Below are 72,089 nucleotides of genomic sequence, written 5' to 3' on the forward strand. Positions count from 1 at the left end.
AAGATCAAGTAGAATTCAAAAGACGTCTGCCAGTGGAGCAAAAATATGGACACAGCTGTGGGTGGAGAGTTGCCTACAACTGCATGTTGTTTCTTAGAGAGATTTTTGATTTGGAGTTACCAGTCAAAATGGAATCATATACAGAAGCTGATCTGCTAGCATTTCTGGCTGAGAGTATTCAGCATCTAATTACTACCATTGGGAAACAACATGAAAATATGACTACATTGCAGCATGTATAAAACCTTATCTTTATACTTGTATGCTTGTTCCAGCCTTTAATTGGGATGTGTAAATCTCATAACTTTTTTATATTTTCTTCCAAGAGGAGAAGAGACTGAGTCTAATAAAAGCATGCTATCTTTATACTTTTATGATTATTTAAACCATTAATTTTATTTGGGATGTGTAAATCTCATAACTTGTCTAATGAAAGCATGCTATCTTTATACTTCTATGATTATTTAAACCATTATTTTTATTTGGGATGTGTAAATCTCATAACTTTTTAAATTTTTCATCCAAGAGGAGGAGAGACTCACTCTAATGAAAGCGTGTATAAAACCTTTTTAAATTTTTGCTCCAAGCAGAGGAGAGACTTACACTAATGAAAGCATGTATGAAACCTTATCTGCTTGTTTAAGCCTTTATTTGGGATGTGTACATCGCATAAATTTTTTATATTTTTATGGCAGAAGGAGGATGTGGAGGACATAGCAAGTGAAGAAGAATACGATGTAGACTACTCCCTCAATAAGATGAGTCATAAAAATATGAATCTATTGGAGCAGATTGGAAGTTCATTCACTGCTATGTTGTTAATTCGACAACAACCTCATTTTTTTGAATTTGGTGAAGAAGAGATTTCAATCCTCTTGAATCCTAAGAATGAGGTTAATGTCAAAGTCATTACAACCATCCTCAGGTTTGATGCAGCCTTTTCCTTGGCTTTATACTTTGCTTATTTTGATTAAACCCAAGAAGCTAATACTTTTTTTTTTAATATAGTAATGTTATAGCAAATTTTCCGCAAAATGTACAAAGCGTTTCATATATGCTCGATCCTCGTATTTCGAAAGTGCTTAGCAACAAAGAAGAAACCATAGAGAATGTTTGCAAGTGGTTGAAGCACGTTCCTATGAATGACGCACGAGTTATTTTTACAGCATATTATGAGAAGTAAGCATCAAACCCTACTTGTTTTTTCTATTGCATTGCTAGAATTGTCTCAAACACAATAATTATTCTTTATTGATAATGCAGCTCACATTGGAGTCTGGTAGTCGTGGACATCCTTGCGAAGAAGTGCTTCTTTGCCAACTCAATGACATCCGTCGTCCATGGCAATGTGTTAGAGTAAGTATAGACTACACTTGTTGTCACTTCTTGACATGTAGATTGATATGCAATGCACATATTCATTGTTGTTATATGTTTTGATATGCAGATCAGCTCGAAAATTAGTAGATGCTATCGACATAGTAATGGGGCAATGTGACTTGGCACAACAAATAGAGTATATAACATGTCACGTATCACATCAAGAGAATAGCCACATCTATAATTGTGGATGGAGGGTGGGCTACAATTGCTTTTTGGTACTTGGTCAAATTTTTGAGATACAAAATGACACCACACTATCAACATATACGGATTTGCATCTCTATGCATTTATAACATGTACCATTCGAGCAATCATTGATTGCGAAACGAATGCCATCAAAGAGTCAAAGAGGATAGAAGACCTCAACTCTACAAACATGGCTTCATTGGAAGAATTGGGAAGCTCTTTTAATGTTAGGGTTATGATTCAACATAGACCTCAGTATCTTGAATTTGGGGGAGAGGAGATTTCAATTCTCTCTAGAGCTTCAAATGAGGTCAATAACAACGTTATGATGGCCATTCTCAGGTTTGATACAAACTTTTTCTCTACTTGATAATTCAATATTTTGATTAAATCTAATAAGCTAATATTCATTTATTTGTTGGTGCAGTATAGTTATCTCACGATTTGGTAGAGTTGTACAAAATCGTATGTATATGTTGGATTTCCTCCTTTCTCCTATACTTAGCGATAGCAGAAAGACAATAGCCGATGTTTGTAAATTATTACAGCCTTTACATTTACATGGCGTGCGAGTCCTATTTATGGCATATCATGAGATGTAAGTATCATGGCAACTTTTATTTTCATCTTATACTGGCAACATTGTGTTAAATAATAATGGTTCTTAATTATTCATGTAGGGAACATTGGAGTCTGGTGGTTTGGAACCTTGAAGACAACTATTGTTGGTTTGTTAACTCGATTGCAGGCTTTCATGGCTCAGTGCAAACGTAAGTATTCTATTAATCTGTTGTTACTTCTATATTATGTACCTTATGTGATAGACACACTAAGTTTTTTTAATATGTCACGATGAACAGGTCGATTGAGAAGTTGGTATCTGCTATCAGAGAAATAGGACAGTACAAAGACTCGATAGACTTCCAAAAGCGTTTAGTAGTAGAGCAGGAAGATGGGCATAGTTGTGGGTGGAGAGTTGCCTACAACTGCATGTTGATTTTCAAAGAAATTTTCTCACTTAATCCACAGATCTCATCGGAAGACTCTTTGGAGCTCAAATATTCAGAGGAGGATATACAATTGTTTAGGGCTGAAATCATTCGAGACCTAATTGCTGCCATTAGAATACAATGTGCAACTGAAGCAATATCAGAGCTTCCCTTTAAGGAAGAGGAGACTGAGTCTACTATGAAAGCATTGCACACTACAGAAGAAGTAGAGACCCAATGTACACCTACAGCACCACAGCCTCCACTGGAAGCATCAGAAGAGTTGCCACCGCCTCCGCTTGCATTTAAGGAAGAGGATACTGAGTCTACTCTGAAAGCACTACATACTACAGAAGAAGTAGAGACCGAGTGTACATCTACAGCACCACAGCCTCCATTGGAAGCATCCGAAGAGTTGCCACAGTCTCCACTAGAAGCATCACAAGAGTTGTGATGCATGTATGATGTTGTGTTTGTAGTTTTTGTTGATTATACACCAATTTGTGACTTATTACTTAAGTGGCATAATCATGATATTTATATAATTTCTTTATGCACACAATTTTATGATATGAATGTGTGATGATGTGATTATTTGGAAATAAATCCTTGTGTGATGAGAATTTTGATATGAATATGTGATGATGTAATATTTGTAATATAATTATTTCATGCACACAATTTTATGATATGAATGTGTGATGATGTGATTATTTGGAAATAAATCCTTGTGTGATGAGAATTTTGATATGAATATGTGATGATGTAATATTTGTAATATATTTCTTCATGCACACAATTTTATGATATGAATGTGTGATGATGTGATTATTTGGAAATAAATCCTTGTGTGATGAGAATTTTATTCAGTTGGACAGTCTCCACTCACTTAAAGTAGAGCATTCGCAATGCTTCTCTCACTTTATTCCAACCCTTATCCTTATCATCTCCACTCACTTAAAGTAGAGCATTCAATCTCCACTCGCTTTATTCTAACCCTTATCCTTATCATAGTGAACACATCGTGCCTCTCACTTTATTCCAACCCTTATCCTTATCGTAGTGAACACATCGTGCCTTAGTGCACTTGTATTCTTCCATCCTAGTCCTTCCACAAACACTCTCTTATTTCTTACATCCTAGTCCTTCTGAGTAACTTGTATTCTTCTATCCTAGTCCTCCGCAAACACTCTCAGAGTCTTCTTTTATCCATCCTGATAACCAAGTATTCTTCTATCCTAGTTCTTCCACAAACACTCTCTTCTTTCATCCATCCTAGTGCTTCTCATTAACTTGTATTCTTCTTGTATTCTTCTATCCTAGTCCTTCTGCAAACACTCTCAGAGTCTTCTTTCATCCATCCTGATAACCAAGTATTCTTCTATCCTAGTTCTTCCACAAACACTCTCTTCTTTTATCCATCCTAGTGCTTCTCATTAACTTGTATTCTTCTTGTATTCTTCTATCCTAGTCCTTCCGCGAACACTCTCAGAGTCTTCTTTCATCCATCCTGATAACCAAGTATTCTTCTATCCTAGTTCTTCCGCAGACACTCTCTTCTTTCTTGCATCCTAATCCATCTCCCTTTCTTTATCATCTCCCCACCCATGGATGTCCTTGGCATTGTCGAAGACGTGGAGTTCGGAATTAACAATCTCAAAGAATGGATTGCTGACCAAGGAGCACAGAGAGAGGCCAGAATTCGACAAGGTTCTCCTTTGACACACATGGAGAGAGAGGAATTTGCTGCACAAAGGCATGCAGAGAGGGAGGAGACTCTCAAGATAGTAGACAGTGAAAGACTTCTAAGACGTATGATAAAAGCATGACAAGATCTATTAGACTTCTTAAGTAACCTGCGTTATCGCAGCTCTCATCATGGGCGATTTGATGCGGATGCTGAGAGAACAATAAGAGCCTCTCAGAGAAATTATAAAGAAACAATTTGTGATTGCTTAAATTTCTTCTTCGCATGTAATTATGTTGAGGATACAGCTGTGGAGGCAGTGAAAGATTGGGTTGTTGAGAAGATAAGAGAGACCAATGATGAGATCTTCTAGACTTAGATAAGAGAGACTGTAGTAAGGTGTTTTTTGACACCATATGGCTTTGTATTAAGGTGTTTTTTGACACCATATGGCTTTGTATTAAGGTGTTTTTTGACACCATATGACTTTGAGTAATATGATCTACTTCTTGTACAAATGTGATGTTAAGATGATGTTAAGAGAGACTGTATTAAGGTGTTTTTTGACACCATATGGCTTTGAGTAATATGATCTACTTCTTTACAAATGTGATGTGCTCTTTTTGAAATGTACTCTAGTTTTCATAACATGTCACGCCATTTTTTCTAATTTGATTTTTTAAAATCTTACTTTTTTGTCTCTTTTAACAATGTGATGTACTCTATTTTCAACATCTCACGTCATTTTTTCTAATTTGATTTTTTAAAATCTTCCTTTTTGACTCAATGTTTTGTTTTATAAGAGCCTCTTTTTTTGAAATGTTTTATCCAAAATTATCTCACAAAATGAATTTGGACAGTGCAAGAGTCCAAAATTAATGAAATAGGTGTTTGTGTATAAAGATTGTTTATGAGGGCCATTTTATACTTAATGGTGTATTTTAAACTTTATGTCAAATGTATTTTTATAGTTAAGGGTGTTTTTTAATACCAAATGTGGTGTATATGTACACCACTTACACATAAAAGGATTTATCTACACCACCTTTCTAAGGGCTTTATGTACACCACCTTTCTTAAAGAAATGGTCATAAAGGTGTGTGCACACCACTTATACATAAAGGTATTTCTTTACACAACCTTTCTAAGAGAATTGGTCATCTATTATTGGTCATCTATCGATGTTCTCAGGTGATAGTAGCTCAATTCACAAGAAGTTACGAAGATGTTTATGTAGACCACTTTGTAAGAGATTTTTGTGAAGTTATGAAGATGTTTATGTAGACCACTTTTGTAAGAGATTTGGTTATGCATTGATGTTCTTAGTACTTAATCATCAAATCTTTTGTTTTGAGTTGGCAAATCTAGTTCAAAAAACAACATTACTAGTATATTCAAAATTTTTGGACTGTTTTTTAGTCCATTTCTCAAATTGGACTTTACACAAGTCCAAAAATTTTGAATAGTGTGTTAGATTTGTATAGAAAAGGGGTACATTTTATTAATGAAAAATTTATAGATAAGGGATTTTAGAAATAGGCCTTGAATGCACGTGGTATAGAGGGTTTATACATAGTGACCCCCTCGAGCATCCCAGCCAATGCATGCCCTCACATAGTCGGCCACTGCTTCAACATCCTTGCCCAAACAATTCGCATGCCTTGACCTCAAAAAAATGGCTGCTACTACTACATCCTTGCCCCCACACAATTCACATGCCTTGCTCTCACAAAATCGCTGTTGCTGCTACATCCTTGCCCTAAAAAAAATGGCTACTGTATTGCCCTCAATTCGCATGCTTTGCCCCTAACCGATTTTTCCTTGCCCTCACCAAATCGGTTGCTCTAGCCTCTGCTCTACATTCTGAATCCCCTCTATTTTCCCAAGCCAAAAGCATCCCCCTCACAAAATCGGCTACTCCTGCATCACAAAATTGCATGCCTCACAAACACCCCTACTGCATCACAAAATCGGTTGATGCATGACAAAATCGATTGCATCACAAACACTCGTGACCCCTACGCTAAAATCTGAGCATCACAATGGACAACAAACACTGTGCAAAGAATTCCACATCTCTGAGCATCACAACGGACAATAAACACTGCGCTAAAATCTACGCTAAAAACTCCACGTCTCCTGCTCTTGCTGGCCAATTTCTCTTGTGCATGGGCTCTCGCAGCCAGCTCACTACATGAGCTTTTGGTGGACCGTATGCTGGTCGATTTCTCTTGTGCATGGACTCTCATAGCCAGCTCACTTCACGAGCTTTTGGTGGACTGTAAAATCCTACACGTAGAGATTGGTGTTTCACGATTCAAGAGCCATAAGCGTTACCTGAAATTGGTGTTTCACGATTCAAGAGCCAAGCGTTACCTGAAGTATAAGAGGCTCACTTTTCTTTTTTTTTCAAAAAAGAGGCTCACAAATCTTGAACCCATGAACCCACGAATTTCATCAAAGCTGAAAGATTGGATTTGCAGACTACATAGTGCAGTGAGCTACATAATCGATTGAGCTTTGAAAGAGCTCTGTGGGCAAGCGCAATGGAAACTTCACTGTTCTACATTTTCTCAGAAACTAATGACTAAGAATACATAAACATGTACTTACCGAGATATGGACGTCAGGTAAGTCGTGAGTCCAAGCCCCTCCTACACACATGGATGCGGAATGAGCTCCTGTGGATAGCTTGACAAGACGAAGCAAAAGGTGTTCACTGAGCATAATAGCCAACCATAACAAAGCTTTGAAATCTTGTTCTCGATTCCCATATCAAGCGAGAAAGAGACGATGCATAGTGCATTCAACATTGGTGTAGTATGTAGTATGTACCTTGTTAAGAGCTTTGAGCTTGTTTTGGAGTAGCTTAAACAGGGCATAGGCGGCAAGCCAACCTTGAGCTGCGAGCAATGGAGGTGATTCGAAATGGGAGGGTTGGAGACGAGTGGGCGGGCTTAGGGATCAGTCACCAGGGTGATAAGTGTAAAATTTAAGAGGAGCCAGTTAAGATTGGTCACTAGGTGACCCCAAAGTGATGGACCATGGTAATTGCAAACCATGGGCAAGTTAAAGTTAAGCTCAGTAAATAACTATTATATGCGATGTTTCCTATAAAATATCATATACTTGCTATAATATTATATAAAATATATAATACATATATTTAATAAAGACACATTGTAAAGTTACCCCTTACTCTCACGATTGCCTATACTTTAAGCTTTGAATTAAGGTCTATTTTGATATGAGCCTTTAAAATAAAGATTAGACCCTCATTTGAATCCTTAATGAGAAAAGGCATGACATTTTCTCAACTGGGATTTCTCAATTTCAACCAGCTCCTCGACTGTACTCTCCTCGTCCTCCTCACTTTTCAGCAGCCATGAATTCGCCCTCCGTTATCTTGCCTATACTCTAAGCTTTGAATTAAGGTCTATTTTGATATGAGCCTTTAAAATAAAGATTAGACCCTCATTTGAATCCTTAATGAGAAAAGGCATGACATTTTCTCAACTGGGATTTCTCAATTTCAACCAGCTCCTCGACTGTGCTCTCCTCGTCCTCCTCACTTTTCAGCAGCCATGAATTCGCCCTCCGTTACTCCACTTTCCTCCTCACTTTTCACGCCCTCCTCTCCCACGCCTCGCCAGACCATGTTCCTCTCCGCTGTTGATATTCTCGGGCGTTGCCTCTCCTACAACAAACACCTCCTCTTCTACAAGCTTGACTCCTCTGTTGATCCCGACCCATACGACGCAGCCCTTTCCTCTCTCAAGTCCAGCCTTGCGGTCGCTTTGGTCCAGTTCTTCCCCTTTGCTGGCCGCCTCTTCGAGCAGGACGATGGCAGGCTCGCACTGGATTGCAATGATGCTGGTGTCGAGTTCGTGGAGGCGTCCGTGGATGTGCAGTTCTCCATGCTCCAAGAAGACGCCTTCCAATACAAAGCTTTCTTCAGGCAGCTGGTTCCCTTGGGAGATATCCAAAGCTCGGATATCAGCAGCGATCTTCCCCTTCTCTTGGTGCAGGTATGCAGCCTGTATCGAGCTGTTATTTGGACTTCTTTGATGTTCGAACTCTTCTGATCGAACGGATTACCGTGTTCTATCAGTGATCTTATATAAGGTGGATCTTAATGTTGCCTTGGAGTCGACGTAGGTTACGAGGTTCCCTGAGGACGCAGGCATCGCTATTGGAGTTGCGCACAGCCATGTGGTCGCCGATGGCCATTCGTTCTGGCATTTCATGAAGTCGTGGGGACAATCTGCACGAGGGCTCTCTATTTCTATGCCTCCTCTTCACATGCGGACGGAGTTGAGGCCGGAGCAGCTATTGCTCCCTATTATTGCCGAAAAGGGAACTCGATCTCTCACAGCGGGAGGAGGAGGAGGCGTGGATCTAGCAGCCTTTCCTCCTCAAAATGTGGCTGAGCAGCGAGCCTTCCACTTTAGTGGAGAGATGATCCGAACACTGACGAAGAGAGCCTCGGAGTCAGCGGATGGTAAAGCGTGGCTGTGCACACCCTACGAAGCACTGTGCGCCCATGTTTGGAAACGTGTGACAGCAGCCCGCGAAGTGAACGACGCAACGAGAGTGGGATTCTTCGTGATGGCCGATGCCCGGAGTCGCCTACGGCCGGCGCTACCGTGGGGCTTCTTCGGAAACGCAAAAGCGAGGAAGCTTGTAAGGCTGACAGCGGGGCAACTGCGAAGCGAGAGCCTAGGGGAGACTGCAAAGCGCATACACGAGGTGATAGTGTCGATGGATGACGAATATTTTAGGAGGACGTGGGGGGAGGTGGAGGTGGTCGACGCAAAGGAGTTGATGGCCGGGAAGGAGGTGGAGAAGGGGATGGAGATACTGAGTGTGGCGAGCTCTCCAAAATTTGCAGTGTACGAGGTGGATTTCGGGTGGGGAAGGCCGCTTTGTGTTCGAAATGCGGTGATTCCTGAAGGAGACGTGATGGCTTTGTTCTGTGGAAGAGAAGGTGGAGGTAGTGTGGATGTTAGCTTGTTTCTCCCTCCTTCTTGCATAGACAAGCTCGTGACAGATGACAGCTTTCTCTCCATTCAATTGCTCGCTAAAGAGTATGTCGAATATATGTTACCTCCCCCTTCATCCCCTCCACATGCATCCACGAGTTCTTTTTAGGATCTCTAGAGAGTTCGAAATAGTCTTATCAAGATGGAAGTACGCACCGTTTTGCATATCTGATTCCTCGTAAATTTAAGTATTTCATTAAATGATACTTGATAGAAAGGCTTTCGTAAGTTCCTCGCTACAACTACCAAAATCAAAATCAAAATCGATTTTAAATTGTCTACTCTCTTGATTTCTAAAGGATAATCGGGTTCTCGCTCCTTTCCTCTTTGACTTTCATAATAGATGCTTATTATTAGAGTGCTAAGGAAGTTTATTTAGTTGTTAGTTAAGGTTTGTTTTTAGGGCTAGTGTTAGTTTAGGTTTTAAAATGTTTTGTTTGTTAATATGTTAGTAGCCACTTCTCTTCATGTGCCTTGGCTTCATGCCCTTCACATTCTCTATTGTTGTCTTTTTTCTTGTACTTGGTATGTGAAGGGCTAATGAAGATTCTTGCATTTAATGATGCTCTCTAGCGGCAATGGTATTTTCTCTCTATCTCTTTTCCATTTGTTCATGGCACCAATTTACGTTAACTAAGCATGGCCTTAGTGGATACTCAAAATTTGTTTTTGTTTTGTTAGAGGGGCAGTGCTATGGTGCAGAATTGGATTTTCCTTTGAATGTCCATATGTAATTGTTTAGAAAAGTTTAGTCAAAACTCCAAGTTAACTTGTTTTTCATAAAAGAGAAACAATATTTTTAGCAACTCAATGTTGTCGTTTCTTACTCTGTTATGGATCCCATCTTAGGCTATTTTATAGAAAGTGCTCCACTAAGCTCCCATTAACCTCTTACATTTTGATTTTCTACAAGGAATTAATGATTTACATATTATATATTATTAATAGATTAATGTACATAAGTGAACCCCAAACTAGAAACCCAAAACAAGCGAAGGCGGAACCCATGAACCCAAAACCCTAAGCTTAACGGATTGAAATAATTGAAATAGAAAACCATCAGCTTGAAACAAGTGATTCTACTCAAAAAATGGGTCTCAAGATCCCAAAACTCGAAACAAGTAAAGCCGAAATCCAAAATCCAAGTGAATCCTATATTTTTTCTCAACTCCTCTCATTCAATAGCTAAGTTATGTGCTAAAAGGCCTCACTTAATGTGCCCAATTTAAGTACTATAAATCCCATTTGAATGTGTGGTAAGTGCGTACTTCTTACAAGGGTCATTTTTGAGGCCCAAAGGCCCTACAGGGAGAAAGCATGCACACTAGAGACTCTGAATCCTACAATGAAAGGTACATGAGGTAGGAAAGAGAAACGAGAGTGCCACACACCACGTGGCACTCATGGTGGACTATGCGAATCCACAATGCTCTAGGATCCCTTGTGTAGAAGTTAGATACCATATGTGCATGTGCAAATACAAAGCAACGGTACAATCGTTTTAGGAATGGCCAAGGTAGAGAACTTGAGTGCATCATGATTGATAAATTTATATTAGATAAGAGAGGAGGCTAATTAGTGAAAGGAGGAGTTTGGAGAAGCAACTTTCCAAAGGGATTGGATTGAGGGGACAAGCATGGAAAGTGGGCTTAAAAAGTGTCGCTATATAGCGACACTTTTATAAACGTCGCTATATAGCGACACTTGCCAGACTTATATAAGGTCATTATATAGCGACATTTTACAGAGAGTGTTTTTCCCCATACCAACCTTTAAAGATAGTTTTACCCAATGACAAAAACAAATTCTTTTCATACATGTTTGATCCTTTGAAAGAATAAAAGTACAAGAGCATGTACATCAAGTTTGAAGCTCATATATTCATGTCCACATTTGAGACTTGGCTTCATCCTGAGCCAAGTCTAGTGTGCCAAACAAGTCTATCTCCAACTCTATACTGAGTTGATCTCCTATATCATCATCATACTCTAGCATTGTATGTTCACCATAGACTTGATCATCTTCTTCAATAAAGTCGGGTGATTCTTGATGATCATCATCTTCTTCCTCAATATCGTGATCTCCATCTTCCTTCCATATGATGTCATTATGCACATCTTCCTCTTGGCTCATATTGTGATCTTCATCTTCTTCTCTAAATCCATCTGGAGCAATTGGATCCGGCATTGGTAGTGGTATCTCCATATCCACATGATCTCTATCTTCATATCCACATTGGTAGTGTGAAGCTCAGGGGGGTCACTATGTATAAACCCTCTATATCACGTGCGTTCAAGGCCTATATTTAAAATCCCTTATCTGTAAAATTTTTCATTAATAAAATGTACCCCTTTTCTATACAAATTTGTATATTTTTTCCAAAACTATTTTAAATAGTCCCTTATGTATATTTATTTCTGTAAATTTTAGAAATAAAAAATATCCTTCTGTTGAACTCACGTGATAGGGTTACATACGATGAGTGAACCCCTCGACGTGTGAAGGTATATGCACACCACCCTCCTCATCTTGTCTCAAGGTTTCGTGTAAATATAAGATCTTGTCTCAAGATTTCGTGTCGTGTATGCATGCAATATTAATCACGAACTCAAATAGCATTGACTTTTCGAGAGTGGGCCAACGTAACGTTGAAAATTCAACAAAAGAAGATGAAAATAAGAAAAAGAAATAGTACTATATGTTCGTAGAAGCATGTCACATTAATGAGGTGATCTGATTTGAATCTTTAAAAAATTTATTTTCTGTGCAGAATTTGATGATTCTGACACCACAGACGTGTCCGGAACGGCCCAAAACCCCAAGAACGGCACTGGAAACGCTGGAATCGGACATCCGGAGGCCCGGAAACGGCCAAAAAAGGCCGAAAAGTGGGATTTGCAGCAAAATGCGATCTGGCACTTTTGAAATTCACTTTTCGGCCTTTTTTGGCCGTTTCCAGGCCTCCGGATGTCCGATTCCAGCGTTTCCAATGCCGTTTTTGGGATTTTGGGCCGTTCCGGACGCGTCTGCGGTGTCAGAATCACCAAATTCTGCACAGAAAAGTGTTGCTCTTATATGAACATTGAATGTAAAGCATGTGAAAGAATATATTTATTCCTTTTCACACTGACATTTCTCACGCAAGTATCTATATTTTCTTGCTTTTGTAGAGAGAGAAAAGAGAAAATAGTGAATTTCTTACAGGGCCCCAAAATGAGCTCCCTTTTTTCCTAATGGGAGGAGGGAGAAGACGCAGGTGCCGAGGAGGAGGGAGAAGACGCAGGTGTCGAGGACCAAGGAACAGGCCAACAAGACGATTCGGATTCGGATTCGGATGAGTAGTGGTAGTCCGCTCGTTTGAGCAATTTTGTATCGCCCTTTCACAGGGTAATTTTGTTACAAATACTGTTGTATATGTATTTGCATTTTTTCCTCATCATTTCGCAAGAACTATTTTGTATTACCCTGTAAGCAAGGGAAATTTTGTTATAAAAAACTCTCTTTTGTAATTACAAAAAAAAAAAAAGGATTAGTGGGGCTAAACAGGGCCAAAAGGAAGCCCTGTTTAGCCCCACTAACCCTTTTTTTTCACTTATGTTAATCGTCGCTATATAGCGACGTTTACCAGTGTCGCTATATAGCGACGTTTACCAGTGTCGCTATATAGCGACGATTAACAGTGTCGCTATATAGCGACGTTTGTATCGTCGCTATATAGCGATGATTAACAATGTCGCTATATAGCGACGGTTTATAGCGACGCTCCTTTTCCGACGCTTTTAGAGACTTTTATAGCGACCTTTGCACCTGTGAAAAAAAAAATTTAATGTAAAAAGCATCGGTATTTCCGTCGGAAAATGGCCTATGCCTTGTAGTGGAAACAACGATATAGAGATGACTTGCAGGGTGAGCAAATACTAATAAAGGTCTTAAAACACTTTCCCATCATTGCAAGAATACAGCACATGTTCTGATGCAAATCCATAGCGGAGTTGATGACCTGGCATGCATCTCATCGATCCGCTGATGATACATTAAGGATTCTTGTAGATTGTGTAGCTTGGAAGCACATAGACAATCAATGGCCAGACTTTGCGAGGGACCCACACAACTTACATCTTGGGCTCACCATGGATGGCGTGAATCCTTTCCGGTTACGCTCAACATCTTGGTCGACATGGCCCATCGTCGTGGTGAATTACAATATCCCACCATGGCTAATAATAAAGAAGGGACACCTCATGCTTGCACTACTTGTGGTAGGGAAGTACAAGGCCAAGATTATGGACGTGTACATGGCACCTTTGATAGAGGAGTTACAGATCTTATGGAGAGGAGTGCAGGTCTTTGATATTTCTAGAGCTCCTAGACATACCAATAATATTTTGGTCAGGGGTATCTTGATGTGGACCATGCATGACTACCCAGGATATGGAGAGTGCGCAGGTATATGGTTGTGTCTTTACATGTATAATATAGGATTATGCTTTTATGACTCTCTTTGGCGCGCATGTCTTATACTAACACATTCATGCACGCGTGCAGACTGTTACAAGTGGGTACTATGCTTGTCATGTTTGTGCACCAGGTTTGAAACCATTTGCATGATACTCCAAACATATGAAGAAAAATGTTTATGAAGGTCATGCTCGATACCTTCTGTTGGACCATCTCGCATGTGGAGGTCAACTTGATCCACCACCACCATCTTTAAAGGCAAGTGACTGGATTCATGCTTGGAGGGCGAATGGAGAGGAACCTCCTCGTGGTATGAAGAGGCTGTCCATCTTTCATGAGCTTCCTTATTGGGGTCAGTTACAAATCAATCATCTCTTGGTTCCATGCATATCTTTAAGAATGTGGGGGCTACTATTTGGGCACACTTGGTTGGTTCCAAAGACTCAAGAGGAGTGCGAGAAGACTTGTGTGCTATGAATAGGATGTCTTGTTTGTGGCCCCAAGTGCGTGCTTTGGGAAAAGTTATCATCCCGAAAGCAACATGGATCCTCTCCAAGAGAGAGGAAGAAGCGGTCAAGGCAGGCATTGCCTCTTTTCGAACACCCATAGGGTACATGCGTTGCTTGAAAGGAGCATTTTCAAAGGACAATAAGCTTAGTGGGCTCAAGTCCCATGATTGGCACAAGGTCTTATAGGTATTCTAAGCTATAGGATTAGTGTATCGATAATCGTGATGCGTTAGTGTAATTATGATTATGTTATATTATTGACATGACTTCTTTGTTGCTTTGATAGTTCATCCTCCCAATTACAGTAAAAGGATACTTACAAGAACATGTTAGAAATGCTATATTCAAGATGAGTGGTATTGTGAGGTAAGCTTACTATCAAATCGCATTGATTGCATTTTATTCAAACTAAGCTGAATAATCTGTAGACTGATTATGAATATATCTTACATGGGCATGTAAAATAGGTGGATATCTCAAAAATAGATCTCCATATCGAGCATTGAGAAGGCTAGGGTGGACTCCATCGAAGCCATATGCTTGCTTGAGAAGCAGTTTCCCTCGAGCATTATGACAACTTAAGTGCACTTGCTTGTGCAGATAGTTGATGAGGTGGCCATTGCGGGTACTGCTCATAGTTGGTGGATGTTTTTTCTCGAGTGATTTATGAAAAATTTGAAGGGATTTTTAAGGAAAAGAGCAAGACCAAAAGCAAGCATGGTAGAGGGATGGCTTGTGCAAGAGTCATTAGTATATATCACAAAGTTTCTTGCATCCATAGATCCCGATATGTTGCAGGCTTGGCATAACAAGGATGATGATCTCAATGTTGGCGAGGTTGCCCAAGGAAAAGGGATGGAAAGAAAGATGATCGAAGAGAAAATGAAGAAATTCAATAAGTTTTGTATCCTCAATAGCAAGGAGATGCAGAAGTGGATTGAGAGATATGAAGTGGCCAAAGTAGAAAGAATAGTTGCAAGGAAGAGATTCAGAGTAATTTATAGGCGATCACAACCATATCCACGGGATCTCGCCCTTCTCCCCACTCACATGTCACTTGATTGGCTACAATTGGCTCTACATAAAGCCGAACATGATGGAGAGACAATAAACGGGCGCGAGTGAGAGTTATCATCTAGATGTATGATGCATGTAAGTTTCTTACCTGTTGACAAGTAATTATTTGTGGCAATATACGCTATAAAATAGATGCATCTTCATTGTTTTAATGATGTTCTTTTGTAGTACAAAAAGTACAGTGCATTATGGTCATATGGACGACATTTTTGCATGGAATGCATCGATTCAAAGAGAGTCACGTATGATTGTGGAGTCATGGCTAACTTCACATAAGATAGCCGAGCAAGTGCTTTGGATATGAATCTTCTCTCCTCACAGTTGGATTATTGTGGGACCATACACGAAATCTATGAAATTGATTTCAAATGATTTAGTATTTTCATTCTTGATGTAAAATGGTTTAGAACTATTTACAACGGTCTCCAAGCAACAGTGAGAAAAGACAGTAGTAGCGGTTTCTTTGCAATAGACTCCACCAAACTTTGGACCGATGAAAGTGATACTTTTGTTCTTCCCAAGCATTGTGAAAGGAGGTGCACTCTAATGATTTAATTAATCGAAGCTTTCGTTTTTAAACATCCATTGATACATGTACTTAAGCATAATTTCATATATATAATTGATGGCATTTGGCACCCATCTTCAATATAGGTGGTTTTTCATCTGGATCGTTCTGATCCAAGATGGTGGTATGTGATCCAAGTTGCACCACGAAGTAAGCAGATTTTTGAAGATAGGGATGTGGATATGGAGATGCCACTATCAATGTTGGATCCAATTGATCTAGATGGGGATCTAGGGAAGAAGATGAAGATCACAATATGAGCCAAGAGAAAGATGCTCATAATGACATCGTACGGGAGGAAGATGGAGATCACGATATTGAGGAAGAAGTCAACGATCATCAAGAATCACCACACTTTATTGAAGAAGATGATCAAGTCTTAGGTGAACGTATAATGCTAGAGTACGATGATGATATAGGGGATCAACTCGGTATAGAGTTAGAGATAGACTTGTTTGGCGTGTTAGACTGGGCTCAAGATGAAGCCATTGATGTAAATGCTCTTCATTGATTTTTTTTCATCTCAAACTTGGACATGAATATATGAGCTTTAAACTTGATGTACATGCTCTTGTACTTTTATTCTCTCAAAGGATTGATCAAACATGTATCAAAAGGAACAAAAATTTATCATTGGGAAAAACTATCTTTAAAGGTCGGTATGGCAAGGTCCATATATAATATGCATGAATTTCCTTAAAAATTTTTCAAATATGTAAGGGAGAAATATGAAAATTTTATGTCCCCCCTCCCACAAAATATAAGGTATAGACCTTGAAATACATGCAAGATTTTGAGATTTGTACGTATTTTTCATAATATGTGAGGCCCAAGGAGGGGGGGGGCTTTTGGATGAGGGAGGTAAAACAAAAAATATGCCAAAATATGAAAACCTATCTCCTTTAAAATTAATGTAACTTTTTCATGTGTTACCCAAATTTCAAGGTGTAAAAACATATTTGAAGCTCTTTTAGTGTAGAACACAACCATGTTAGTTTGAATGATTTCTACTCATGGCATATTGTTAAATTCATCTCATACTCAAGATTTTGATAGTTTTTCTTACTAAAGGGAGTTGTTGCCCTACGGATCATGCATAACATTTGTATGTATGTATGTATGTATGTATGTATGTATGTATATGTATATGTATATGTATATGTATATGCATGTATGTGTATATATATATATATATATGTATATGTGTGTGTGTGTGTGTGTATATATATATATATATATATATATATATATATAGAGTAAGCATCTATCTGCACCATGATCATTCACAACATCATGCTCTATTGTCGAATGTCAGTATTTCACACACACTAGTGTAGTAGCTAGCATTGCTTACATGAGCACTTGTATGCATGCCGGTTGTCACTTCAAAATCTCCGACATAAACATGCTTGCTGATTGTAAAAATTGAAAGATATATAATGACAATTTTTTGTAATGCAAAAAAACCTTGGAGTTTGAAATTTGAATTCTATTCAAAGTATGACAACATTTTACATCACATGGTAGCAGCATCCTCGGTGTCACTAGAGCTTTGGTCAGCTTGCACTGCCCCAACGACAGCTTTGGTTAGCTTGCACTGCCCCAACGACCCATGAGACCACAATGTACCCACTTTTCCAGATCTCTATCAATCCTCTCTCCCTTAACATCATCCAAAACTCTACCAATTTTCATATACATAGACCAATTTCTTTGCATAGTCCATCTTCAAGGGATTTCTTGTGATAGAATGCATGAACTTGTAATTACTCCAATTTTTTTCACTAGAGGAATTTTTGCAAGGCTATGATAGCACTTTCATGGCCAAGGTATGCAAATGAGATATTGATGCACCACACTCTTCCCACCATCTTCACAGAGGCATCTCTTTTGCTAGGTCTTTTATTATTAGATATGCAAACCATTCCCCTATTTTGAAATGTGGATAATTCTCTCATAATTCCCTAACAACATAGTAGCATATTCAATATTATCTTCAAATAATCATCCCAAGAGATCATGCCAAAGCTGCATGATCTACTCATCAAATTTATGGTGTTATTCCCACCATGTTGGATCTATAATATGGCCAGCATAGTGAGGAGCATTGTGGGCATGATCCCATTTCTTACAAAAGCTCTTACGCAATATTGCATGATGAGCCATGTGGTAGCCATTGTCACCACGGATTGCATTTGAATTCAAAAAGTGTCGCTCAATAGTCCACCAATCCATGTAGGCACTACCCAAGGTTTGTCCCTAAGTTCACATCTAGCCTTTGGATGGTGAACCATATGCTTTCATTGCATCAACCACATTCTATATTTTATTCCATAAGCTAGCATTGTTACAGAGCACCTTCATTTTCTTGAAATCATTGTGAGAATTTTGTGAAGTTGACTCATCATCCACTCTGCATTTCTACCATATACGATGTCTCAGTTTCAATCCCTATGATAGCTTGAAAAAACACTTCAACATTATATAGTTTTTTCCAAAGCATGTTTCACTAGGCTTCAAAAATTCATGTGGATTCTCTACAGTTGGTGGCATCTAAAATGCCTAGTAATCATTCGTGGTGGTTAACAAGGTACAACACTGCTTTGAGACCCCCATCCAAATCTGCTTTGAACCATGGTGCCTTCGATGATTTGTATAAGTTCTTAAGTACAAGATCAAGACAATGGCAAGAGCACGGTGTCAAACCCTAAGAGACAGAGCAGAAGAAAGGCTAAAATAGGAATGGAATCTTGCCTTGGCATGGCCAAGTGCTTGTAACATGAGAAATAATGAGAGTGTCAAGGAGGAGTAGGGTAGGCCCTCACTTCAAAAAGTGCTATGTATAAAAGCTAGAAAGTTTTACTTTTGGTCTTTAGTTTTGTAAGTATGCAAGTTTGAGAAATAGATGATTTACTTCTCTCCAAGATGTCTTGTCAATGTTTCGCATGTTCTTTCCTTTGTGAATGCCTCTCACCTTCTTGGTTCATGTATTCCTCTCTTCTCCCCTCTCCTTCTCTCTTCCCCCTCTCTTTCTCTCTTCCCCCTCTCTTTCTCTTCATTCCCTTCTTGATGATTCACATTGTTGCAACTCCGGAAGTCATTGAAGTGACACCTTGGATTGAATGATATTACATTGCTCCCACAAGGAGTAGTAGGAGGTTTGGAGTTCCCTGCAAGATCCCCTCTTCTCGTGGAGTCACCACTGAATACTATACATTTTTGGTGCCATTTCTGGGGAGTCAGAGATATGCTTTTGCATGCACATGCTTCTTTCATTATTTCCCATTGGAATGAAGCTTGGTTGTGGAGTTTAGTGCAAAGAGTGAGTTGAAAAATTGAAGGAAAGAGAGTGAAAAGGAAGAAGAAGAAGATTCAAACTATTTTTTGATAATTTCTTGTGGTTTTGTGTGCATTGGAGTTCTCAAAATCTAGGAATCATTAATAAGCCTTGGATGAAGTCCCATCCCATTGGAAAAGATGAATGGTGATGACCAAAATGCCATCTTGGGAAGAAAACCTTCCATTTTGGTCCAAACTTGCTTGTTTTTTACTATTTTGTATTCCTTTTTATTCCTGTTAGTAGGTAGTGTGACGCCAAAAATTGGTTTTTTTATTTGGCATTGGTATTGTTTTCTTCTATGTTTGATAAGAGTTTGAGTATCAAGTGATAGCCTAGTGGCTCTCACTTATTTCTATTTTCTAAGATACTGTATGGGATTGAGAGGATGAATGGAATGAATCATTGTAAATACCATAGGTATGAATTATAAATACCTTGGTATGGGGTGAGAGTTATTTGTGTATGATATTATGGGGTTTTTAGAAAATAGGAAGAGTGAGTCATATAAAGAGGTGGTCTCCTGTCCATGTGTTCCAATAATATAAGAAAGGCCACATGCCAAGCATGTGGAAGGCATGTGGAGGAGTGTGGAGTTAAGAGGAATCCTTTTAGAAATCCCATGTGGAATAAGGAGGATGTGGACATATGGAAAAGAGAGGGTCCCTATGGGCTCCATGTGAGGACACTCTTGACTTTCTCAATATTTTAAGAGTCTTAGGCATCTTTTCATGGGACACATGGCAAGAGTAGCCAAAAAGGACATGGATGGTGACATACAGGCTTATGTGATTGATGGGGAAAGGAATCTATAGGCTGCAATTGTAAATGGGTGAAGGAGGGTGACAAAATCTCTATAAAAGGAGCCCTCCTCTACCTTTTTCATCATCTCTTCCACCATTAGGCCTCATGTTAATGTAGCTCTCATCTCCTCAAGCGTCTTTCATGAGCCTTCTCTCCCTCTTGTAGATATTATCTTATGTAGACTCTTGAGTCCATCTCTCTCTAGTTTATTCTCTCTCTACCGCTGCATCTTGTACGTATGAAACCTCTTCTTCTCCCTTGCATTTGTAGTATTTTGAGTTGCATTTGAGTGGAGCCTCACTCTATTGACAAGGAAGATCACTTCGTATTCCCTCTCTTGAGTCTCTCTTCCTGTTTCTTTCTTTCAAATCCATAAAAGTTCTTTATATTCGGCCGCTCATTGCACACACATGGTCCATCCATTTCTCAAGCCACCAAAGGAGTTACTTACTCTTTTCTAGGCAAAATCTATGAGTAGTGGATCATTAATGAAGGCGGTCTTGAGGGATCATCCTGCTCAGGCAAAATTAGCATGGGTGGAGGGCAGTTTTCATGACAGTTTGACCCCCTGTTAGTGTTTTGCTCATAACTTTTCGCTCGTTAGTCCGATTTTTATGAAGCTTATATCAACACAAAGCTCTTTTTAAGACGCATGTCTTTGTGTTATTAGACCTTAAATCAGATACTACGGCAAAAAGTTATGAGTCTCTATGTCTGATGGTCATTTTTCATTACATTTTTCATTAGTGTTTTGCTCATAACTTTCCACTCGTTAGTCCAATTTTGATGAAACTTATATCACCACGAAGCTCTCTTCAAGGCGCATGTCTTTTATAACTAAACCTTGAATCAAATACTACAGCAAGAAGTTATGAGTCTCTGTGTTTGACAATCTATTTTCATGATAGTTTTTACCCTCATCTGGTAAATTGCCCATAACTTTCTGGCCGCTTCTTTGTTTCTTATGAAATGTATATCAGCATGAAGCCCATCTCAAGGTGCATCTCTATATGTGTTTTAATCTTTGAAAGCAGTAGGAAGTGAAGAGGTGCATGAAGTTTATTACCCCCAACTTCATGTCACATCTTTTTTTTTTGCTAAAAGATGTGATATGTTGGGGGTAACAAACATCACGCACCTCTTTACTTCCTACTGCTTTTAAAGTTTTAAACACATATAGAGATGTGCCTTGAGATGGGCTTCGCACTGATATACATTTCATAAGAAACAAAGAAGTGGCCAAAAAGTTATGGATGGTTTACCAGACAGGGGTAAAAACTGTCATGAAAATAGATTATCAAACACAGAGATTCATAACTTTTTGTTGTAGTATCTGATTCAAGGTCTGATAAGATAGAGACAGGTGCCTTGAAGAGAGCTTCATGCTGATATAAGCTTCATTAAAATTAGACTAACGAGCAAAAAGTATGAGCAAAACACTAACAAGGGGTCAAACTATCATGAAAATTGACTGCCAGACACAGAGACTCATAACTTTCTGCCGTAGTATTTGATTCAAGGTCTAATAAAATAGAAACATGTGCCTTTACGAGAGCTTTGCGCTAATATAAGTTTCATCATAATCGAACTAACGAGTGGAAAGTTATGAGGAAAACACTACAGGGGGTCAAACTGTCATGAAAATTGCCCTCCACCCATGCTAATTTCGCCTGAGCAGGATGCTCCCTCAAGAATCCACCTTCATCAACAATCCACCACTCATATATTTTTCCTAGAAGAGAGCAAGTAACTCCCTTGGTGGCTCAAGAAATGGATAGACCATGTGTGTGCAATGAGTAGCCAAATAGAAAGAACTTTTATGGCTTTGAAAGAAAGAAAAGGGAAGAGAGACTCAAGAGAGGGAATACAAAGTTATCTTCATTGTCAATAGAGTGAGGCTCCACTCCAATGCAACTCAAAATACTATAAAGATAAGAGAGAAGAAGAGGTTTCATATGTACAAGAGGGAGCAGAAGCTCCAAGACTACTCATAGAGAGAGAATGAACTAGAGAGAGATGGACTCAAGAGTCTACATAAGAGAATATCTACAAGAGGGAGAGGGCTCATGAAAGAGGCTTGAGGAGACTAGAGCTATAGCAACATGAGGCCTAATAGTGGAAGAGATGTTGAACAAGGGAGAGGAGGGCTCCTTTTATAGAGATTTTGTCACCCTCCTTCACCCATTTACAATTGCTGCCTGTAGATTCCTTTCCCCATCAATCGCATAAGCTTGTATGTCACCATCCATGTCCTTTTTGGCTACTCTTGCCATGCGTCCCATCAAAAGATGCTCAAGACTCTTAAAATATTGAGAAAGTCAAGAGTCTCCCCACATGGAGCCCATAGGGACCCTCTCTTTTCCATATGTCCACATCCTCCTTATTCCACATAGGAATTCTAGAAGGATTCCTCTTGACTCCACACTCCTCCACATGCCTTCCACATGCTTGGCATGTGATTGCTCTTATATTATTGGAACACATGGACATGATCCCACCTCTTTATATGACTCACTCTTCCTATTTCTAAAAACCCCATAATATCTCATACACAAATAACTCTTACCCTATACCAAGGTATTTATAATTCATACCTATGGCATTTACAATGATCCATTCCACTCATCCTCTCAATCCCATACAATATCTTAGAAAATAGAGATAAGTGAGAGCCGCTAGGCTATCACTTGATACTCAAACTCTTATCAAACATAGAAGAAAACAATACCAATGCCAAATAAAAAATATCAATTTTTGGCGTCATAGTAGGTTAGCTAGAAAACCAGTCCTCAGACACTCCAAACACTATAGAGAGGCCTAGGAGACTCAAAGAATCTTGAAACTTCCATCAACCCCAAAGAGTTCCCAGAGAGAAGTGTCAGGTTATCCTAACACAACGAGCATGCTGGGATAATAACCCAAGACATGGCAAGGTAATTTTTGCTAGGACAACGTTGACTCTTTTGGGTTAGCATTGATCGTGTGGAGGTAGTTTTGACTTTATGGGGTTAGACTTCTGACACTTTGACATCATCTAACACTGACTAACAATCTCACATCTAACAAAATCTCTAATAGCTAGCATAATTGATGATCAAACCTTGACCAAAATAAGGGTCAAACTTAGCCCAATTCATGTCGGATTACTAACCTGACAGACATATAACTTTACTAATCCTACACACATTGGGTTAACAACCCAATGCAAGATATATTAACGTCCTAGCACACCAAGATACTAAACTGGTGCACACATTAGGTTAACAAGTTGACTAGAACAGAGAGAATTAAAAGTCCCTAGGTAGAACCACTTGGAGAGCACCTATCCTAAGCTACCTACATGCAACTGAGATTTCAAAAAATCCTAGGAGCTGAGCCAAACTGGAAGACTGTACATGAACCTTTATGGGGTGATAGTTCAAGTTCAAAAGACTCAATGAGATTTGATGCCAAAATGGGGGAGAACCCAAATCCTAGAGCCACCATGGCTCCTAACTTTATCTCAATTGGGCCTTGATCCTCCATACCTTTGACTAGCCTCGCAATTGTGGGAATCATTCTCTAATTTTATGGGATGGTTTGGCTTTTCTAACCCCAAAATAGTCAATTACTTTTCTAGGAAAACCAAGGTATCTGAAGAACAACAAGATACTCTAGCAACTTTTGCATCAAATAATGCTCAAAGTAACCACATGCCTACCTTGATCATGGAACCTAACCATCGGGTTAGTAACGCAGCATGCGCTGGGATATATTTCTATAAAAGTAAGACCCCTGGGCAAAAGTGCACTCCAGTAACACTTTTAACAGAGCTCTTGCAAATTTGCAGCTGCAAAATTTTCCTCCAAAGCCATCCCATCTGCCCTCTCACACCCCAAACTCTTAGGTACTGCATGAATTCATCCTCTGAGAGTTTTGCTGACTCTTTGAATGATCTGTTTGCCACATATTATTCCTTTGGTCCTATGGAGTCGAGTCAAACCCAAGTACCTACTTCCAGCCTGTCTAGTCCCTCCACCACTCCTACTATTGTCGTCAACCCATTTGCTCCTCTCTTTGCTCCATGTTGTACTCTTCCTATCTCCTTGACCCTTCCTAGTAATGTGACCCATGAAGACCTTATAGAAGAAACCCAGCGGCAGCCCTGACGCAAAGAAAGTGGTCAAGCCTCGACATCCCACCAACCAGGCGTAGGAAGATCATCCATACATCCCCTCTGTATACTGAGCACTCTGTGACCACCACTAATACTTCTCCCCTAGGACATTCATGACTGGATCCATGCTCTTAATGGCCTTTCCATTCATTCTATTACAAGCCCAACTTGGATTTCAGAGTCTCTCACCATACATACACATGTTACCAGCCTTGCCGTGACCCTAAATTCTAGCCTTACCTCAAAGACATTGGTCTAATTCCCCTTGTCAAAAGGCTCCCCTCCTACCTAGACCTGAATCTAGTTACTCATTGTCATCGATAATTACCGCTGTCATTCCATGAAGCTTATGTTTTTCACAAATAAGCAGGTGTGACACATCATTTCTAGTTAAGCATCAACGCCATGAGGGGAGTATTTGGGTTTCCAATGATGACATAACCCTTTGTCAAACTCAACAAAGGACCACGAGCACTAGTCAGCAGGGCATCACTATGCCTCTCATGGCACCTGGAGAGCATCTTTATTACGATATTCTCAACTTCAAAGATTTGGCTAGCCCATGGACGTAGCCTTTGTAGTTAATCCCTGATCTTCCAAGGTGGATTGCCTCTTTTCTTTCAAGTCTCAAGGGCAAGGACCCTCTGCAACAAATTAGATTGACATAAAGGAATCCCTTAGCCACTGTGCAAACCCTGCCTATGGGGCGTCATCCGAACATCAATAGATAAGAGAGCAGGCACCAACACATGTCAAGCTAATGGAGGAAATATTCATGGACTTCCTGGTCTATGGGATCATTATAGCGCATAATATCTTTAAAAGGAAACAGGAGATAAATGTAGAAGCCTTAACCATGTGGTCCCAAGATAAAGAAAGGATTCATAAGTAGCAACTGCTAATCGAAGAGCTTCGATTAGCACGAGGCTGCATTGCTAGCTTACAAGCCATGGGTAAAACCCTAGAAGAGATGACGTGAAAAGCAAGAGAGTTGCCCATAGCCCTGCAAGAATGCAACGTGGCCCTTGAAAAATAATTATTAGCAGAGATGGCTAGGGATGATACAGCATTTGTACAGATGGGGGAGGCCAAGCAAGCCCTTAAGAAATATCAACAGGATGCAGAAAGGATCCAGTAGGAAATGAAAGCCAAATCAAATCCCTACACACCTCTAATTGGGAACAATTGGAAAAATACAACCAACTATACCAGAGCTATACTATTAACTCGAGCTAGCACTTGGCCCAACTATTACATCAGCCGTAATCTCGGTATTGTCTAGTGTGGTTATGGTAGTGAAGTGGGAAACTAGGGGGCTTGAGAGTGCTTGCATCAATATGGAGTGCAATATTAAGGTCTAAAGGGCACTAAGGTCCTTTATGGACATGTGGCGCTCAATTGGGCTCCAAGTGGCAAGCATTGGGTTCAGGGGAGATTTCTGGAGACAGGTTCCAAAAGGAAGAAAAGCAAGGGAACTCAAAGGAGGGTTTCACGTACGAGAGCACTTTGGAAATCGTGGCTGGGTGGTGAATCATAGAGCCCTCTTATTCTGCACTTGTAACATTGGTATCTGAGCTGGAGGTATCGGAGACTAAGGGAGTAATCAGGATTCGGGTGTGCTGCTGGAGTACCACCGAGGCGTGCTGCTAGTCTCCACCAAGGTGGACGGAAGCTAGTAGTAAAAGAGCTACTTGGTACTACGCAGTGCGGGGCAGCGCGAGTGTCTGGCACTGGGCAGCAATGTTAATTTAAGGCCACGAGGCAAAGCAAGAAAACATACGCTTTCTTTGAAGGCCATAAGCTTTGAAAACGTCATGGCAAGGCAAAGCGAAGCGCTTGGTGGGCTCCAGCCTTCAAGACTCAAGTCCCAAGGGTTCTAGTCACTAGCAGTCAGAGCTGCGCACTGCAGCCAAGTGAGATTGAAGTAGCTGCCATGAGGGAGCTGACCGCTGTCATCATTATTCCGGAATCAAAGTTAGAGCTCCAGAGGACTACTTAGAGCCTTGTACATACGCACTACACAGCGACTTGATACAGATTTAAAAGTTTTCGACTTCCGTGTGCCTTGAATGTATGTACACAGACACAGAGAAGAAAGGGAGACTGCCGCAACATCATTTACGGTCTTCAAGACCTTAGCAAAAGCCACATCATCACCATTTTTTTTCACCCTTTTTTTTACCCCTCATCTTTCTAAAGTTTTAAAACCCTTTTTACCCCTTGTTCTTCCCAATCTTCCTAACCTCACCATTTTCAAAGAAGAAGATTGGAGATCGGTTCGAGAAGTTTGAAATACAAAAGAAGAGGAAACTAAAAGCAGGATTTTAGAGATCGAGATCGAGGGAAGCAAAAGAGCACGAAGATGACTTGATGTCAAAGACAAATCCAAAACCTCGAACAAATACCAGGGAAGTGGGCATTACATTTTTCTCTCTAACATAAAGCGCTTTGCTTTATAATTTTTGAAAACCACACATCTTTAAAATGACAACTCCAAAAAGGAATGATATGATTAGGGAGGCCGAGGAAAGGGCTAGAAAGGGAAAAGCATTGGTCAGAGAGGAAACACATGAGGAGGTACAAATTGAAAATCAAGAGGATAATGTGGAAATGGAGAACATAGACTACGATGATTATGGAATTCGGTATACGGAATTCCATAAACTTGAAACTCGAACATAAAATATAGAAACACAGCTAGGAGTTATCATAGTGAAACACTAAAGACCCTAACTGAAGCTATAACTAAGATAGCCGATTCTCAATCAGTATCTATTACTAAAAAATCACCGATTCCTCATAATCAAGTTGAGAGGTCCACCTCTCGACTTAGAGAAACCTCTAACATCCTTAAGGACTTAAAACCACCAATTTTCAATGGGGAAGAAAAGGAGCGTAATAAAGATTCGATTAATACATTCTTGCAAAAGTGGCAAGACTTCCACCGACTCAGGAATACACCTCTTGAAAATCAAGTCGTGGAAGCAAGTCTTTCCCTTGGAAATAAAGCCTATAAATGGTGGATGAGCCTCAGGGAGAGTGATAGAAATCCTAGATATTGGACTGAGTTTGAACAAGCCTTCCTAAAAGCGTTTTTACTGGAAAATGAATTAGAAAGAGCGTGGGAGGCTTGGGACAACCACTATGGGTAAAAACACTCTAGTCCAGTACATAGCAAATTATAGGGAGGCAGTCCTTAAGGTGAAGGGAATTGATGAATTCCAAAAGATAAGGGTTTCGTGAGAGGTCTCAAAGACACTTATAAGGTTGAGGTGAAAAGAAATTCTCCAAAAACCTTTGAGGAAGCCATTAAGTATGCCCAAATATACGATGACATGATGGGGAAATTCAGAGTTGGAACTTCAAAGCAAACAGGTTTTATTCCAAAGTTCAATAAATTTCCCAATTTGGAAAGGAAGGGGCACTTTAAGAAGGGGGTTCCTTGGGAACCACCTAAGAAACCTCAAACACAAAATTATCCTCCCTTGAAGAAAGAGGATTATGAAAGGGCCAGGTAAGAAAATCTTTGCTTCAAATGTTTGGGCAAAGACCATGCTGCTTGGAACTACCCTAAAAATAAACCAGCGGAAATAGACCTCCCCAAAGACAAGTGCATGCGGTGCAAGTGTTGCCGCTTAATGGTATTGAAAAGTACACTGAGGTAGAGGTCTATCATGAGGATAGCACCCACATGTGTTGTCTATCATCAGAAATGTGGCAGCCCACCTTTGGTCCTCATGATTTAATGAGGATGCATGGAGAAATTAAGGGGCAAAGAGTAAGAGTGATGGTCGATGATAGTGCAACACATAATTTCTTGAACTACTCGTTAGTTAAGAAATTAAAATTGCATGATAGTCCTAGTGCCCATAAATATGTGGTCTCTTTGGCAAAGGGCAGTGATAAAAAAGTTTGGGACACTATGATATATGGTGTAGAGGTGGATATTCAAGGATATTAGGATGCCTTGGATTTCCAAATCATGCATCTCGACCGAACAAATGTAGTGCTTGGTCGAGAATGGCTATATAGTCTTGGGCATAGTTTACAAAGGAGTTATCTTAATAACTCCATTATGTTTGAAAAAGAGGATAGAGTCTTCCAGATTCAAGGAGAACATGATGTGCCTAAGTCTCCTCTTATTTGTTCGATGGAATTGGAACGACTACTACACCAAGAAGAATACGAGGTATATCTTTGTGAACTTACTTTTATTGGTGATTTTATGTCTTCTGCATTGGAAAGAAGTAATGTTGTTTTTGATAATGTTAAAAAGTATAAATCTTCTTTCAATGATTTAATGTTTGAATTTAAAGATGTTTTTCCGTTTGATTTACCTAAGGGTTTACCTCCTGAGAGAGGTAAAATAGATTTAATTCTTGGATCTAGCCCTATTTGTAAACCCCTGTATAGGCTTAGTCAAACGGAGGATCGTGCCCAGCGGAATTACTCGGCATATGAGAAGGAACTATATGCTATAGTCTATGCTTTAAAAAAGTGGAGGCACTATTTATATGGTGCAAAATTTGAGATAATCTTTGATTAAGAGAGCATTGAGTGGATTTGTAATCAGCCAGAGCTTAAAGGTAGAAAAGCTAGATGGGCTAAGTTAATGCAAGAGTTTGATATACAACTAGCATATAGGAAAGGGAAGTTCAATGTGGTAGTAGACTCTCTTAGCCGAATGCCAATTGCTAATGAATTGAGTTTTACTCAATTTTAGAATGATTTCCTAGAGTCCTTAAAGGGGAAATGTGAGTTTGATCCTCACTTCTCTAAAATATGGAAAGCAATTAAAAATAGGGATCCAAATAATTGAGACGCTTTCACTGAGGAGTTGCATGGAAATGGTGACACACCATAGGTTGGTGATAAAGGACTCAAGTGGAAAAAATATACTATTGAAGATGGCTACCTGCTCTACAAGGGTAGACTATGTGTCCCGGATGATAATGACATTAGGTGCCAAATCCTTTTGAATGTCATGATAGCCCAAGTGTTGGACACCCAGGAATTCAAAAGACATATGTGCTTCTGAAAAGACAATTCTTTTGGCCTCGAATAGGTAAGGACATCCAAGATTATGTATTGAAGTGCCAAAAATGCTAGGTCAATAAGGTTGAATGTCTTAAGGTAGAAGGTCTCCTACACCCATTGGAGATTCCATCCGACAAATGGAAAAGCATCTCCATGGATTTCATTGTGGGGTTACCTAGGACACAGAAGGGGCACAATTCTGTGTGGGTAATTGTGAATCGGTTTACCAAGATGGCTCATATTATTCCTGTTAGTGAAGATATTAAAGCTCCAAAATTAGCTAGGTTATTTGTGGAGCATATTATAGATTGTATGGGCTACTAGCCAGTATTGTTAGTGATCGGGATAGCAAATTTAATAGCCATTTTTGGAGGGCTGTATTCAAGAGGTTAGAAACTTCATTGAATATGAGCACCGCGGATCATCCATAGAGTGATGGTCAAACTGAAAGGGTCAATCAGATCATCGAGGATATGCTTCGAGCATATGTAAGTAAACGGAAAACTAATTGGGAACAATATTTGCCCATATTAGAATTTGCATATAACGGTGTTAAACATTCAGCTATAGGTTTTAGTCCATTCATGATGATGTATGGATTTCAACCAAGAACCCCAATGATAGTGGGACTCGAAAAAGAGAAGGTTCAATCGGCCAAAGACTTTCTTGAAGATATGAATCAAACGCTTAAGTTAGCTAAAGATAGCATAAGAAGAGCTCAAGATAGAGCACGAAGCTATGCAAATCCCCATCATAGAAAGTTGGAGTTTGAAGTAAATGAGAAAGTCTACCTTAAGGTACTTGAATCTTCAGAATCTCTAAAGATAGGTAAATGTCCGAAGTTGTCTCCTAGGTATTGTGGACCATTCACAATACTTAAAAGGATTGGAGAACTTGCTTACAAATTAGCCTTACCTGAGGGATGTAGAGTACATCCAGTTTTTCATGTTAGTAGGCTAAAAAGAAAATTAGGAGATGATGATAATCTCATTGGAAATGAAGTCCTAGTTCAACTCATTGAACCCACATCTTTACCACATGAACCAGAAAGATTTTTAGATAGACAAGAAAAAAGAACAGGACACACAATATGGCAAGAATATCTGGTTAAGTGGAAAGATCTATAGACCTGAAGAGAGTTCAACATGGGAACGGGTAAGCAATATCCAGAGGAAGTTTCCCAATTTTGTTTTCGAGGATATTAACCATACTTGAGGGGAAGGGAATGTTACGTTAGCTGTAATCCCGGTATTGTCTAGTGTGGTTACGGTGAAGTGCGAAACCAGGGGGCTCGATAGTGCTTGCATCAATATGGAGTGCAATATTAAGGTCTAAAGGGCACTAAGGTCCTTTATGGACATGTGGCACTCAATTGGGCTCCAAGTGGCAAGCACTGGGTTCAGGGGAGATTTCTAGAGACAGGCTCCAAAAGGAAGAAAAGGAAGGGAACTCAAAGGGGGGTTTCACATATGAGAGAACTTTGGAAATTGTGGCTGGGTGGTGAATCAAAGAGTCCTCTTATTCTGCAATTGTAACACCAACCTACTAAACAATTCAAGATGGACAGTGAGAGGGAGGTGCAGTATGACTAGGTTCTTGAAGCATTAGGATTTCCTCCATCCAATACCACTTAGATCTCACCAATCCCCTTCCCCCAACTTACAGTTTTGAAGTCATATGCCACCACTCTATGCACGCACATCCCATCCTAGCAATGGCCTTTTTCAGCAGCGAGCAGTAACCTTAAGTTTGAAGAGGACCACAATTACCGCCGATATCTCCCTTTGCACCCTATAATCCTTAATTTTCATAGTTGGTGCAGGTGTCAACTAGAGTCCTACCTTTTTCCAACTTACCTAGAAATTTTGGAATTATCTAAGCCAGCAACCTCCCTAGTTGGGCATGCATCCCACATTCTGGGCTGAAGGTCTTGGGTGGCTGCGTGAACATTGTTGAGAGGAAGCCCAAAAAACTTATCACTATCTTTTGGCCCATGGAGTCGTGCAATGCCATCCTGATGGTATCATCCAAATGTATAATAAAGTCTTAGAAGCTATGCAACGCATGCTCGATGAAGGCTTTAGTCATTTTAAAATTGAGCACGTCACTTATCCTCGAACACTCTTTGAAGAGGAAGTTAATATGGCCATAGCAATCTTTAACTCCAATCTCCACCACTCACTCCGATGCTTCCCAAGTCCTCCACCCACAATGAGAAAGGCACTCAGGGGGGTCACTATGTATAAACCTTCTATATCACGTGCGTTCAAGGCCTATATTTAAAATCCCTTATCTATAAATTTTTTCATTAATAAAATGTACCCCTTTTCTATACAAATCTATAAATTTTTTCCAAAACTATTTTAAATAGTCCCTTATGTATATTTATTTCTGTAAATTTTAGAAATAAAAAATATCCTTCTATTGAACTCACGTGATAGGGTTACATATGATGAGTGACCCCCCCGAGGGAAGGCATGGCATGAATGCAATATTAAAAAAGGTCACTCAAAGAAGGCATGCTCATGCTATTATATAGGAGGCCATTAGGAGTAAGGAAGTAAAAAATCCTTCGTGTCTGGGCTAGATTATATAGTGGGCCACTACAAGCAAGGAAGTAAAACCTACTTCATGTATGGGTTTGACATGACCCCAGTGTTCCTATATGACTTGACCTGCAAACAAACACCACAACTAATCATAGAACCATAAAGGAATCCGCAGGCTTGCTCACCACCCAACCATGGCATCGTAGACTGGGATGCCCGCTCTGAGCCATAGGTTGAGCTACTGGCAACTGGCACATCTCCCAACCATAATCCCAACCAGCCTGGTGTCCCATACCACCAGGTGGCACCCTCAAGGAGCCTTGGATCGATCTACTGGGCCTTGGGCTAATCTAGAGAGCAGGTGTGCATCCACACACAATCTAAGATCCAGACCAATAGGGGAGAACTGGCTTGCTCTGCCCTGCTGTACTGAAAACTGAGCCCCCTGGGCCCCTTATATAGACTTCAGCCCCAGCGGCTATTTATAGGCGAAACCCTAACTTGTGCGGCTTGTCCTTGCAACCCAACCTAAGAATCACCTGCCTAGCCCCTAGCCTCCCCAAGCTACCTGACTAGTCCTGTGTGCCTAGGGCACATGCCAGACACAATCCGTGCACATGATAAGGTTGGATTGTAATGACTCAGAAAGTGCTTTGATAATGGGACCATCACCTTAAAAGACCTAGAATAGGATGAATTGCATAGGAAGTGGATTAAGATCAAGAAGCATTGATCACAAGCACAATTTGTAATGGTATGCTACAATGTGCTACCAAATGGGCATAGTTTCCAAGAGGTTATTACACGTCAAATCAAGATTAAAACCATAATTGAGAAAAGCATGATTGGAGAAAATGTCGAGTTAGGTCACAATTTTCAAAAACCAAGCTACTTTAAATGGCTAAACAAGGAAATCTCATGAATCTAATGAAGACATGAGTAAAGGGGGAGGCAAACTAGAAGTTAACAAACAGATGCAGAAAGGAATCCTAATCTCCTCAATACTTAATCTTTTATGGATTTGATTCTCATTGAAGCACTATCAACATGAACAAGCCGCCTCCTATCCACCATGCCCAAATGTATTAGCTCAAAATCCCCCACCCTAGGAAGAACGAATGGTGAACATCCCCTCTAAATGAATAGCAAACATCCAATCTAAATGAAAGGGATCCAAGTTTTTAAAGAATAAAGCACCAACAAATGAAGAAGGCAAGAGTCAACAAGCCACAAGAAATTAACATACAATGCTTACCAACGTGAAGGTGGCCATTGATAGCACTCAATTGGTTGCATCTCATGGGGCTCCATGAATTCCAAGGGCATTCATGGGGCCTAATATTTAACTGCAAAATGATAATTAAATCCATCGATACCCACGATGCTAGGATAAAGGCAAGTGGATCAACATCAACAAGGCCGAAGTGGCCTTACATTCAAACAAGCCTATAGAAGAATGACGACTCATAGGGGCCAACCAACGTTGACCATGGATGTTTTTATCGACGCTATACTTATATATTAATATAAAATTTAGGCGAAAGTTTAACAAGCTAGTTTTTAAAGTTTCACAATATTAATAGAACATGGTAGAATTTTATATATTTTCTTTTGAATTTTAAAGTAAAAGATGTAAATCCTGGCCAAACTTTAATTTTTTCTCATGAAAGTTTTAAATCCTGGCGAATATTTCTAATGTTCATTTTTATTAGGGCATACAAACTTTCGACACCAATATAAAGTTTCGCTTCTTAACGAAACTAACATGAAAAAATCATCCATGACATTGTTGACTATGATGACCTCTTTCTGAAAGAAGCCTAGAAAGGGGATTTTTTTTGCATTTACACATTTGGGCAAAAAAAGCTTTGTACTATGTCTTAAAAGCATGTTTTCACATTTGCATTAATGCATCATTCATGATTGTCATTTTTGGTCTAAAATTGTATGGAATATGTTGTCACATTGCACTTCAACAGGAATTGCACATCAAAAGTAAACATGTGTACATTTGTTACATGTCATAGATGAGAAAAGGATAATCTATATGTGAAACAACTGTAGGAAAATAGGATCAATATAATGTGGAGGGCATATAAAATGGCCCCACATGATCAATAAAGTCAAGTCACACATTTGAGCGAAACATGAAGCTTGATTTAATTCAATATTACTCTAAGTGTTTATTAAAGAATGGTTGAGTCTTCAATAGGTTGTACGATCTCCAGAAGTGTTCTAGTGTGCCATATTTATGAAGAAAGGTCTTTTCACTCATGGTTCGATTGCCAATAGTGGGTTTGATAGTATTAGTAGCTTGCCATACTTTTGGAAAAAGATGTTTTAATTCATGGTTCAATTACCAAGTGTGCACATTAATTAGTCAAAAAAGTTAGATTGCATCACATCTATTGATGGAAGGGACCACTAATATTAACAAGGGTCAAGTGCTAGGCAAGTGGTAGCTACAAGCCCAAGAGGTAGCTAAGTGCTAGTCAAGTGGTAGCTACAGCCTACAAGCACAAGAGGAGCGTCCATCAAGTGGAAAGAGAACTTAAGCAATTGCAAATGTTCAATACGAACATGACAGACACCTAGAAATACAAAGACGAGAGAAATGAGGAGCACTATTTGATAAAGGAATGCCTCTCCTCACCCATCCCACGTCACACAATGGCAATGCCTACTCATTTGAGGGAACATCTTGGGTGACTAAGGGCCCTTTCACACCTATAGTTAGATTATATTAGTGAGCTTATTATACCCAATTCCATTAAGATAAAGAGAACCTAAATAAGGAAATTGCATTCCCATTGGTTCTGCTATATTGTGCATAGTAATCTTCACTAAAACTTTTTCATATAAAATTGTTTATTTCATCAGAGGTTCTTTAATGCTACTTGGTCACAACATATTCTTCTTTTCAAGCCGTTTCAAATGCATACCCATGTTGTAGAGTTCTAAGTTGAGCTTGCCCATGAAAACTTTTTAACAAAAAACTTGCTTAAAGTATCATTTCCACTCCTCACCCATTAAATTTTATTTAATACATTCTAACTTCTTTCTCTTCACATAAGTCCTTAAAGCACATCTTTTTAGGGGGCTTAATTTTAAAAGCATTTTGAACAGGTTGTTAAGAGATTTAAGTTAACTGAACTTTGGGAATGCCAATGGGAATGGACTTTGGGAATGCTAATGGGAATCCAAAGTTATGTGGACAAGCATTTCTAATAAGCTACTAATAGATTTTTAAGTTAAATAGACTCTTACAGATGCCAATGGGAATCCACATGAATGCGAACATTCCATATACTCGACGGAGAGGAAGATGTAATCTTGCATGAACTTTCTCTAGGCAGAGAGCGACAAGCTAACGACATAGACTCTGTTCACCCACGCCTACCCATGGTGCATTGAATGCATTTGAGCCGTGGGTTGGACATGGGCGAATCCCTCCATAATCCTTTGGCATGCCCAGGGAAGCTCAAACCTTGCCTGCACGCATGATCCTTGAGCTAGGCTAAAGTCTATCGACACCCTGAGAGGAAGCTGTCATCTTGCATGAGCTTCTCGAGGCAAGAGTTGGAGAGCAACAAGCTAACGTCTATGCTTCCTCCTCCCTCTCGTCCAGGTAACAACCCCATCACCTCTCCATGCATCACCAAATTTTGAACATTTAGGGGCCGTCCCCACCCAAACTCCACCTCGTAAACTGGAAAGTGAGGAGAGCTGGCCACACCAAGAATCTCCATCCCCTCCTCCACCCCTTTCATTACAGCATCCTTTGGGCCACCGGCCACCTCCACCTCCCCCCATGTCCTCCTAAAGTAATCGTCGTCCATGGAAACTATCACCTCATGAATCCTCTTAGCTGTTGTTGCTAGACTCTCGCTTCGTAGTTGCCCCGCCGTCAGCGATACTAGCTTCCATGCTATCACGTTTCCCAGGAAGGCCGTAGGTAGCGATGGCTTTAGTCTTTTACGGAAATTGGCTGTCACAAACAATCCTACTGGTTTTGCGTCGCTCCCTGCTCGTGCTGCCGTCACATGTTTCCACACGTGGGCACACAGTGCTTCGTAGGATGTGTACAGCGACGCTGGCGAGTCTTCTGAGGCTCTTTTCTTGAGTCGTAGAATCGTCTCCGCGCTGAAGGGAAAGACTCGGTGGGCACAGTTTTTCTCGAGGCATGCATCAAACCTGTCCCCGGCCGTGACCGATCGAGTGGCCTTTTGGGACGGTGGAAGTATGAGTTTTTCCGGCCTCAACTCCGTCCGCATGTGGACAGGAGGCATGGACATAGGTAGCCCTCGTGCACATTCTCCCCACGATTTCATGAAATGCCAGAACGAATGGCCATCGGCGATTACATGGCTGTGGGCGATCCCCACAGCAATACCTGCGTCCTCATTGAACCTTGTAACCTGAAATTTTAAAGATGATCTGTAGATCTTATCCAAGGCGAAATTGGTCGGATTAGCAAGAGTTCAAAAAGATGACATCTCGTTTAAGACTGCATACCTGCACCAAGAGAAGGGGCAGATCAAGGCGGTCAGACGTCCGATCAACTTCTCCCAGAGGAACCAGCTGCCTGAACAAATCTCTGAATTGAAAGGCATCTTCTTGGAGAGAGGAGAAGTGCACATCCAGAGAAGCTTCCGAGAATTCCACACCAGCATCGTTGCAATCGAGAGCGAGCCGTCCATCCTCTTGTTCGAAGAGGCGGCCAGCAAAGGGATAGAATTGGACCAAAGCGAGCGAAAGGCTGGACTTGAGGAGGGCGAGGGCGGCGTTGTAGGGAAGAGAGGGGACGAGCTTGTAGAAGAGGAGGCGTTGGTTGTAGGGGAACCAACGCCAGATAACGTCAAGGGAGGAGAGGAACATGGTGTGAGGAGAAGTCGGGGAGAGGGGAGTGAGAACACACGAGGAGAGCATAGTGACGGCCATATAGTCTAGGCGCTTGTGCTCTAGAGCCATTTTGGCCTTCTTAATAAGGCTACCTTCAAACCTATGGCACCCAAGCCTAGTGTTGCATTCACACCCGCCTCACATTTGGCGCCATAAAAGGAACATCAGTGACCAGTTCTTGGGAACGCAACACTATAATTGGTTCAGAGCTGATTGATCGTAGACATTCATTTTGTCCTTGTTAATCACGTTCGTCTATCCCTTCAAAGCTTAAAAGTTGGCCATGATCTAGTGCTAGGAGAAAACTTTACTCCCAATTAATTTAGAAAGATACTTTTCGAGTCAATTGGTTTTGGAATCTCAAAACATACGCATTCGCCAGATTTTTACATCAGATTACGTGAAATCTTAACCACGTATTCCAAAGATGGAGAGAAACCTCAGTCAATTTTCCACAATTTTGCATGTGCAAAATATGCAAAAGGTTTTTTTTTTGCACTAATCCAACCCATGTCCTCTTCTAAGAAATGGCAATTTGTCACATCACACAAGGAAAATGAGTTGGACCTGCAACAATGTTACTCATCAAAACCAAGCCTCCCAAGCCTTCTTAAGGAACCTTGATGCTTGTAAGAGTACACTTGCAAAAGGGCCCCTCGTAGAGGACACTAGCAAAAGGCCCACAAGAAAAAATTTCCTAATAACAAAGGCTTAAAATTTTTTAATCCTTCTATCTTTTCACTTAGAGCTCAAAAGTCCTTTAACCGAGTTTATAGGTTCCCTTTTATGAGTTTTACTTTATCTTTTAAAGTCAAATATGTTGAGTCCTTCATCACGTTTGTGAGCATGGCATACATTGGTTTCCACAGTATAAAGCCCTTTGCTTTATGAAAATTCTCATTCATGTAACCCCATGTGCGTTTTAATATAATATTTAACGAATGCATGCCACATTGTAGCCACCCATGAGATTGGAATAGTTCATTAAAAAGCACATGTCTCATTCAAGGACTAATATCATCAATGATTTTGTTGTCATTGAGCTGTTTTTGTGTCAATTATCAACACCCTTAAATTTTCATCATCAAATGAAAATGAAGAAATTCAATTACTGAATAAAAAATCATAAAAATTTAGTATATTTATGACAATTTTATTTTCATTAGAAAATGCAAAGTCATTTTCAAAGTTTAGCTAGTCACGTGCTAAGGACCCTTGTGTCAATTTTGGTCCTTTTTATATAATGCAAATGATGTTAATTCTATGCCTACTTGCACAGATTAAGGGATCAACTGGCACTAGCCCCCATGAACATCTAAAGTAGTTCACAATGCATGTGAAGTCACATGTTTTGTACATGGCATACTTATTTAAATGATAACTCTTGGCATAATTTTTATTTGAGCTCATGTATGGCACATGTGAATAAGTATGCCATATCTTAACAAGGGACATCGATGATATGGCCTTAGGCCCGGCTAATTTAGGGAAGAGGTAAAGAACAACATGCATGTGAGCTAGAGCAATGTGCAATGATAGTTAAGTGTTGTGTTTTTCTTACTACATTAGCATTATCCATATTTGAAAAATGAGTAGGACATAATGCTCCCAATAATGGTGTTGTGGCTGACGGTCTCTATGCCTGACTTCTCAATAATATCATGTGTTGAGTTAGAAATATGGGTATTGAGATTTGGTGGTGCTATATTATGGTGCCTCCTTATTTATAGTCTTAGATCATGGATCTAACAATGGACATTTGATTTCCACTAACTATTTATGGAAGTTGAGGCCAAATTGCTTTTAACATGAAAAGTTTGCAATCATCAATCAAGACCTATGTACTCGGGGGGTGCACTACCAAGAAACCCTATGCTATGTTAATCCTATTAAAAATTTCCCAAAAGTTGAATTAAAATACCCATCCTTTTGAATGCACGTGGTACACTAAATTTTTTTGAGGTGAAGCCCCCAAGCCTACGTATAAGCATGTATCCTATAACAAGTATCCAACTTGCATTGTACATTAGTTGCCCTTGTCAATAGCGCTAAACATCTAGGATCACTAAGAAGAGAGCTCACACTTCAAATGACCTAGAGTCCATATGCTTGCCATTTTCTTTTCTACTAGCATCAAAATGAGTTTTCAAGGGAAATTGGACTTCAACATCCAACATCTATGAACATGATCAATGATTATTCCATAATTAACATCTTGTGCAACAATTTTTCCATAATGTCAAACATCAATGAACATGATCAACTGTTCGATAACTAACATCTTGTGCAAGGTGGTTGTGAAGTCTAGACATGGAGCTTGTCTCCCTCAAAAATATTTAGAGGGATGACACCACCCTAAGTGTTGTTGTGTGTGTTTGTGAGAGTGTGTCTCCACATTCATGTGCATGCATGCATGCATACATGTGCTCTATGTGTGTGTGTGTCTGTGTGTGTGTGCTCACATATGTGCATGCATGCCTATATGTGCAAATTGTTGGAAATTTGCAAGCCCAATGATGGTATATGAAACGTTAATACTATTCTCAAACTTTCAAACACAACTAAGTCTCTAATACCATGGTATTAGGAAACAGATTCATCATGCATCCCCACGAGATACGAGTTTAATGATGATTACATGAAATCTTGCATGGGCTTTGTTCTCTGACATCGTAGGTCGAAGATAAGAGATAGGCCACCGAAGGCTGGATAGGATAGGCCTTTGTGGGCACACAAAGAATATTGTAAGCTCACCAAGAAAGAGGTTAGAGAGACGTCAGACAAGTTAGACAATAAAAGGAGGGTGGTGGTGGTGAGATGGCAAGACACCGTAGGTACTACTTGGGAGTGGTGGAGGGGCAGGCTATAAGGCATGGGTGGTAAGTCTATTTCTCTTATAATTTATTTTTTCATTTGTTCAATTACCCATATATGGCACTTCATCTAACTCTATTAATTTGGGTCCATAGGAATCTGTGAATCACCATCCTGCTACGAACGTGGAGTGCAAGTACGCACAAAGAGTAGCGTGATGGTGTTTTTCTAGGAGCTAGAGCATCAGTGATATGTGATTGATTGAGCTACGCCATGGTTTCTTGGCATGTAAGTTTGCTACAATCATCGTCGCTCTCAAGCATGTTTGATTAGACCATTGATTTTACAATTAAGATGTAGTCTCATTTTTTAAGTTGTTTCATTCTTAAGGTGAGCATGTGGAAACCCCAGGCAAAACAGAGGAGGAGGCGCATTGCAGGTGGAGATGTGGGGAGAGAGAGGATGGTGAGGGATCAGACAGAGGCAAGGATGCATCCAATAGTTTGGAGGAGGATCAATAGTAGTTTTTCCATTTTGTATTTAGCATACCTTTGAGAAATTTGCCATTTTATATGTCATCTTCCAATTTTGTACTACCCTCTTCAAAAGGGAAATTTTGTAATAAAACATGAGGATTTGAGAATTTTTGCAAATTTTCACGTTCCTACCTTGGATGGTGTGTTGTAACTCTTACCTTCTAATAAAGTACATACAATAGGGGGGCTGAATGGGGTCTACTCTGCCCCACAAAGTTTTTCTATATCTTCTGTATTGTGTCGGTATACCAATACTAATACCGATGTGCACATTTAACGATACTAATACTAATAATTTTTTAACTCTTTACGTCTACAAAATTTAAAACATTAGTGTAATTTACATCGGTGTTAGTGTCGGAAGATGACCAATACCTTGTAGTGAGTTATAGGGCATTTTTTATATTAGTGTCGGAAGATGACCAATACCTTGTAGTGAGTTTTAGGGCATTTTTTGTATATAGGTATCTTGCCTGACTCATAACTTATGCATTGCTCAATGGAATTCAAAAAAATTTGTCTTCAAGCTGTAGGACACATTTTAATCTTAAACATGAGACCCAAAAAAACATGGAATGAAGATTTGCAATGAGAGTGTTGAAGCATTACAAGTGCTATGTTGCATGTGAAGCATGTATCTTGAAGAGTATAGGATATAATAATTAATCCAAAAACATCAAAATTTTGTTTGGCACATACATGCAACCAAGTAATCATTCTAAACTACACTACATGAACTTCTCCTCAACCCAAGGACACACCTAATTGAGAATCGTAGGTATGGTTTAAGGGGCCTCCAATGTTGTGCTAGAACCTCCAGGTGAATACCAATCTTGAGTCTTTACAAGCTTTAGCTTGCATCCTAAAATGCATAGATTGATTGGACCATTGAGCATTAAAGAACCTATTGTTGAGGATCCAAGATTGATAGTGAAAATAATAAAGTGTACATTGTTGGTGATGTACATGAATGGTAATGTGGGATGCTACATAAATAGTTGTAGGGATGCATGGAGTATGAAAATGTATACTATCTATACTAGCAACCCTAGAACCATGTTAAACACATATTTCATTAATTTTAGAGTCATATATCTACATTTGGACTAACCCTACAAATCCTTCCCAAAAGGAAAGTTTACTTTATGGAAATGCCATTCGAGAATCAAAAGTTTACTTTCTGGCACTATCATTTCCACATAATAAATTTCTCAATATCTCTCTATAATGTTGCACTAATAATGCAAAAATGACTATTACATCCTACTTTTGTTTTTCTTCATGGTTTGGGACCCTTTTCTTTTTTTTACAACCAATATATAACGTATTGTTATCCTAGTTCTCCTTCCTACCTCGTGGCTCATACCATACTGTTATAAATGTTGTAGCTCTCCCCTAGTATCCATGCTCACGTCCACCACTTTTGCAACCCAAAACTTCACATTCTCATGGAGTTCTCATGTTCATCATCCGATGGTCGAACTATAATAAAACAATGGATGTCTATGGTTTCTTCTAGCATAAACTCTCTCTTCTTCGGTCCACAATATGAATTTGGAGTAGTGATTCAAACCCATTTTCAAATAGACCACACACTGGGAGCAAGTTGTTACCAACATTTGGACAAAATAAAGGCCATTCTACCTTAACATCATCTTCTCACATTTTCTCAAGGTCCTTTATCAATTGGTAGGTCTTGCTAATTACAATAGTAGTGTGTTCCTTCCAAGAGGACTTCCAATCAGGAAATCTACGAAGCATTTCTTCCTTGTATGTAGTAAAAGCTTTTAAACCTTCTATGTCACCTTTGGATTTTTTCGCTGAATTCTTTTATATGAGCCCATGTTGGATGCATTTTTTTAATTGGAATTGAAGTTAAAAGACTATAATATTCTTCAGGTTCCCATGTTGTATCATGAGAATAGTGTTGCCCCTGCATCACTAGTTTTTCATCCTTTAAGAAAAAGTGAAAGTAGTGTGGAGCGCTATATGACCTATCAAGGCATCACCATGTTTTTGTAGGAAAGGTAGAATAAAGCTCTTATAATCATACGTCCTTGAAACCATGGAGCATACTATACCTTCCTTATGGCCACCAACTTGCCTCCCACATTTTTTTATCAAGTCATCCATCGTCTCCATGTTCTTGTGTTTTAGCTCTCTTAAGACTGTGCTAAAAACCTGATTGATATCGTCATGTGTGTGCCCAACTAAACAAAAAGCCAATTTCAATATCATTGAATATTTGATGAGCAATTAGCGAGCGATTAGCATTGATTAAAATGCAAAGAAGAGTATATTCTTATTCTCTCGTTCGCAATTGTCTGCCTGTATTTTCAAATTTGCTGGTAGGCGACCTTTTCCTACATGTACACTGTGAATTGCCTTCATAATGGATGTTGCAACTTGATTGCTATCATGTAGATGCAAGGAATCAATTGATACATCTGCAAAAAATCCATGCACTAATACTCCACATATAAATGTGTCTTTGAAAAGTATTTTCCTTGTAACTTAGGTGGAGTGTTAACGAATCGAGGTAATGTTTTTGTATTCTGGTCCATACTAACTACAATAATGCACATGTACTCATTTGGATGAGAAATAGCTTGCTTCTTCCAAAATGCATATTTTAGGCTACAATTCCAAACAAGTCCATGATGAAACTCTTTCTTTTTTTTGTATGATTTTCTTTGTTCTAGAGATGTTGCGCTCTCAACAAGTGCTAACTTTAGATGATCATAGTCACTGCACTTTGACATTTTTTGCCCCTTTTGGATTTTAACATGTCCAAAGCTCTTCTTCCACAGAGTATACAAATAATGAAAAGATGCCGAATCATGCCCTCTTTTCGTCTGTGTTTCTACAATAGACTTAAATACTTCTTTTTTCGGTAAACCTATCGTAAGATGCATTTCAGATAGATGGGGTTGAGATAAAGAATTTTCACGCTAGTAGTCTTTCAAAATTGATGTTGCCAAGGCTGTTGAGGCTCTTCTTGTGTTTCCATGAATGTTAAATTTTAGTCCATATTTTTCTTTATTAGCCAAATGGTATGATGCGATGGATAGGCAGCTATCAAGAACAATTGCGCTTAACAAGTTGAAAGAAGTAGAGAATTGGCTTATGGGTTATTCAATGGATAGATAGTTGTCAAGAACAATTGTGCTTAAAGAGTCAAAAAAAGAAGAGAATCAAATCTGGCAATTCTAAAGAGGAAACCGAGACCACACGATGATCGGCACTGTGAGAAGTGATGGGGAGTCGGCGTGACACGTGTCACCCATCGAATGATTCGTAGAGTTTAAAAAGAAGGCCGACTGTCATGCTCGACGGGTAAGGGAGGGCACTTGTCACTGATTGAAAGCTTTGTAGAAGTTGAAAATGGATCTAAGGGTGTAAGTGATGTATTTTTTATATTCTCATGGCAATTTTTTAGCAACAACACTTATTTCATTAATTTTGGACTTCTTAATGCACAATTCATTTTTATAGATTTTTTAAGAGTTTTTTGAAGGAAATTAAATTAAAATTTTAAAATTTGACGTGACACATTTTACATTAAAAACACTTGTAAACTCTCATTAATAGTAGTTACATCAAAAAACTCATTCCCTTCTATGTTATGATGGACATGTCTACATCCAAGTTAATAAGTGCAATTGGACAAGTCACAAAGTACAATGGTGACTTGCAAGAAGCAATGGACTTACAAAGATGCGAGGTTGTAGAGCAAAATGATGCACACTATTGTGGGTGGAGAGTGTGCTACAACTGCAAATTGCTCCTCGATGAAATATTTGATGTGAAGGGCTCACAATCCTCAATATCAACATATTCTGGTGCAGAACTATATACATTCGTGGCTCATACCGACCTCATACCGTTCGATATGTAATTGTTCAATCTTCAATTCAAGTAAATGAGACACCCAAATCTACATCAAAGACTCTCAAGGAAGTAGAGATTCAATATACTCCCAATGCATTACATCCTATAAAAGAGTCTACTCCCAGAGCATCACAATCGAGTCCACGAGCAAAAATACAGATCCCAACCTATGCCCAAGAGTCTACACCCAAAGCATCATAAGGGAGTCCACAAGCAGAAATAGATATTCAATCTATGCCCAAAGAATCATAGCATTTAGAGGAGCCTATGCCCAAAGCATCACAATAGAGTCCACAAGCGAAAGCAGAGATTTGGTCTACACTACAAGCATCATAACCTCTCAAGGAGTCTATGCCCAAGGCATCACAACCGAGCCCGCATTGGAAAGTAGAGATTCAATATATGCCCCGAGAACCAAATCCTCCAATAGAGTCTATGCCCAAACCATCACAACCAAGTCCACACTTGGAAGTAGACAAATTCTACGCCCGGAGAAGGAGTCCATATATGCCAAAAGCATTAAAGCCTCCAGAGAAAGATTCTACTCCCAAAGCATCACAACGAAGTCCATAGCAAGCATTAGAGCCGACTTCATTGGGAAGCATGTAGATGAGTTTATTCTGAAGTAGTCAAAACTTTATTGGCAAGTGATGCATGTACAAGTGCAAAGTCACCAAATCTTTGTATTTGTTTCTTATTTTCATTAGCTCATAATGTTATTTGGGTTGATTTTATAAAATGTGTGAACACATAAGGGTCATTTACTCATGGATACATATTAAATGTGTGAATACATAAGGGGCATTTACTCATGGATACATATTAAATGTGTGGTGATGGAAATAAAAGCATCTTTCAATCCAATTTGTTATATACATTAAATGGACTCTCATGATAAGAATGTAATAACTATATCAATTGGATTGCTTTATTTCTTAGATTTCACTTTATTTGAAATTTGTCGTCTAACATTATGGTCTTGCACTTGTTACCTCACACTAGACGACCTCACACTACCTAGTAGAGCATTGTCATCATCAACAACTCATCCTCTCTCAATTTATTTAATTGGTTTCACTTTATTCAAAGTCTAATTTATTATATACAATAATTATCTCAAGATACGAATCTAATAATTATACCATTCCTATCTTTGGTCACTTTATTTCATAGATTTCAATGTATTTGAAATCTATAGTCTCACATGTCTCACATTACGGTCTTGCATCTATTACTTCACACAATCTAGTAGTCTAGCATTCTCCAACCATCATCATAGAGACATCTCAGCCTCTCCCAATTCTTTATTATAAATATTTCATCTGACATTATGAATTGGCACTTCCTTAAATCCCTCTCTAGTCATTTGTCTTCTATCTTGCCTTAGAGTCTTACTATCATTGCTATTCTCGTATCCTCAGCCATACTCCCCCTTCCATCTCGCCCGCAACCTTACTCTCAAACTCTTCTTTCGCTTTTCGTTCATTACCATTCTCCTATACTCAACCTTACTCTACTATTATGAATTGTTCTTGTAGCCAAAACGACTTGATCTTCCTTCCATAAATTAGTTTTAGCATTGTGTTGCCTTCCAACTCTTACAAGGTGATCTATCAAATAGTTCATGACTATGGTATGTTCTGACACGTTTTGCTTCCTTGCTCCCAATGGAGCATTATACAATACCATGAGAAACCTTCTTTGAATGCTCTTCTCTTATTGTGGTGGTCATGCCATGCCTTTCTCCTTTATTTAGTTATGCTTTGCGATTAGGCTACCCTTAGTTGCAACTCATTAATCTTGGGACAATTTGTCCTATTGTTTGTTGTGAAGGGCAGCTTCTTGGTCATTTGTATGTTGAATGATGACCCTTACACTTGGCACAAGAAATTCCGCTAGCACCCACTGCTTCTAGACTTAATGCCAATTAAAATAGTTTCATGACCTTGAATGTGATTCAATAGGACTATAGTGATGTGGATCTCACTTGTAGCCTTACTCTTGCACTCTTTTCCATCTCGCCTTAGAGTCTACTCTCATTACCATTCTTGCACTCTTCTTCCATCTCACAGCCTCACTCTTGCACTCTTCTTCACCTTACTCCCTCATTTTATCTTGTTCCTCATTCAATCTTCTCTTAGTTCAATGCTTCATTGATCTTTTTGAAGTCATCTCCTTCATGGAGCTTGCCATTAGTAGCAATAAAGGTTGGATCGCTGAGAATGAGGCAAACAGAGAGAAAAGAAAGAAACAATGAGCTCCACTAACCCAAGATGAAAGAGGAGTTTGCTATTCACAAAAGCACCTAGAGAGGGAGGAGAGATAAAAAGTAAGCATGTCTACTACCGAAATATATAGTTTAATTTCATATAGGAAAGAACCAGTAGACTTTCTAAGTGAGGTTACTTCTTGTAGCACTCATTATGGGAGATTTGCACCACATGAAGCACAAGCCATATAGAACCGAGAAAGTGCTATCGAGGAAAAAATTAATAATTACTTATTTCTCTTCTGTAGTTATAATTACATTGACCATGATGAGATGGTAGCAACATGAGAATTGGTTGAATCTCGGATAGAAATAACAAATGCCAATGCCTTTTAGTGACAATAATATGGAGGCTTATTGTAACTTTCTAAAGGTGTTTGTTAACACCATTATAAATATTATGAGAGTTTACAACTCCTTATGATCTTTTGGTGTAACTTAACTATGTCACATTAAATTTTATAATTTTGATTTTATTTCCCTAAAAAAGCTCTTAAAATTTTCTTGTTTTTATGTTTTTATCTATGTTTTGAATAGTGGGGTTTTTTCTTAAATTTTATCCAAAAACTAGTCCAAAAGTACCTGTATTAAAAATGAATTTGTACATTGACAAGTCCAAAATTAATGAAATATGTGTTGTTAGTCTTATAAATTTGACAATGATGCTACTTATGGAAACATCATTGTATAAAAAACTCATGATATCAATGCAAGGAAGGAACTATTGGCAACTTATTAGTTCTACTTTATTTTTTTGTTTTTGTTGTCACCGATTTTGATGAAGAATCATTCCTTTAGCTCTTTTTATTTGTGAACACATTGTGACATCAATCAGGCATGAATTGTGAGATTTGAATTGTTTTTAAATAACAATTCTAATGAGTCACTCTATCCTTTTTTAAGTGTTTTAAAACTAAGTAAAGTCTTCATATTACTAACATGATGTTTAACATGGTAATAATGTAAGATTTGATTTGGCCATGTAATGTACTTTTTACTTACATATAAAATGAAAATCCACTACATTTCTTTGGTAAATCCATAAGATGTGAACAATTTCTAAGTTTATTGTGGGACTCTATTAATTACTTTACTACTTTACTTTATGTTTTGTATAGTGGCATGGGGGGCAAAAACTCTATTGGGAAATTCGGGAATTCAAAAAGGGGACTTGGAAGATTTCCAAACTTCCCAATAGTAAGCTCATCTTAAAAATATATTGAAAGTCAACCTAAATATAGCTATTCTCTATCTTTAATTAGAACAGCTACATACATGGTCCAGAACGACCAATGTGAAAACCCATCCTCTACAATTTTGTAGATAGAGGAACCTCGGGGGGGTCACTCATCATATGTAACTCTATCACGTGAGTTCAACAAAAGGATATTTTTTATTTCTAAAATTTACAAAAATAAATATACATAAGGGACTATTTTAAATAGTTTTGGAAAAAATTTACAAATTTGTATAGAAAAGGGGTACATTTTATTAATGAAAAATTTTAAAGATAAGGGATTTTAAATATAGGCCTTGAACGCACGTGATATAGAGGGTTTGTACATAGTGACCCCCCCGAGAGAGGAACACAACGAAGTTTTTATCGTGTGATCAGAAACTTCTACACCTTTAGAAAATAGTTGTGAAATAATTTTGTCGCTTGAGATTTGAAATTATCATATGTGAAAGGGATCTGTATTGTGCATCACTTCATTAGAATTATATTTAGAATTGTAAAACTCAAAGGTTCCCATTGGTTTTATCATGAGTACACCCCTTCTGATTGGATCTTTACGAGATTTTTAACTTTGGCTCTTTCACTGAGTCCTTGAACCATGGTGGATTTGATTGATCCTAAATGGAGGGATAGGTTTGACATCCATTAGTGGAGATAGATTGCTTTGTTGGACACCATTTACAAGGTTTAGCTAAGGTCTTGATCTGCTAAGTTGCTACTTGGATTTGAGGGACATGAATTTCATATTACATGTTATATGACAATGTGCCAAGTTGATTTGAAGGTGATTAATAAAGAGATAATGAAACCTACCATGGTCTCACAAGGGGGATTAAGAGAAATCCAAGTTTGAGTTCAAGAAGGTGCTAGAGTTGCATAAGAAAGAGCTAGGGTTGCAGTGAGGGTGGAAAAAGTTGGACAATCCCATGTAGGCTTAGATTGGAAGGGTTGACATGCTTTGGAAGTACTCAAAAACTTTATACTTTAAGACATGATTTGTAAGTACTCAAAAACTTATTTTGGTAGGAACATGAAAATTCTTTGGAATTGCATGGATTTGACTTACATTGTGTGTTGTACTTTCAGCACTAGGTTAGCACGGATTGCATGGAAATATATAGATATGCTATTATAATAATGGGATAAGTGCACTATTTAAGACACCATGTGGAACTTACTCCCCACCTATTGATAATAAGTGAATAAAAGTGGATATGTATGATAAGTGTCAAAATGAAAAAATAATGCCAATAGTACATGCGTAAACCACTTCTGCAAAATAGATACAAAAGTTAGTAAAAAATAAGGTGGATCACAACATGACTAGGGATTATCCATGCTAAAAATTATCCAATGGATGTGAATTAATTGCATGGCACTAGCCTGCAACCAAAAGCTAGTTGGGAAATCAAAGTGTGTGTTTAGATTAAAAAGTCCCATCAATTCCATCAATTAGATAAAAAGTTAAAAAAAAGAAACATATAAGGAAAAAATGTTTGAGACATCTAAGTTGAAAATGCAACTAGAGTTTGTAAAAATTTTGATCAAAATTAAGAAATTTTAATAATATTGAGTTTGATGAATATAATATTGGAAAAAGATGTCGAATCCTCAGGCAGTCTAGGTTTCGAGGTCGAGGTCCACTTACCTGCCACCATCCAAACAAACTAGGTGTTAGAACATCATAGTTACATTTGGGTAGACAGGTAATGCCTATTTTCCCTGGCTCGTTATCCCTTTACCTAGAAATATGGACAACCATATGAATTCTTAGATAATTAAAAAAACAATTTAGCCACAAGGGAAGTTTAAGTCACAAGTGGAGTAAGGAGTGAATGAGTGCATGGGTTAAGAAGGGATTAGAGGAGGTATGGGATGATAAGTGGGCTTGGTATGTGGGGTGGTTAAAATGAAAGTGTAACGGGAAGATTTCATGCAGGTATATAAAAGAATAATTCATAGTTAGGAAAGTATTCATGTGTGTGTGTAAAGAAACAAGTGTAGGTGTCTGTGAGATACATTTACTAATCAAATTTGTGTGTGTGTGTGTGTGTGTGTGTGTGTGTGTGTGTGTGTAAGATCAAGATTCAAGCAAGCCCTATTCTGCTCTTTAAAAAAATCCTAGAAATTAAAGCATAGAAAACTCTATGTAATAGAGTGTTGATAAAAGCATTGATAATTCCTTCCTAGTATAGTGATAAAAAAGCAAGTGCTTTTGGATGCAAAGCAAAACCACATGATTTTTTTTAAGGCATTGGATTATCAAACAAAAACCTTTGAAGGAAAATGACAATTTGAATCTTAAAACTCAAAAATTACAAGTGGAAATTTACAAAAGGAGTTCCAATCCTCTACTAGAGCACCACCTCTAAGGAGGCATACTAACAAGAGGCACAGGGTGCCAGGCGCATTGCCTTTGAATATGAACAAAATTAGGAAAAATAGCTTTTTGTGCTCACATCTCTCCATCTCCATCTCTCTGCTTAGCCCCCCCACCATCTCTACCTCCCTCCACTAAGCCCCCTTCCCCCCCCCCGGCCCCTGATGTACTGAAATGCAAAGAGCAATGAGCAAGGAGGGTGCATGTGAATCCCATGTGCAAAAGACCTGAGTGTGAAGAACTAAGAGAGAGAGACAGAGACAGAGAGAGAGCCAATGAAAGAGAAGCATAGCAACTCAAGAAACCAATCCAAGGCGCTGAACATGCTTATTTTAATGCAATGCGAGAGCACAAATACTTCCATCGAGCTAATTCATCATCACCAAAAAAACATAATGTCTTCCAATCATGCTGCTTTAGAACTCAGTTCTTTCGAAATCAACGAAGTCAAATATTTGATTTGTAATCTTTCCACCAACTTGAAAAGTTCCTTCAATAGTCAAAATACAATGAAGCTGGGGAACTACTTGAACAAGGTGAAACAACTCATCATCGAACAAACAACTTTCACAATAGTAGCATGATATTGCTCAAAGCTAAGAGTGAGGCCGCACTGCAAGAGCTCCACTAGATGATTCAGGCTATGAAGTTCTTTCTCAAGGATCACTTCCACCATGGATTCTTTGAAATCTTGGTGTGGATCATCAAAACATTTCACCATTGCATAATTGTTAAAAATTTTGCTACGAGCTTTGGATTGGCAACTTGTGGCTTCTCTTTAGAGTCCCTTGGAGTACTTTTGTACTAATTGGATCCCTCGATTTCCCCAATTATGCTTGTCATTTTGAGGTTCTGTAGTGAACATCGACTATCGGTGGATGATTTGCTACAAATTTTGGAATGTGAAGATTGTACTCTTCTTCAGTATAGTTAAGCATAGAGACACTTGCAGCACTGCAGGTTGTTTTTGAGGGACCTTATAGAGGCCTAGGTTTGGAGAATGGCTCAACTTCTATAGCCTAAATTTGATGTAGTTTTTTGTGACGCTTTCTAATTCACACTCACTTAGCATAGACACACTAGTAATCTTGAAGCTCAACTTTTCTTTGCTCGTAGAATATGAAATTTTGTTGGAAGTTTTGCTTTGATGTTGAAGTTTGCAAGCGCTCTCGACTCCTTATGAGCCTAAAGAGGGTGCAAAGCGCCACTAGACATTGATGGACAGATAGTTCTTTTACATGTGGTGAGGAGTGAGAAGAGTGATGAGGGCCATAAATCAAGGAGGAAGCCATCGGGGAATGGAGGCAACGATAAAGGGGAAGGGGTGAGCCGAAAGTGAGAATTATGGTCCTGATCCCTTTTTTAAATAAAAAATTATGCTTTTTCAATCATCTTAGCAAGTCCTCATTAAAACAGCAACTTTATTATTGCTATAGCTTACCCCTAACGTGGCACCATAAAAAGACTTGGGGAGGGGCATCCTTCCACATGGAGCAATGGAAATCATGGGCATGGATGTTTTTATCGAAGGTATAGAAATATAGTATTATAATATACTGGCGAAATTTTTCATAAATTATTTTGAAAAGTTTCAAAGAATTGGCGAATTATATCTTTTGTTATAATTTTTGTTTCAAAACTTGGCTAAATATTCTAGAGCATTTAAAAAACTTTCAATTTTCACAAATATACTAAAAACTAGTTATATTGAAAACTCTATCTTTTCCGTTTTACATAATTTCAAAATACATGAAATAGCTAGCATTTTGGATGCTGTAGAGTATGTAAAACATAAAATTGTTTGAGGATAATGAATATCCTTCAAATCCAATGGGGGAAGAAAATTCTCAAAGTCTAGTTTAAATAGTCCAAAAAAGCTAATTATAGTCTTTTCTTTTACAGCTTGACTTCCAGAGTGCTAATGCTCTATCATATGGAAAGCTACTAACATCATAAGAACAAGAGTATAATCTCAAGCTAAGATCTAAGTTATCATCTAGTTTATTACGAAGCTTATTCTTCAAGTAACCGAGAGTACTAAAACACCTTTCATTCTCAATTGAGCCAAGAATAAAGGTTTGACATAAATTGGCAAGCTTGAAGTAATCAGAAATGTTATCTTGTAGGAATGTATTGCGAGAGAGCTCATTCCAAAGCCGAACCATCGAACCTTGCATTTGAACATTTTCCATTAAATTACTTTGTTGGTGCATGACTTCTCCAAAAATTGACACACTGCCAACTAGGCTACATGCAAGTGCGGGAAGGCATCCCATGACTGACCGCACAAAGGGTAGACGGAGCATTTCCCAGGGCAGCCCACTCTCGGGTTGCGAGGCCCATTTGGAGCCCCAGATGATCTCAGATGGCTCCGGGCCGATGAACAATGACTATAGGTTAGTTGCTCTATTTTGCACACCAGTTCTATCGTGTGGTCAGTGACCTATTTCGGGACCGACCCCAGTTGGCCATTTTGGGTGGGTCGGTCACCCAATTGGGTCTAACTGACTCGATTGGTCGCTATATAAGAGCAAACCTGTGAAGCCCATTTCATCAGTGGCTACAGCAACACACCGGTTCTATCGTGTGGTAGGTGACCTATTTCAGGACCGACCCCCAGTTGGCCATTTTGGGTGGGTCGGTCACCCAATTGGATCTAACCGACTCCGATTGGTGGCTATATAAGAGCAAGCCTGTGAAGCCCATTTCATCAATGGCTACAGCAACCCTTATTCCTTAGCATCCAACCTCCTTCCTCTACTGTTTCCAGCACGCCATCGAAGCTCCTCACATAGGAGCACACCGCTGGGAGGCAGCGCCATCTATTGTATCAGTTTCACAGTAATCAAATTTTTGATTCTCCATACTATCTGCTTTTCTCTTGCATACGAGATCGTGTTATCTATTGAGCACAGATGTTGTATTACATTTTCTTACACTAACCACATGAACCAAGTCATAATTGATGATTTAAAGGAGACTTTAAAACTTGCAGACTTTTTTTCTGTGTCATTGGATGAGTACACCGCTGTGGATACTACATCGTGGTTGGGAATGCATTTGTACTTGGTAGAAAACAATAAGAGAAAACCATTTTTTTTACATGTACACAAACTTGATTCAGAATCCAATGCTAATAACTTAGTGCAAGTTTTGATCCAAGCTTTAAAAGAGTATGGAGGCGTGACAGAGTCTGAGATGGTCAAGAAACTTGTTTGTTTTGCATGTGACGATGCTTTAGTCTTGCAAGGTTGTTGGAATGGTGTCTCTGTACAAATAGAAACAAAATATGCTCCTTACTGTGTTGGGATACATTGTATGGCTCATCACACAAATCTAGCTTACAAAGTTTTGTCCACATTTCCATCAGTACAACGAATCGAGACTTTGGTTAAAAAAAGCTACTCTTACTTTTGCAAGAGTCCAAAAAGATACAATCAATTTAGAGTTATTGCAGAAGCATTAGGTACAAAAGGGAGGAAGATTTTGAAGAATGTGGATACTAGATGGATATCTTTGGTTTAGCCAATGAAAAGATTATGGGATGAATACAAGACTTTGGTCTATTTAATGCATATGGAGGCAGAAGAAGAGGTTGAAAAGGTAGATATTTTGTATCATAAACTGACCAACATAGATTCGATATTGGGATTGTGTGGAATTATTCCACTTTTAGACAAAATGAATATGTTGAGTAAAATGTCTCAATCGAAGGATATTTATATCAATGAATATGTCAAGGCAATAAAACTGATAATTTTGAGTATAACAACAGCATACGATAAGAAGTCAGCTCCAATTTTCAAGACGAGAAATTGTTTAAAGATTAGAAAAGTTTAATAGACCTAGATGGGGATTCCTCTCTTTTAACATGTGACCAGGAAGGATATGTTTGCCTTCGTGCAAACAATCAAATTTTCAGGATGACGAGAGAAAACAAACGACACAAAAGACTACAATACATTAAAAAAGAGGATTTTTTAAAGAAAGTACAAACAGTGAAAAATGCCCTTAGTAAAGTTGCAAGTGCAGTGGTAGATGAGATCAAAAGTAGGTTTCCACGAAATGACCTAATGGAAGCATTTACCATCATATTTCCACATTTTTGGGTCAATGGATCTTATGAAATTATCAAAGGAGGTCTAAAGAATCATTTGGATGCTCTCAAAAAAAACCTTGGATGGGACATTGACATGGACAATATAAAGTACAATGGTTTGTTGGATTTTCAAATTCCAACCATCGGGCCACACATGGCCCCCATTTGGTGTCCAAACCAGGACCTACTGGATAACCGAGCTACTCAAATGCCTTCTCCTCATATGGGGGGCTTACAAGTAGCGTTTGCGTAGCTACACGAGAGTGGAACATTGATATCCAACACCCCCCCTCAATGTCCACCCGCAAGTAAACTTACTTTTTCGGGCCAATGCCAAGTCGATGAAGATGCCTCTTCAGCAAGTCTCTTCCAAGAGCCTTCATGAAGATGTCCACAGCATTCTTTGTAGTCAGACAGTACACCAAGTCAACCTCTCCATCCATGATGAGCTCGTGTACAAAGTGATATTGAATCTCAATGTGTTTTGTGCGAGCGTGGAAAACGAGGTTCTTTGCAATCACCATGCAACTCTGATTGTCACATGATAACTGTGTAGGCTTGTTTTGCACTGCACCCATGTCCCCCAAAATCCTCCTCAACCACATTGCCTTGCAAGAAGAAAAGCATGCTGATTTGTACTCAGCCTCAGTAGAAGAAAGAGAAACTATGGTTTGCTTCTTGCTGACCCATGACACAGCTCCAGATCCAAGTGAAAAAACAATACAACGTCTGTGCTCAACAGATAACAGGATCTCGTACGCAAGAGAGAAAACAGATAGTATGGAGAATAAAAAATTTGATTACTATAACACTGATACAATAGATGGCGCTGCCTCCCAACCGTACGCTCCTGTGAAAGAGAGGTGAAAGAAGCTTCGATGGTAAGCTGGAAACAGTAGAAGACGAAGGCTGGATGCTTAGGAATGAGGGTTGCTGTAGCCACTGATGAAATGGGCTTCATGGGCTCGCTCTTATATAGCCACCACAAGTAGTCAGTTAGAGCCAATTGGGTGACCGACCCAGTCTACCCAAAACGGTTGACTTGGGGTCAGTCCCAAAATAGGCCACCGACCACACGATAGAACGGGTCTGCAAAATAGAGCAACTAAGCTACGGTCTCTGTTTTGCCAAGCAGGATCATCTCAGGCTCCAAACGGGCCCCGCAACCCGAGAGTGGGCTGCCTCGGGAAATGCTCCATATACCCTCAGTGCAGTCAGTCATGGGATGCCTTCCTGCACTTGCATGTACCCTAGTTGGTGGTGTGACAACTCTTTCTGAAGCTGTCCAGCCATTAGGCCACACATGGCCCCCATCTGGTGTCCAAACCAGGACCTATCGAATAATCGAGCTACTCAAATGCCTTCTCCTCATATGGGGGGATTACAAGTAGAGTTGCCTAGTTCCCGCGTAATTACACGAGAGTGGAGCATTGATATCTAACACCCCCCCTCAATATCCACCCGCAAGTGAACTTACTTTTTCGGCCCAATGCCAAGTCGATGAAGATGCCTCTCCAGCAAGTCTCTTCCAAGAGCCTTCAAGAAGATGTCCGTAGCATTCTCTGTAGTCAGACAGTACACCAAGTCGACCTCTCCATCCATGATGAGCTCGCGTGCAAAGTGATATTGAATCTCAATGTGTTTTGTGCGAGCATGGAACACAAGGTTCTTTGCAATCGCCATGCAACTCTGATTGTCACATGATAACTACGTAGGCTTGTTCTGCACTCCATCCATGTCCCCCAAAATCCTCCTCAACCACATTGCCTCGCAAGAAGAAAAGCATGCTGATTTGTACTGGGCCTCAGTAGAAGAAAGAGCAACTGTGGGTTGCTTCTTGCTGATGACCCATGACACAGCTCCAGATCCAAGTGAGAAATAGTAACCTGTCACTGATCTCCTACTGTCCACATCTCCTACCCAATCCGAGTCATAGAATCCGGTCAAGATGTTGCCCTTGGTATAGGTGATGCCATAATCAAGTGTGCCTTTCATGTATTTCAGCACCCGCATTCCTACCCTGCAATGGTTCTCCTGGGGCTTATTGGAAAACCTACTTAGTACACCAGTCGCAAAGTTGATGTCCGGCCATGTGTTGCACAAGTAAATCAAGCTGCCCAGAAGCCTTATGTACTTCACTTTGACCACCAGTGGTGATGAATCCTCGTTTGAGAGCTTCACGTCAACCTCCATAGGGGTACCAATTGTCTTGCACTCAGCCATGCCAAATGCCTTTAGTATCTCTCCAGCATACTTCAGCTGTGAAATGAAGATCTGTTTCGGCTCTTGCCAAACTTCAATCCCCAAATAGAAATGCATCTGTCCGAGGTCTATCATTTCAAACTCTCTTCCTAGCAAATGCTTAGGAAACATCCTCCTTCAATTGATGCGGCTGTTCTGAGAAGACCACATCGAGACTTACTATTACCTTCTTGGTAACAGGGTTATAGAGACGGTAACCCTTCGCCTCTTCATTGTAGCCCAAGAAAATACACTTTCGGCTCTTCGATTCCCATTTGGTCCTGGTAGCATCAGGGACATGCACAAAACAGTCACATCCAAAAACTTTGAAATGTGCAACTGAAGGTTTCTTACCAGAAAAGGCCTGCAGTGGAGTCATCCCATTCACAGCCTTCGTGTAGCTACAATTGAGAATGTAAACTGCCGTGTTACATGCTTCAGTCCAGAAAGTCTTTGGCAAATCTTTCCCTTTCATCATACTCTAGCCCATTTCACAGATGACGCGCATCTTGCACTCTGCTACTCCATTTTGCCGTGATGTATGTGGCGGGGGTTTCTGCCTCTTGATACCGTGACTTTTGAAGTAACTTTCGAATTCAGTTGATGTGAACTCTCCACCTCTATCTGATCTCAAATTTTTCACCTTTCTCCCCGATTCTTTCTCAACCATTACATGCCATTCCTTGAACTTACTAAAAGCCTCGTCTTTAGTCTTCAGGAAGTATATCCATATCCTTCTACTGTAGTCGTCGATCAGTGTCATGAAGTAGTAGGAACCACCCAAAGCTTCTCTCTCCATCTTTCCACAGAGGTCCATGTGAACGAGCTCTAGAGGAGCCTTTGCCCTGCTGGCCTCTTTAGGAAAGGGATGCCGATGCTACTTACCCATCATGCAAGCTTCACATACATCGGCCAAATCTGAAATTTCTGGTAGGTCTGCAATCATTCCACTTTTATGCATCTCCTTTAAAGAACTAAGGATTAGATGACCAAACCTCTCATGCCATAGCTTAGTGTTCTTCACATCCGCTCGAGCACTGAAAGCTGAGAGTTTGTAGATGTTGTTGCGCGGTGTACCTTTACCAATGAACTTCCCTTGAAGATCCAAAATCTGTGCACCATTCTTATCGAATTGAACTTTGAGGTCCCGATCCGTGATCGCAGAAACGGACAACAAGTTCCTCTTGATATCTGGCACATAAAGAACATCGAACAACTATTTTACAACTCCATCTGACTTGAGAGCAATCTTACCTTTTCCTTTTACTGGACATTTTGCATCATTGTTGACTGCTACCAGGATGTCATTCCCTACCGGTTGTAGAGAGGTATACCAATCCTTGCAACTGGTCATGTGGCGTGATGCACCACTGTCAATGATCCACGGTTCATCTGTAGGTACATGAACTGCCTACGTGCAAATCTCCTCAATTGCTATGAACAGCTCTACTAGTACTGCCTACGCACTATTGCTGGACTCTTTCTTTACTCCGTTCTTCTCATCAGCAATCTTCTTTCGGCACTCCTTCTGCTTGTGCCCTGCCTTGTTGCAATAGAAGCACTTCATCTTCTTCTTTCTCTTTTTATCATCAGAAGAAGATGGGTTACCAGAGTCCTTACCCTTACCTTTCTTTGATCCAGCGTAGAAAGCCGAATTTTCTCTAGTCCTCGTCTTTTGACGCATCTCCTCCTCCAAAAGCATTGCGCTGAAATCCTCAAAGTTGAGGGGTGGATTTTTGTTCTGCGTATTCAGCGCCGTAACAAGACGATCATACTTTGGTGGGAGAATCCATATGCACCTCCATGCTAGATTCTCACTGGTGATGGTGACACCAATCGCAGTCACCTGATCGCGCAGATTCTTCACCCTGGTGATGAACTTCTCTGCTGCTTCAGACTCAGCCAGTTTCTCGTTCGTGAATTGAGTCTCTAGATTCTAAATCTGTGTCTGATTCGTGGTCTCATACTTATTTTTCAAGACCGTCCATGCCTCCTCCGCTGTGGTGACATGTTGAATTAATGCCATGACGGAATCACTTACACTGCATACAATAGAACACAGCGCATCTGCATTTCTTCTTGTCCACGCGAGAATCTCATCCGCAGTTGGTACTATCTGTTGTGCTGCATTGGCCGAATTCGGTCTCAGAACCGGTTTTAGGTCCACCCTAGTAGCAGTATCCCAAAGCTCGTATGCACTTAGGATGGTCTTCATCTTGAACTTCCAGAGTGGATAATTAGAGCCATCCAACTTTCCGCTTTCGCCAAACGGTGGGATTCACAGTCTTGCGGGCTGGGCCATCTCTCACAATCTACTCGCAAATAGAAACACACTATCAAATCTTCTTGCTAGAGTCCAGGCTCTGATACCATGTAAGAAAATAATACAACGTCTATGCTCAACAGATAACAGGATCTCGTACGCAAGAGAGAAAACAGATAGTATAGAGAATCAAAAATTTGATTCCTATAAAACTGATACAATAGATGGTGCTGCCTTCCAGCCATGCGCTCCTGTGAAAGAAGCTTCGATGGCGAGCTGGAAACAGTAGAAGACGGAGGCTGGATGCTAAGGAACCAAGGTTGCTGTAGCTAGTGATGAAATGGGCTTCACAGGCTCGCTTTTATATAGCCACCACAAGTAGTCGGTTAGAGCCAATTGGGTGACCGACCCAGTCCGCCCAAAACGGTCGACTGGGGTTCGGTCCCAAAATAGGCCACCGACCACATGATAGAATTGGTGCAAAAAATAGAGCAAGTCTCCTACGGTTTTCGTTCGGCCCAGAGCCATCCGGGATCATCTAAGGCTCCAAATGGGCCCCGCAACCCGAGAGTGGGCTGCCCCGAGAAATGCTCCATCTACCCTCAGTGCAATCAGTCATGGGATGCCTTTCGCACTTGCATGTAGCCTAGTTGGTGGTGTGCCAACTCTATCTGAAGCCATCTAGCCATCACGCCACACATGGCCCCCATCTGGTGTCCAAACCGGGACCTACCGGATAACCAAGCTACTCAAATGCCTTCTCCTCATATGGGGGGCTTACAAGTAGAGTTAGCTGGTTCCCGCGTAGTTACATGAGATTGGAGAATTGATATTTAACATATACGACAATTCTTCACCACAAGATACTTCTATTCATTAACAACTAGAGCACATCCTGTGGGGGTTAAAGGTCACTATGCCTTTACCCCAGTTATGTACAATACTCAAACACATATATAAATGAATGAAAAAGAAGATTAGGGTGGTTCTGCACCCACCAAAACTTGTGTCTCTCTGTCTCTCTGTCTCTCTCTCTCCTTCTTCCGTTCTTGCTTCTGTTGAGAGCACTCTCAACTGGTATCAAAGCCCGGATGATCTAGCTGAGCGTGCGTGAATGCTTGAAGCTCAGCAGCTCTGTGGGAGGAAGGAGAAGCTCCAAGTACTTATTGGATGGGTGTGTATCTTTAAGAACATTTCAATACCACCTAGGTTAAGGCATAGTGAAAGTATTGTGCCCATTGGATATGCTTTGCATGGTCGATCGAGCATTAAATACCATTTTTGCCTTAGTGTCATGCACATCCGTAAAAAAACACGCTGCTAGGTGTCTTATCCGATCAAGTACTTGTGCGATGGGAATGCCACTTTGCATGCAATTCAATTCCACCTAGTTGAAGGTGTGTGCAAAGTATTGTGCCCATCGAATATGCTTTGTATTGTGGATCAAGCATAAAACACCGTTTTTGCCTTAGTGTCATGCACAACCATATAAAAACACGGTCCTAGGTGTGTTATTCATACAAGTACTTATCAGATGGGGGCTCCACTTTGCATGCAATTCCTTTTCATCTAGGTTGAGGTGCGTGCAAATTATTGTCACCATCCGATATGCTTTGCATGGCCCATCATGCATTATACACCGTTTTTCCCCTAGCGATATGCACATTTGCAGAAAAACACGCCCTTAGGTGTGTTATCCGACCAAGTACTTATCGGATGGGTGTGCCTCTTTAACAACATTTCAATACCACCTAGGTTGAGGTGTAGGAAAAGTGTTGTGCCCATCGGATATCCTTTGCATGGTCGATCAAGCATTAAATACTATTTTTGCTCTAGTCTCATGCACATCCGTAAAAAAACACGCTACTAGGTATGTTATCCGATCAAGCACTTATGGGATGGGTGTGCCACTTTGCATGTAAGTGAATTCCACCTAGTTGAAGTTGTGTGCAAAGTATTGTGCCCATCGGATATGCTTTGCATTGCCGATCAAGCATAAAACACCCTTTTTGCCGAGTTTTTGCCTTCGTGTCATGCACAACCATGAAAAAACACGGTCCTAGGTGTGTTAATCAAACAAGTACTTATCGGATGGGGGCTCCAATTTGCACGCAAGTCCATTTCAACTAGGTTGATATGCATGCAAAGTATTGTCACCATCGGATATGCTCTGCATGGTCGATTATGCATTATACATTGTTTTTCCCGTAATGATATGCACATCCGCAAAGAAACACGCCCTTAGGTATGTTCTCTAACCAAGTACTTATTGGATGGGTGTGCCTCTTTGAGAACATTTCAATACCACCTAGGTTAAAGCATAGGAGAAGTATTGTGCCCATCGGATATGCTTTGCATGGTCGATCGAGCATTAAATACCATTTTAGCCTTAGTGTCATGCACATCCGTAAAAAAACACGTTGCTAGGTGTGTTATCCGATCAAGTACTTATGCGATGGGAATGCCACTTTGCATGTAAGTCAAATCCACCTAGTTGAAGGTGTGTGCAAATTATTGTGTCCATCAGATATGCTTTGCATTGTGGATCAAGCATAAAATACCATTTTTGCCTTAGTGTCATGCACAACCATATAAAACCACGGCCCTAGGTGTGTTATTCAAACAAGTACTTATTGGATGGGGGATCCACTTCATCCACTTTGCCCATTGGATATGCTTTGCATGGTCGATCGAGCATTAAATACCATTTTAGCCTTAGTGTCATGCACATCCATAAAAAAACATGCTGCTAGGTGTGTTATCCGATCAAGTACTTATGCGATGGGAATGCCACTTTGCATGTAAGTCAAATCCACCTAGTTGAAGGTGTGTGCAATTTTTTGTGCCCATCTTATATGCTTTGCATTGTCGATCAAGCATAAAACACCGTTTTTGCATTAGTGTCATGCACAACCATATAAAAGCACGGCCCTAGGTGTGTTATTCAAACAAGTACTTATTGCATGGGGGCTCCACTTTGCCCGCAAGTCCGTTTCAACTATGTTGAGGTGCGTGCAAAGTATTGTCACCATTAAATATGCTTTGCATGGTCGATGACGCATTATAGACCGTTTTTCCCCTAGTGATATGCACATCCTCAAAAAAACACGCCCTTAGGTGTGTTATCTGACCAAGTACTTATTGGATGGGGGTGCCTCTTTGAGAACATTTCAATACCATCTAGGTTGAGGCATAGGAAAAGTTTTGTCCCCATCGGATATCCTTTTCATGGTCGATCAAGCATTAAATACTATTTTTGCTCTAGTGTCATGCACATCCGTAAAAAAACACGCTGCTAGGTATGTTATCCGATCAAGCACTTATGGGATGGGAGTGCCACTTTGCATGTAAGTCAATTCCACCTAGTTGAAGGTGTTGCAAAGTATTGTTCCCATCGGATATGCTTTGCATTGTCGATCAAGCATAAAACACCGTTTTTGCCCTAGTGTCATGCACAACTATGAAAAAACACGGTCCTAGGTGTGTTAATCAAAGAAGTACTTATCGGATGGGGGCTCCACTTTGCACGCAAGTTCGTTTCAACTAGGTTGAGATGCGTGCAAAGTATTGTCACCATCGGATATGCTCAGCATGGTCGATTACACATTATACAACGTTTTTCCGGTAGTGATATGCACATCAGCAAAAAAACACGCCCTTAGGTGTGTTATCTGACCAAGTACTTATCGCATGGGTGTGCCGCTTTGAGAACATTTCAATACCACCTAGGTAAAGGGGTAGGAAGAGTATTGTGCCCATTGGATATGCTTTGCATGGTCGATCGAGCATTAAATACCATTTTTGCCTTAGTGTCATGCACATCCGAAAAAAACACGCTACTAGGTGTGTTATCCGATCAAGTACTTATGCGATGGGAATGCCACTTTGCATGTAAGTCAATTCCACCTAGTTGAAGGTGTGTGCAAGTATTGTACCCATGGGATATGCTTTGCATTGTGGATCAAGCATAATACACCGTTTTTGCGTTAGTGTAATGCACAACCATAAAAAAACACGGTCCTAGGTGTGTTATTCAAACAAGTACTTATCATATGGGGGCTACACTTTGCACGCAAGTATCCTTCAACTAGGTTGACGTGCGTGCAAAGTATTGTGACCATCGGATATGCTTTGCATGGCCGATCACGCATTATACATCGTTTTTCCCCTAGTGATATGCACATCTGCGAAAAAACACGCCCTTAGGTGTGTTATCTGACCAAGTACGTATCGGATGGGTGTGCCTCTTTGAAAAAATTTCAATACCACCTAGGTTGAGGTGTAGAAAAAGTGTTGTGCCCATCGTATATCCTTTGCATGGTCGATCGAGCATTAAATACTATTTTTGCTCTAGTGTCATGCACATTCGTAAAAAATCACGCTGCTAGGTATGTTATCCAATCAAGCACTTATGGGATGGGCGTGCCACTTTGCATGTAAGTCAATTCCACCTAGTTGAAGGTGTGTGAATAGTATTATGCCCATTGGATATGCTTTGCATTGTCGATCAAGCATAAAACACTATTTTTGCCTTAGTGTCATGCACAACCATGAAGAAACACAGTCGTAGGTGTGTTAATGAAACAAGTACTTATCGGATGGGGGCTCCACTTTGCACGCAAGTCCATTTCAACTACATTGAGGTGCGTGCAAAGTATTGTCACCATCGGATATGCTTTGCATGGTCGATCACGCATTATACACCATTTTTTCCCTAGTGATATGTGGCATCCGCAAAAAAACACGCCCTTAGGTGTGTTATCTGACCAAGTACTTATCGGATGGGTGTGCCCCTTTGAGAACATTTCAATACCACATAGTTTGCAGTGTAGGAAAAGTGTTGTGCCCATCGGATATCCTTTGCATGGTCGATCGAGCATTAAATACTATTTTTGCTCTAGTGTCATGCACATCCGTAAAAAAACACGCTGCTAGGTATGTTATCCGATCAAGCACTTATGGGATGGGCGTGCCACTTTGCATGTAAGTCAATTCCACCTGGTTGAAGGTGTGTGAAAATTATTGTGCCCATCGGATATGCGTTGCATTGTCGATCAAGCATAAAACACCGTTTTTGCCTTAGTGTCAAGCACATTTGTAAAAAAACACGGTCCTAGGTGTGTTATCGGATCGAGTACTTATCTAACTGACACGCCACTTTTCATGCAACTCAATAACACCTAATTGAGGTAGGTGCAAAGTATTGTGCCCATCGTATGTACTTTGCATGGTATATCACGTATTAAACTCCGTTTGTGCCTCAATGTCATGCACAACCATAAAAAAACACGCTTTTAGGTGTGTTATCCGACCAACTGCTTATCAGATGGGTGTACCACTTTGCATGCAATGCAATACCACAATTGTTGAGACTCATGCAAAGTATGGTGCCCATCGGATATGCTTTGCATTGTCGAACAAGCATTAAACACTGTTTTGGCCTTAGTGTCATGCACAACCGTCAAAAAACGCGGTCCTAGATGTGTTATTCAACTAAGTACTTATGGGATGGGCACACCACTTTGCATGTAAGTCAATAATACCTAGGTTGAGATGTGTGCAACGTATTGTGATGATCGGATATGCGTTGCATTGTCGATTAAGCATAAAACAGCATTTTTGCCTTAGTGTCATGGACAACAACCAATAAAAAACATGGTCCTAGGTGTGATATTCTAAAAAGTACTTGTCAGATGGGGGAGCCACTTTGCAAGAAAGTCAATTTCAACTAGGTTGATGTGCGTGCATAGTATTGTGTCTATCGGTTATGGTTTGCATGGGGGATTACACATTATACACCATTTTCCCCCTAGTGTTATGCACATCCGTCAAAGAACATGCTCTTAGTTGTATTATCATACCAAGTACTTATTGAATGGGCGTTCCACTTTGCATGGAACACCATACCACCGCTTTTGAGGCACGTGCAAAGTATTGTGCCCATCGGATATGCTTTACATGGTAGATTGAGTATTAAATACCGTTTTTGCCTTGGTGTCATGTACAACCGTCAAAAAACACGATCCTAGGTGTATTTTTCAAACAAGTACTTATCGGATGGGGATGCCACTTTGCACACAAGTCAATACTGCCTAGGTTGAGGAATGTGCAAAGTCTTGTGTCCATTGGATATGCTTTGCATAGTCGATCACACATTATACACCATTTTGTTCCTAGTGTTATGCATAATCGTCATAAAATACGTTTGGAGGTGTGTTATCCGAACAAGTACTTATGGGATGGGTGCACCACTTTGTATGCAATTCAATACGATCTAGGTTGAGGCGTGTACAAAGTTTTGTGCCCATCGGAGAAATGTAGATGCGATAATATTAGAAAATTCTTGGTATGTGCATATGTGTGTGTGTGTGTGGCAAACAATTTTGATACAACAAAGTAAACACCTAGTGCACAAATTATGCACTTCATACCTTGAGTATTGTGTCAAAATAAAAGCTGAAATAAGCTTGTTGATGAGGATAAATACGCCCTTGTAAATACGCCCTTGAATAAAAGCACAGTTGTTGTATGACCACAATAGGATCGCTTTGACACCTGTGATTTTGCCCACATGTAAGTTTGCAAATAGTATAAAAAATCATATAATAATATATTAATAGTTTGCAAATGTGTATAGCAAGTGAGTAATGGGAAGTGGAAGTGGGAGTGAGGAGGGAGGAGTGGAATGGGAGAGGGAAGTAATAGGGGTGTATGATAATAAGTAAAAAAATAGTATAATAATATATTAATAGTTTTCAAATGGCAAGTGAGTAATGGGAAGTGGAAGTGAGAGTGGGGAGGGAAGAATGGAATGGGAGAGGGGGAGGTAATAGGGGAGTAGGATAATAAGGGAGTGAAATGAGTGAGGGGAGTTAATAGGGGATGAAAAAGAGGAGGGTGAGATGGGGAAATATGGGATTTTGGGAAATGGGAGGAGTATGGGACGTGGTGGAAATGTGGGATGGGAGTGGTGGCGATGGGGGAGGAAGAAGAAATGGATGGGGGGAGGGCCAATGGAAGATTGGGATGAGGGATGGGGGTCCAATGGGAGAGGGGGAGTAATGGGAGCCAATGGGAGAGGGGAGAAATGAAAAGCCAATAGGAGAGAGGGGAGGAATGGAAAGCCAATAGGAGAGGAGGAGGAAAACCTAATTTTTCTTATATATAGTCTTCCTTCTTCATTCATTCTCCCCTCATTTCATTCATTGAAGCAAGAAAGCAAGAAAGCAAGCACGAGCAAGAAAGCAAGGAAGGAAGAGCAAGAAAGCAAGAAAGAGCAAACTTACAAACTTTTTTCAGGTACTTGTAATTTTTTTTATTAATTCTTTATCTAGATTTTTTTTAAAAATTTTGAAGAGAGAGAAAGAAAGAAAGAGAGAGAGGAACTAGAGAGAGAGAGAGAAAGTTTAGAGAGAAGGAGAGAAGCCTTGGAGGCCGCGGCCTCCATGAGGAAGAGGGAAGTGGAGGGGGATGAGAGGGAGGAGCCAAGGAGGGAGGGAGGAGGGGGGGGGGGGTCGAGGGAGGGAGGGGATGGAGGGGCGGGGGGGGTCGAGGGAGGGAGGGGATGGAGGGGGGTTCCTGGTGGCCGCGGTCGCCAAGACGGGAGGGAGGGGAGGGAGGGGCGGGGGGGGTCGAGGGAGGGAGGGGATGGAAGGGGGGGGGAGGGGAGGGAGGGGCAGGAAGGGGGGCGTCGAGGGAGGGAGGGGATGGAGGGGGGGTCCTAGCAGTCGCGGCCGCCAGGACGCCAGGGAGGGGAGGGAGGGGCGGGGGGGGTCGAGGGAGGGAGGGGATGGAGGGGGGGGAGGGGGGTCTTGGCGGCCGCGGGACGCCAAGAAGGGGAGGGAGGGGCGGGGGGTCGAGGGAGGGAGGGGATGGAGGGGGGGTCCTAGCGGCCATGGCCACCGGGACACCGGGGAGGGGAGGGAGGGGATGGAGGGGGGGTCCTGGCGACCGCGGCCGCCAGGACGCCAGGGAGGGGAGGGAGGGGCAGGGGGGAGGTCGAGGGAGGGAGGGGATGGAGGGGGGGGTCCTGGCGGCCACGGCCGCTAGGACGCCAGGGAGGGGAGGGAGGGGCGGGGGGGGTCGAGGGAGGGAGGGGATGGAGGGGGGGGTCCTGGCAGCCGCGGCTGCCAGGACGGGAGGGAGGGGAGGGAGAGGCAGGGGGTCGAGGGACGGAGGGGATGGAGCAGAAGCCGTCCTTTGCTCCTCGATTCTTTGAGACCGCCTTGGTCCATCTGCATGCTACTCAACAGACATAGGCATTTGGTTATCATGGTCGTAAAGCTGCCTTACCCATCGTGGCAATGGCTTTTTCGGTGCTGTAACAATAGGTTGGTGGTGTATACCTTCATCATCTGATATTTCCTCCTCCTTTATAGCTCCTGGGACCACCGGTCCATAGTGAATTACCTCTTCACTTGATGATAAAGTGGAAGAGCTCTTCTCTGCCTCCATTGCATGTGGCTGCTCCCTGAACACCACATCGCGGCTCGCTGTGATCTTCTTTGCCTCTCGATCTTTCAACTTATATGCTTTCTTCTCATCACAATAGCCTAAGAAGATACTTTTGGTGCTTTTTGGTTGTAGCTTGTTTCTCTCTTTGTCTGGTACATGCACATAGCATTCACACCCAAACATTCTGCAGTGGGAGACAGATGGTTTCTTATCGCTGTAAGCCTCATGTGGTGTTTTACCTTTGAGTGCCTTTGTATAGCTGCGATTAAGAATGTAAACCACAGTATTGATAGCCTCAGCCCAAAAGTGGTTTGGCAGTCTAGCACCTTTCAACATACACCTCCCCATCTCCACGGTGGTCTACATTTGGCATTCAACAACCAAATTTTGCTGAGGCGTATGTGGTGTCATCATTTGTTGCTTGATCCCTTTGCTCTTGCAAAAATCTCCAAACTCTGTGAAAACAAACTCACCCCCACCATCCGATCTGATTTTCTTCACTTTTCTCTCTGTTTCATTTTCAACAAGCTGTAGCCATTCTTTCAATTTACCAAAAGCTTGAGCCTTTTCATGAAGAAAGTACACCCAAAACTTCCTACTATAGTCTCATCGACAATCAATAAAAAATAGGAAGATCCCCCCAAGGCTTGTGTATGCATCTTACCGCATAATCAACATGCACCAACTCTAGAGGAGCATTTGCTCTATTCTTGCTTTCTTGTGGGAATGCCTTTCTTTGTTGCTTGCCCATCATGCAAGCTTCACACGGTTCTTTGATTTCTGTTGTATGCTAAATCAAGGTCAAAACACTATCAGTAGTACTTGTAACTAGGGCACATAGAGCATCTGCATTCCTATGTTTCCAAGCTCGTAGAAGGTCAGAATTAGGAGGTATCATACTCCCCAGATTTGCTGGGTTGGGGGTTCCTTGTGGTTCTGGGTCAGTCCCTAGTATTGTCTCCAGAAACTCATATGAATCCAAAATAGTAGTAATTTGATAGACCTCAATGCAGAGGCTGACAATTTCTTTAATCGACGAAATAATAACAATCACGATAGACGCCCCTTGGGAAAACTCAAACTTCCCAAATATAATGGTCGGGGAGATCTAGCCCGATTCCTCTAGCATTTTGATGATGCATGCCACCGTGTAGGTGGAGATCAATCCCATGAAACCAAGGTGGCTTGGTTTCCCATGGCCTTAATTGATGAAGCGTCTGAATGGTACCTAGACCTTCTCATGGAAGAATGCACCACATGGGACCTACTTCAAAGACGAGAGGCTACAAGATGATCCTGCTCTCCAACTAAGCAAGCTTGAACAAGGCCGGCGAGAAGATGTACGCACGTTCCTGGGTAAGATGAAGAGATTAATCACCAAATGTGACCCACGCCCAGATGCAAAGTACCTCATCGCATGGTTCATAGCAGGTCTAAGAAAGAAAATCCAAAAGGATGTGAAAAAGATAAGTAGCTATGAAATGTTTAGTGTTGCTCATGCGGTAGCCATTGACATCGAGGATGGCATGACTGACTCAGACACTAGCAGTGATGACAGTAGGTCTAATACACGAGATAAGTGCTCAAAAAAGGGTAAATCAAAGGACACTGCCGAAACATCAAATGAAGATTGCCTAGAGGCCATGACCATGAAGCTGAAAGAAGACATGATGCAGGCCATGGAACAAAAACTTCACTTGTCTCAGCCACCAACTCAGACATATCCACGACGAAAATGTCTGGTGTCCACATTGCATGGCCAATCATACAGCCAATGAGTGTCCGGTCCTAAGAGCCAGGGTCACTGCACAAGCAAATCCACCACCAAGGTTGTGGTGCCATATCTACGTCGTCGTTGGCCATGAACAATACCAAGCGGCACCCATGCTAGTATACAGGCAACCGGCACTTGTATAAGCGCCCCCAACTGCAAGGCTAAATCTTGTACCCGTTTGGACACAAGTCCCACAACTACTTAGGAATCCAAATCCATGACCATACCCAAGAGCACCAAATCCAGCTCCTCAGGCAGTTCCAATACATCAATTACAAGCCGAGGAAGTAGACTTGTCATTGAGTATGAAGCAGAGTACCCAGTGTACTATGTAGAAGGTGCAGAGGGTCTAATACCAGTATATGCAAATCAAGTACGTCCCAACACATATCGCACACCAATCAAGTGCTACGGTTGTGGAGACAATCACCGAATCACAGAGTGCCCTCATCGTGGTAGCTCAGCTACTTTCCAACCACTTTGTAGAGATTATGGCATAGGACATGCCTGTATGGATTGTCTCATGAAAAATAAGGTCTCAAAACAAACAGAGGTTAAGCTTGACATCCCCATCGGCATCATTGGGGTCGACCATCAAAGTCTGGGTCCGCGACAAGTGTAAAATCACAACCTGTAAATGTAATTACACGCCAACAGAAAGAGGCCACCAAGGACCCTAGCATTCTAATCCAACCAAAGCGACTTCTGAAAAAGAAAGCACAAGTGTCTCCACCTCCGCCAAGAAATGAGCAGTCGAGCTCATCCAGATCAACTCCCGAGCCTCAAATAAAAGAAGCTCCATACCCAAAAGCATCTATTTCATTAATTTTGGACTCTTGCACTGTCCGAATTCATTTTGTGAGATAATTTTGGATAAAACATTTCAAAAAAAGAGGCTCTTATAAAACAAAACATTGAGTCAAAAAGGAAGATTTTAAAAAATCAAATTAGAAAAAATGACGTGAGATGTTATTAAAACTAGAGTACATAAAAAATAGAGTACATCACATTGTTAAAAGAGACAAAAAGTAATTAAAAAATCAAATTAGAAAAAATGGCGTGACATGTTATGAAAACTAGAGTACATTTCAAAAAGAGCACATCACATTTGTAAAGAAGTAGATCATATTACTCAAAAGTACATCACATTGTTAAAAGAGACAAAAAGTAAGATTTTAAAAAATCAAATTAGAAAAAATGGTGTGACATGTTATGAAAACTAGAGTACATTTCAAAAAGAGCACATCACATTTGTAAAGAAGTAGATCATATTACTCAAAGCCATATGGTGTCAAAAAACACCTTAATACAGTCTCTCTTAACATCATCTTAACATCACATTTGTACAAGAAGTAGATCATATTACTCAAAGCCATATGGTGTCAAAAAACACCTTAATACAAAGCCATATGGTGTCAAAAAACACCTTAATATAGTCTCTCTTATCTAAGTCTAGAAGATCTCATCATTGGTCTCTCTTATCTTCTCAACAACCCAATCTTTCACTGCCTCCACAGCTGTATCCTCAACATAATTACATGCGAAGAAGAAATTTAAGCAATCACAAATTGTTTCTTTATAATTTCTTTGAGAGGCTCTTATTGTTCTCTCAGCATCCGCATCAAATCGCCCATGACGAGAGCTGCGATAACGCAGGTTACTTAAGAAGTCTAATAGATCTTGTCGTGCTTTTATCATACGTCTTAAAAGTCTTTCACTCTCTGCTATCTTTAGAGTCTCCTCCCTCTCTGCATGCCTTTGTGTAGCAAATTCCTCTCTCTCCATGTGTGTCAAAGGAGAACCTTGTCGAATTCCGGCCTCTCTCTGTGCTCCTTGGTCAGCAATCCATTCTTTGAGATTGTTAATTCCGAACTCCACGTCTTCGACAATGCTAAGGACATCCATGGGTGGGGAGATGATAAAGAAAGGGACATGGACTACGATGCAAGAAAGAAGAGAGTGTCTGCGGAAGGACTACGATGGAAGAATACAAGTTAATGAGAAGCACTAGGATGGATGAAAGAAGAGAGTGTTTGTGGAAGAACTAGGATAGAAGAATACTTGGTTATCAGGATGGATGAAAGAAGACTCTGAGAGTGTTTGCGGAAGGACTAGGATAAAAGAATACAAGTTACTCAGAAGGACTAGGATGTAAGAAATAAGAGAGTGTTTGTGGAAGGACTAGGATGGAAGAATACAAGTGCACTAAGGCACGATGTGTTCCCTATGATAAGGATAAGGGTTGGAATAAAGTGAGAGGCACGATGTGTTCACTATGATAAGGATAAGGGTTGGAATAAAGCGAGTGGAGATTGAATGCTCTACTTTAAGTGAGTGGAGATGATAAGGATAAGGGTTGGAATAAAGTGAGAGAAGCATTGCGAATGCTCTACTTTAAGTGAGTGGAGACTGTCCAACTGAATAAAATTCTCATCACACAAGGATTTATTTCCAAATAATCACATCATCACACATTCATATCATAAAATTGTGTGCATGAAGAAATATATTACAAATATTACATCATCACATATTCATATCGAAATTCTCATCACACAAGGATTTATTTCCAAATAATCACATCATCACACATTCATATCATAAAATTGTGTGCATGAAGAAATATATTACAAATATTACATCATCACATATTCATATCGAAATTCTCATCACACAAGGATTTATTTCCAAATAATCACATCATCACACATTCATATCATAAAATTGTGTGCATGAAGAAATATATTACAAATATTACATCATCACATATTCATATCGAAATTCTCATCACACAAGGATTTATTTCCAAATAATCACATCATCACACATTCATATCATAAAATTGTGTGCATGAAGAAATATATTACAAATATTACATCATCACATATTCATATCAAAATTCTCATCACACAAGGATTTATTTCCAAATAATCACATCATCACACATTCATATCATAAAATTGTGTGCATGAAGAAATATATTACAAATATTGCATCATCACATATTCATATCAAAATTCTCATCACACAAGGATTTATTTCCAAATAATCACATCATCACACATTCATATCATAAAATTGTGTGCATGAAGAAATATATTACAAATATTACATCATCACATATTCATATTAAAATTCTCATCACATAAGGATTTATTTCCAAATAATCACATCATCACACATTCATATCATAAAATTGTGTGCATAAAGAAATTATATAAATATCATCAGATTATGCCACTTAAGTAATAAGTCACAAATTGGTGTATAATCAACAAAAACTACAAACACAACATCATACATGCATCACAACTCTTGTGATGCTTCTAGTGGAGACTGTGGCAACTCTTTTGATGCTTCCAATGGAGGCTGTGGTGCTGTAGATGTACACTCGGTCTCTACTTCTTCTATAGTATGTAGTGCTTTCGGAGTAGACTCAGTATCCT

The 72,089-nt window shown here is 40.2% G+C and overlaps 2 protein-coding genes across 2 annotated transcripts; one reads left to right on the forward strand and one right to left on the reverse strand.

Annotated features, from left to right (window-relative positions):
• Positions 1-7,781: 7,781 nt before the first annotated feature.
• LOC147882724 (shikimate O-hydroxycinnamoyltransferase-like) lies at positions 7,782-9,500 on the forward strand. The gene is made up of 2 exons (XM_087400713.1): positions 7,782-8,274; positions 8,405-9,500. The coding sequence occupies exons 1-2, from the start codon at positions 7,831-7,833 to the stop codon at positions 9,395-9,397; spliced, it is 1,437 nt and encodes a 478-aa protein (XP_087256839.1). The 5' UTR covers positions 7,782-7,830; the 3' UTR covers positions 9,398-9,500.
• Positions 9,501-35,022: 25,522 nt separating this feature from the next.
• Positions 35,023-36,795, reverse strand: LOC147882725 (shikimate O-hydroxycinnamoyltransferase-like). Its single transcript, XM_087400714.1, has 2 exons — positions 36,299-36,795; positions 35,023-36,201 (listed from the first exon to the last, which is right to left on the reverse strand). The coding sequence occupies exons 1-2, from the start codon at positions 36,752-36,754 to the stop codon at positions 35,308-35,310; spliced, it is 1,350 nt and encodes a 449-aa protein (XP_087256840.1). The 5' UTR covers positions 36,755-36,795; the 3' UTR covers positions 35,023-35,307.
• Positions 36,796-72,089: the final 35,294 nt, after the last annotated feature.

Source organism: Dipteris shenzhenensis, chromosome 29 (genome assembly GCF_047967505.1).
Source record: "Dipteris shenzhenensis isolate YYH24624 ecotype China chromosome 29, Dip_SZ_1.0, whole genome shotgun sequence".
NCBI lineage: Eukaryota > Viridiplantae > Streptophyta > Polypodiopsida > Gleicheniales > Dipteridaceae > Dipteris > Dipteris shenzhenensis.

Excerpts from the sequence above, each read along its gene's own strand:
- LOC147882725 (XM_087400714.1), bottom strand. The coding sequence starts at position 36,754 with ATGGCTCTAGAGCACAAGCGCCTAGACTATATGGCCGTCACTATGCTC. Across the intron at positions 36,202-36,298 it reads TGCCCCTTCTCTTGGTGCAG|GTTACAAGGTTCAATGAGGA; the intron begins GTATGCAGTCTT and ends TTAAAATTTCAG.
- LOC147882724 (XM_087400713.1), top strand. The coding sequence starts at position 7,831 with ATGAATTCGCCCTCCGTTACTCCACTTTCCTCCTCACTTTTCACGCCC. Across the intron at positions 8,275-8,404 it reads TTCCCCTTCTCTTGGTGCAG|GTTACGAGGTTCCCTGAGGA; the intron begins GTATGCAGCCTG and ends GAGTCGACGTAG.